Source organism: Heptranchias perlo, chromosome 5 (genome assembly GCF_035084215.1).
Source record: "Heptranchias perlo isolate sHepPer1 chromosome 5, sHepPer1.hap1, whole genome shotgun sequence".
Classification (NCBI taxonomy): Eukaryota; Metazoa; Chordata; class Chondrichthyes; order Hexanchiformes; family Hexanchidae; genus Heptranchias; species Heptranchias perlo.
In genome coordinates this window covers 59579473-59651561 of record NC_090329.1, presented here as the reverse complement: position 1 = coordinate 59651561, position 72089 = coordinate 59579473, and the positions used below count along the sequence as shown (strand labels likewise).

Here is a 72089-nt window from a genome sequence, read left to right as displayed (position 1 = left end):
ACACAGAATATCCTGGTGAATCGGTCCAGGAGATTTCTAGGGTAGCAAAGATGTCAGGTGATGTCGTTCTCTGTTACATAATCTCCAACAGGAACTGTAACTCCCAGGTTTTCTCCTACCTATTTGTCATGTGATGTGAGTTGTCATGGTGCCTACTGGGTGTTTTAGTTTCACAGGAGCAGGATGAAAATGACAACTACCATGATTTATTTCCCTCTCACAAAAATATACAGCCCCAATTTTAACATAATATGAGAACAGGGCCCTTTTGCGTTGTATACCTGATTTACACCCTGCCCGATTTTACGCTCCAGTGACTTCAATGGAGCCGATAATTTGGCGAGGTGTAAATTGGGCGTCCGACACGAGCCCATCCCGTCCTCACTGGGGAAGTTAGGTTAAAATCGGACCTATAGAATTTGTTCACAGTAGCTGGAAACTCCCAGCTCCCAAGACCCAGATGAAATTTTGAAACCAAGCTCCGTGCCGCAGAAAGAAGTACAGGTCCATGTGCAGGAAACCTCTGGCGAGCATTTCCATTATTAAATGATCAATCTTTTGGTTTAGTGATTTTTGCTGAGCCTGTATCATTTTTGACGTTTTAAACGTTAGTTTTAGTTAATGACCACCTGTCCAGGTGCTGATTATTGGAAACTCAACAGTGGGAAAATCGCTCCCTGTGTAATGGTACACCCAACATCTTCAGCAGGACCTACCAATCTATTTTGGGAAGTGGTGTCGCCAGGGGAAGGCCTGATCAATTTTGATGATTGGGTCTCATCATAATAATATCGGTGAGCTGCCAGCACTAGATGAGGAGGGGGCAGGAAATCTGGTTGCTCCTCCACAGAGCCCAGTTGGCAGGGACTCCGTTCATACTCCTTTTGGTCCCACAAAAACCATTCAAAAAACTTAACATTTCAGTTTTCAAAGTGGTCTCCAGAGATTCATTTAAGGCCGGTTCTACTAGGTGGAGTTTGCACCCCATTGAAATATATCCATTAGGCTCCCGCCTATTTTGAGCAGGAATGCTGGTTGCCTATTTCAAGGCCCCCAGAAAAATCCCATCAGGCACAAAGACAGTGGGAAGACGGCGGAAAGTTTTTTTTGGCCGTTTTATGTCTGGCTACCGTCCCATTTCTGTGGAAAAATGGGGCGGGACTGAGATGAAATTCATGAAAACATGAAACTGATAGTTTTAGTTATATACACTGACCTGAGTGAAGAAGGAAAATTGCTGCTTCTAAATGATAGGTTTGAAAAAAAAAATCAAGGGATGTAATTTCTTGGCAAAGTAACAAATAATTGGTTATTTGAGCCAATCAGGAGTTTTTGCCCTATGGGCATGTGATGGCTGTGAGGTCACACTTCCAGCTGTGATGCCATGGACATTTGCTTGACACAAGTGCCTAGAAATTCGAGCATGCACAGATGTGATGGAAACGATTCACGCACCTGAATGGAAAGGCCCGAGGCGCACATGATATTGGGCTTCGGGCCTCAATATTATTGAGCCGGCTAGCAGCGGACAGCAGCAGGCAGCTCGCCAGAGAAGAGGAACCGAAGATTGGGCCACTGCGACAGCAATAACGGGTCCTTAGGTAAGAGGTTAAAGGGAACCGGAAAGGGGACGATCGGGACGGGAGGTTAGGCGATCGGGACGGGAGGATAGGCGATCGGGTCGAGAGGGTAGGCGATCGGGTCGAGAGGGTAGTAAGTTTGCAGATGACACCAAGATTGGTGGCATTGTGGACAGTGAAGAAGGTTATCTAGGATTGCAACAGGATCTTGATAAATTGGGCCAGTGGGCCGATGAATGGCAGATGGAGTTTAATTTAGATAAATGTGAGGTGATGCATTTTGGTAGATCGAATCGGGCCAGGACCTACTCCGTTAATGGTAGGGCGTTAGGGAGAGTTATAGAACAAAGAGATCTGGGAGTACAGGTTCATAGATCCTTGAAAGTGGAGTCACAGGTGGATAGGGTGGTGAAGAAGGCATTCGGCATGCTTGGTTTCATTGGTCAGAACATTGAATGCAGGAGTTGGGATGTCTTGTTGAAGTTGTACAGTTGTAAACAATTTTACAACTGTAAATTTTACAACTGACAATTGTAAAATTGTTTACAATTGTCAACCCCAGTCCATCACCGGCATCTCCACATCGAAGTTGTACAGGGCATTGGTGAGGCCACACTTGGAGTACTGTGTACAGTTCTGGTCACCCTATTATAGAAAGGATATTATTAAACTAGAAAGAGTGCAGAAAAGATTTACTAGGATGCTACCGGGACTTGATGGTTTGACTTATAGGGAGAGGTTAGACAGACTGGGACTTTTTTCCCTGGAGAGTAGGAGGTTAAGGGGTGATCTTATAGAAGTCTATAAAATAATGAGGGGCATAGATAAGGTAGATAGTCAAAATCTTTTCCCAAAGGTAGGGGAGTCTATAACGAGGGGGCATAGATTTAAGGTGAGAGGGGAGAGATACAAAAGGATTCCAGAGGGGCAATTTTTTCACTCAAAGGGTGGTGAGTGTCTGGAACGAGCTGCCAGAGGCAGTAGTAGAGGCGGGTACAATTTTGTCTTTTAAAAAGCATTTGGACAGTTACATGGGTAAGATGGGTATAGAGGGATATGGGCCAAGTGCAGGCAATTGGGACTAGCTTAGTGGTATAAACTGGGCGACATGGACATGTTGGGCCGAAGGGCCTGTTTCCATGTTGTAACTTCTATGATTCTATGATTCTATGATCGGGTCGAGAGGGTAGGCGATCGGGTCGAGAGGTTAGGCGATCGGGACGGGAGGGTAGGCGATCGGGACGGGAGGGTAGGCGATCGGGACAGGAGGGTAGGCGATCGGGTCGAGAGGGTAGGCGATCGGGACGGGAGGGTAGGCGATCGGGTCGAGAGGGTAGGCGATCGGGACGGGAGGTTAGGCGATCGGGACGGGAGGGTAGGCGATCGGGTCGAGAGGGTAGACGATCGGGACGGGAGGGTAGGCGATCGGGACGGGAGGGTAGGCGATCGGGACGGGAGGGTAGGCGATCGGGACGGGAGGGTAGACGATCGGGTCGAGAGGGTAGACGATCGGGACGGGAGGGCAGGCGATCGGGACGGGAAGTTATGCGATCGGGACGGGAGGTTATGCGATCGGGACGGGAGAGTAGGCGATCGGGACGGGAGGGTAGGCGATCGGGACGGGAGGGTAGACGATCGGGACGGGAGGTTAGGCGATCGGGACGGGAGGTTATGCGATCGGGACGGGAGGTTAGGCGATCGGGTCGAGAGGGTAGGCGATCGGGACGAGAGGGTAGGCGATCGGGACGGGAGGGTAGGCGATCGGGACGGGAGGGTAGGCGATCGGGACGGGAGGGTAGGCGATCGGGTCGAGAAGGTAGGCGATCGGGACGGGAGGGTAGGCGATCGGGACGGGAGGGTAGGCGATCGGGTCGAAAAGGTAGGCGATCGGGACGGGAGGGTAGGCGATCGGGACGGGAGGTTATGCGATCGGGACGGGAGGTTATGCGATCGGGACGGGACGGTAGACAATCGGGACGGGAGGTTATGCGATCGGGACGGGAGGGTAGGCGATCGGGACGGGAGGTTATGCGATCGGGACGGGAGAGTCGGCGATCGGGTCGAGAGGGTAGGCGATCGGGACGGGAGGTTAGGCGATCGGGACAGGAGGGTAGGCGATCGGGACGGGAGGGTAGGCGATCGGGACGGGAGAGTCGGCGATCGGGTCGAGAGGGTAGGCGATCGGGACGGGAGGTTATGCGATCGGGACGGGAGGGTAGGCGATCGGGACGGGAGAGTAGGCGATCGGGACGGGAGGGTAGGCGTTCGGGATGGGAGGTTATGCGATCGGGACGGGAGAGTAGGCGATCGGGACGGGAGGGTAGGCGATCGGGACGGGAGTGTAGGCGATCGGGACGGGAGGTTATGCGATCGGGACGGGAGTGTAGGCGATCGGGACAGGTGGGTAGGCGATCGGGACGGGAGGTTATGCGATCGGGGCGGGAGGTTAGGCGATCGGGTCGAGAGGGTAGACGATCGGGACGGGAGGGTAGGCGATCGGGACGAGAGGTTAGGCGATCGGGACGGGAGGGTAGGCGATCGGGACGAAAGGGTCGGCGATCGGGAGGGGAGGGTAGGCGATCGGGACGGGAGGGTAGGCGATCGGGACGGGAGGTTATGCGATCGGGACGGGAGGTTATGCGATCGGGGCGGGAGGGTAGGCGATCGGGAGGGGAGGGTAGGCGATCGGGACGGGAGGGTAGGCGATCGGGACGGGAGGGTAGGCGATCGGGACGAAAGGGTCGGCGATCGGGAGGGGAGGGTAGGCGATCGGGACGGGAGGTTATGCGATCGGGGCGGGAGGGTAGGCGATCGGGAGGGGAGGGTAGGCGATCAGGACGAGAGGTTAGGCGATCGGGACGGGAGGGTAGACAATCGGGACGGGAGGTTATGCGATCGGGACGGGAGGTTATGCGATCGGGGCGGGAGGTTAGGCGATCGGGACGAGAGGTTAGGCGATCGGGACGGGACGGTAGACAATCGGGACGGGAGGTTATGCGATCGGGACGGGAGGTTATGCGATCGGGACGGGAGGTTATGCGATCGGGACGGGAGGTTAGGCGATCGGGACGGGAGGGTAGGCGATCGGGACGGGAGGGTAGGCGATCGGGACGGGAGGTTATGCGATCGGGACGGGAGGGTAGGCGATCGGGACGGGAGGTTATGCGATCGGGACGGGAGGTTAGGCGATCGGGACGAGAGGTTAGGCGATCGGGACGGGAGGGTAGGCGATCGGGACGGGAGGTTATGCGATCGGGGCGGGAGGTTAGGCGATCGGGAGGGGAGGGTAGGCGATCGGGACGGGAGGTTATGCGATCGGGGCGGGAGGTTAGGCGATCGGGACGGGAGGGTAGGCGATCGGGACGAAAGGGTAGGCGATCGGGAGGGGAGGGTAGGCGATCGGGACGGGAGGTTATGCGATCGGGGCGGGAGGTTAGGCGATCGGGACGAGAGGTTAGGCGATCGGGACGGGAGGGTAGACAATCGGGACGGGAGGTTATGCGATCGGGACGGGAGGGTAGGCGATCGGGACGGGAGGGTAGGCGATCGGGACGGGAGGGTAGGCGATCGGGACGGGAGAGTCGGCGATCGGGTCGAGAGGGTAGGCGATCGGGACGGGAGGGTAGGCGATCGGGACGGGAGGTTATGCGATCGGGACGGGAGGGTAGGCGATCGGGACGGGAGGGTAGGCGATCGGGACGGGAGAGTAGGCGATCGGGACGGGAGGGTAGGCGTTCGGGATGGGAGGTTATGCGATCGGGACGGGAGAGTAGGCGATCGGGACGGGAGGGTAGGCGATCGGGACGGGAGCGTAGGCGATCGGGACGGGAAGTTATGCGATCGGGACGGGAGTGTAGGCGATCGGGACAGGTGGGTAGGCGATCGGGACGGGAGGTTATGCGATCGGGACGAGAGGTTAGGCGATCGGGACGAGAGGTTAGGCGATCGGGACGGGAGGTTATGCGATCGGGACGGGAGGTTAGGCGATCGGGACGAGAGGGTAGGCGATCGGGACGGGAGGTTAGGCGATCGGGACGGGAGGGTAGGCGATCGGGACGAGAGGTTAGGCGATCGGGACGGGAGGTTAGGCGATCGGGACGGGAGGGTAGGCGATCGGGACGAAAGGGTCGGCGATCGGGAGGGGAGGGTAGGCGATCGGGACGGGAGGGTAGGCGATCAGGACGAGAGGTTAGGCGATCGGGACGGGAGGGTAGACAATCGGGACGGGAGGTTATGCGATCGGGACGGGAGGTTATGCGATCGGGGCGGGAGGTTAGGCGATCGGGACGAGAGGTTAGGCGATCGGGACGGGACGGTAGACAATCGGGACGGGAGGTTATGCGATCGGGACGGGAGGTTATGCGATCGGGACGGGAGGTTAGGCGATCGGGACGGGAGAGTAGGCGATCGGGACGGGAGGTTAGGCGATCGGGATGGGAGGTTAGGCGATCGGGTCGAGAGGTTATGCGATCGGGACGGGAGGTTATGCGATCGGGACGGGAGAGTAGGCGATCGGGACGGGAGGTTATGCGATCGGGACGGGAGGTTAGGCGATCGGGACGGGAGGTTATGCGATCGGGACGGGAGGGTAGGCGATCGGGCCGGGAGGGTAGGCGATCGGGACGGGAGGTTAGTGGCTGCAATCGGGGGGCGCGGTGTCGGGGGGGGATGCACTCCTGCTTCTGCTCCTCCTCTTCCTGTCTCCAAATTCAGGTAAGTATATTTTAAGCACTGTGTTGGTTGAGGCCTGCAGTGTCCCTTTAAGGATCACCTGTTAAGGCTCAATGTAGCCCTGGCTTTCCTTAATGCAGTCGGCACCAGCTGCCCCAGGGCAAACCAATATCCAAGAGGGAGCTTCAGACAGGTGTTAGGCCCTTTATTTGCATATACAAAAGGCCTAACGTCTGGTTCAGGCATGGGCCCTGGATGACAATTTCTTTGCCTATATTAACACGACAGGTGGCGCAATTCCAGCTCGTAATAAGCGTGCGCTTCCTGGCCGCCATATTGGAGGCTTGGGAGGCCGTTTAGTGCCTGAAAACGGGTACTGCACGGTCAGATTTCTAGGCCAAGATGTTTAATTCATATACACTCACAAAAATTGAGGATAACTAATTGACTGGTACTTTCAGATTGATTTAAAAATCTCCTGGTTCGCTGTGTTCCTAAACTTGCTCTGACCTGACCCAAAAAAAATCCATGGGATGATTCCTTTTTACACTTTCAAAAGAACTTGGTTACAGTTTTACCTAAAATGATAAAACACTCTGTCAAATGAGACCTGAAATCACATTTGAGCACCACAGAGGGAAGCTCAATCGTCCACGCTGTCATTTCTACAGTTGCTGCACAATTCTCTCAATCTCATACAGTGTTAAAGGGGGCAAATTCAAAAGTAGGCTGTAAGGCAGAATTCTTAATTATTTTAAAAAGTGGAAAGCAAAGTTTGAAAATGAGTGGATTGTCGAAGCACTACGGCAGCTCAGATTTACTGAAAAGAGCAATGTTCCCTTCCATGACAAATGGGCTCATTAACCAATATCCCAGTGCTGACTCAGGGAAGGGGGAATAGAGTGCAAAGTGTTGCTCTGCTTTACCTAGCATCTTTTTGCTTCCTTAGTTCTTGGCATGGCTGCTCCATGTGGCCTATATTACTTTCCTGTGGAATTTTGCACTTAAATATTTAGATGAATTACATGTCATTGCCTGAAGACTACCCCTCTGAGGAGGCTCTAACACATCGTCTGCACTCCTGGGCAGGATACAGCTGATAGATGAACCCTCTCTCATTTCTTGCCTCAAATGTCTGTCTGTCACAACCTTCCTTCGCTCTTTATTAATACCTTTACAGCTAGTGTTTCTATGACCTTTCCTCTCTTGTCCCTCCTAAATTGCAGATGTAACACTCTGCATTAGACTGTCATTCTTTTTTATTACCTCAAAGCTTTTAAACTCGTTTTCTTTTGCCTAGTCTTTACACATCACTTAATCATTACTTCCTGATTTATTTCATCTTCTCTTCTCTTTTCAACTTTGGTGGTGTCCTGCACTATGGACCTTATCTCTTTACCTCAGTTTTCAATTAAAAAAAAATAACAACTTTCTCCATTTTGTATGGTCACCAAATTGATATATACTCCACTTTTAATGTTTTGTACGTGGATTATTTCCAAAATCAGATTTAGGTGTTGAAAACAGAGAAAAAAGTTTGGCTTATACAAGAACAAATACTCTACTCAAATTCAGATCTACCAATTAGAATGAAACAATAGGAACACTTCTTACAAAACATATTTTTCAAGCAGGTCATTGAAACAGGTGATCAAAATGTAAGCAGCTTTACTACTCCAGTACTGTCTATTGGTTGTTGTGTAGAAGTATTTGAAAAAATTATAAAACTTTCCCTCCGAACTAATGTATTCCATCTTTACAGACATGTAAGTTCACACAAAATATACAAGTTCTGATGGTAAAAGCACCTTTTTGCAAAATACTTTGTTAAAAGAATGTAATGATACATTTTGAATTTAGAAAGATCATTTATATTTTATTGCACAAAATGCACTGGTTCAACAAAAGTGAATATAATGCCATTGATGGCCTTTCCAAGAGAAAATCATAGGTCAATGTGTGGTGCCATCTAATGGTTAATTCTGTTACTTTTTAAACACACGCACATACAGTACGCATAAAGCTGCAGTGTCCGTGAATAAAAAACTATATATTTAAAACTGATTTTTTAAAAAATTGCTTCCGTTTCTTCTTTTAAACTTTCATAAAAGGGTTTTGGCACATGCCAAACATTTGTCAGTCTACCTGGTTGCTTCACTAGCATTAATCATCGTGACTTCATACCCCCAAGAACGGGTGGGTTGGTGGCGGGTAGGAGTTGAAAATAGTTGTTTTTTGGGTCATGACCACAACCTGGACGTGTAAAAGTACAGGCTCCTCACTGGGAATGCAAAGTCAGAAAATGTTGCTGTCGCGACCTAAAAAACATCTATTTTTAACTTGCCACCCACCCTCATCCCACCCGTTCTTGGGGGTTAAAATTATCTCCCATGTCTCACAATGAATTTATGTTGAATTTCCTACGGAATTATTAATGAATCCTTTTGAATACTGAATGCCTTTCAAAAATCAGTGTGCATTTTCTATCCTATAATTCCTTCAATTGATTTTCTTATGAATTTTCCAGATGTTTTTCCCTAAATTGACCGTTTATCATTTTTTTGCCCCTCTCAGGAGATTAGGTGGCTGCTGGTGGTGGAAGGTGTTGTGAATCATGATGCTTAAGGTATCATGACTGCATGGGTCAGGCTCAAAGCACGAGCTCGTATTTCTGTAAATTTCTGACAATATTTTAACATGGAATCAAAGGAAGAAATGCTTGGCATGGACCTCGGATATTTATACTTCAATTCAGCACTTATAGGGAACCGCGCCTATAATTTAATCTGGTTTTAATGTTCTTCATTATTATTTCTCTTTTGTTCTTGTTTGCTATTTTTAAGAAATAATTTCTTAACTTCCTAGAGTCACAGCTGTACTTTTAATCATTTTAATAGTTTTTAAGTTTGTTCTATTTCTTTTCATCAACTGCTGTTATTTTCCATTTGCTTTTTTTCTTGTTTGGTTATTGCACCTTTTCCAACTCTTTCCATAATATAATATTTTAAGACCTTAAGAACATAAGAAATAGGAGCAGGAGTAGGCCAGCTCCCTGTCGGCTTTATATTCTCATTGCTGTGACTAGAACTCCTACACTTGCTGGCACTGTAATCGACAAGCACAGAAGTAACTGCTTCAGTCAGTGATATCAGCAAACAGAGCAGGGTGACCTCCTGTTGACATCACCAACTACACCCTATACAAAACTGGTTGGGTTTTTATACATGTTTTAGCACGGGGTACTGTTAGGTATTCAGCATGAACTCCGTGCTATAAACCTGACTGCAGTTTGATTTTCACTGTTTGTCATTAATTGCTGGTAGAGTCAGAATGTACAGAATCTGCAAAGCTTTCGGCCTCTGTTCCCAAAAGTACTTGTTCTCTGCTGCATCTTTTTTTAAATAAAGGTATGTCCAACAACACAATAGAAACAACTACTGAATGTTGCTTTTTGGGTATAAAATAAAACAAAATGGTGTTGTCTCCAGGTGTAACCTGAGATGTGGAATGAATTCCTCATCCTTCAGCTTTGGAATCAGTCTGGGTAACGTTTGAGACCCTTGGTCAACCCTTGCTATATCTCTTAACTCTACTCAGTACTTAAAAAAAAAATCAGATCTCTTGTGATAAGTCAGAGGATACGCAGTTTTATAACGACAGACGCATAATATCCTGTAACACGCAGTGTATTACTAGAAGGGAGTATTTACATCTGGATAGCCCTTTTCTGTAGGCATCGTGAAGCTGCTATGGTACAGCTGCATTTCATTTGCCTGTCCCTTTAAGGCCACAAATTCTAATATAGAGCAGAATTCTGAACTTCGACTAACTCAACTACTCCCTTGGAGAAGTGTTGTAAATTCCAACAACCTGTGGTTAATTAGAGGCCAAATGCTGCTGCTCAAAATAAATTAGATTCCACTTATTCTTCTGTAAGTTCCTTACCTGATTCAATTGTAACTTGTTTTATCAATTGATATTTGAGCCAATCGCATGGAAGTGTGACGTTCACTTTCCATGCATGGGCTTTCAAGTGTGAAACTGCAAGATGTGTCAGATGCACTAGACTGTTATAATTTACTAGGGGATCACCCATTGCGTTGCTCGTACCTTTGTAAGGGCAGGAGAATTATATAATGAAAAATACAATGTGTTATTTTACTGCTAAGATTGAACTAAATGTTACTGTGTGTCTTTTTAAGGCCACATGATCTAACTGCAGTATAGGCACATCCTAAAGTCAATTCGAAGGCAATTGTTTCCCTGTAGATATGCCTGTAACAAAGTGTGTCACTGAATTGTAGTATCTATTGTGTGAAAGACTCAAAATTTTTGTATTTATACGAGCTGGTCTCCCGTGGCATTGCTTACTGGGAGTCATAGGATGTGCTAAAGTGTGACAGGAAGTAAGCAATGCTTACAGTAAATATGCACTATGCACAAGACTTTTAATGTATTACTAGCAGGTTTCTTATGGCATTGTCCACCGTGAGCTAGAGGGTACATTGTTTTACAAGGGCAGCAGCAGAGGAGGGGGTGGAGCCAGGGGCAGGGACTCCCATTGCTGGCAGTTCCCAAGATCTGAGTCTCACAGGGATCCGGTGCATTATCAGAGTGGTAGCAGGAGTACCAGGGCTTCGATTGGCAGTTGTGGCCCCACCTGGAAGTGCAGGCCAAGCATCACGGCTTTGATTCCCCAATGGTTTCACGCAAGTGAAATTTTTCAATAATTTTAAAGCCAGCCCTTACAAAGAGGACGAGAAGCAGTTCCTTTCCTTTCCGGGGGGTGAGTTGCCAATACCCCACCCCTACTCCTGGCAGTTTATGTCGCGGTATCCACCTCATTATCACTGCTGTGGGGGTGCTAGGGTTAGGCAACATGGGGAGGTCCTTTGATCTGGCATCACTGGCTGAGTGAAATGTTGGGTTTGGCTCACTGATTGATTCCTGGGAATTAATTTCCACTGGGGGTTCTCCTGTTTATTCACTATAACTTTGGCAGAAGAGCCACAAAAAATCCCAGAAAATGGCACACACACCGCTCACATCAGTTTCTTGGGATTTCCGTGGTTCTTCCACTGAGGTTCCGCCAGACAAGCAACAGAATCCTCGCAGAAATTAATTCATCCCCCTGGTGTCTGTCAGCATGAAAGGAGGAGGCCATGGGCCTGACAGAACTGGGAGCTGAGGGCATCATCACAGGTTGTAAATTTCTAAGAGATTTTTGTGAAGATTGAATTCAATATTTTATGATTGTGCTTGGGCATGTGTCTCTCTCTCTCTATGGGCTCGATTTTACCAGGCCTGCGGGTTTCTGGCGGGTTGGGTTTCGGGAGCGTGGTCAACACGCTCGGCGAAATTAGTGGGTTGCCCGCGCGATCGTAGCAGGCAACACACTAATAGGAATCAATTACCTGCTCCTCCGGGGTCCGCGCCGCTGGTCTGCGCGTCGGGCGGGCTGCGCATGCGCAGTACGATCTGTCAGCTGGAGGCTCTCTAGTTAAAGGGGCAGTCCTCCACTGACAGATGCTGCAACCAATGGAACAAATTACAGCATGGAGCAGCCCAGGGGGAAGGCTGCTCCCAGTTTAATGATGCCTCACCCCAGGTATCATCAGATGGGGTGAGGAGGAGGGGGAGGACAGAGATCTTCCACCCGGCGGGCGGGAGGAAGCGGCCTGCCTCTGCCACCAAGAAGGCATGGCTCGAGGTGGCAGAGGGGGTCACCTGCGCAACCAACATATCGCCCACCTGCATACAGTGCAGGAGGCGCTGCAATGACCGCAGTAGGTCAGCCACAGTGAGAACACGAAGTCTTTCCCCTACACTCCGTCTGCCACAACACTGCCCCCACCCCACATCTCCTTCGGCACCGCCAACACTACTCTGTCACATCACCCTTCATACCCACTCAAACCCCATCCTCATCTTACCTCCACCTACTCACCTCGCCAGTACTCATCCTGCCACTAACACGCAACCCAATCCTCATACAATCTCATGGCTCCATCCCATACTCACCCTCTCGTGCATCTCCCTCACGGCCAGCCTCACTCAACCTGCCACTACCTGTGCTGCAGCCACAGGGCATGCATCACATATGTGCAGTAGGCAGCGTAAGGCAAACGTGTCGTGAGCATGAAGGGGGTGCACAAGGGTGTCTGAGGGTTTGCCATGGGTGTTACCTATATTGAATTTCAGAGCAACAAACATCACACATTATATTGGCACCAACACTGCCATGTCTCCGTGAATCCTGTCCGTTGTGTCCAATAATGCCCGCTCCTGGGTATCACTATGAGGACCCACCACTGATGCCACCCATCGTGTTACTGCAGAGTAGGTGCAGGTGTATTTGCAGGGCTCTTCCGCGCAGACGACTGAGAGACATCGGCGGTGTACCCGGCTGCACCCTGGAAGGATGCGGAGGAGAGGTTGTGGAGGGCAGTGGTGACTTTGACAGCGACAGGTAGGCAGTTGGTGCTGGGGCCAGCCAGGAGCAGCTCGGCATGAAAGAGCCTGCAGATCTCCACGACTACATGTCGAGCGAATCTGCGCCTCCGTGTGCACTGCTGCTCGGAGAGGTCCAGGGAGCTGCGCCTCGGTCTGTGGACCCTGTGGCGAGGGTAGTGCCCTCTGCGATGCGTCTCTCTCTGCGGTAGCCCTCCCTCCTGCTGTGCAGGTGGGTGAGCAACAACACCGTGTTGGGGGGCTCCACGTCTCTGCGGCGGACGGCGTGGACTGCGAGGCTGCTGGGGCTGGTCAAGCTGTTCGTCCTCCGAGGGTGTCCACGCACCACCCATCTGGCAGGTGTTGGTCTGAGGGGTTGTGCAGGGTAGGTGGGTGGTTCCCCGGACTGGGGCTGCGGTTTTGTGTCGGTCTGTCCTCTGGCTTGGCGGGGGGTGGTGGGGGGCAGGGGTTGCCCTATGTGACGCGGTGGCCTCCTGCGTGGGTGAGGGCTCTCCCCCGTGGAGTGCACCTTGTCACCTGCCACAGGCTGCTGGCTGCAACACGCCTGGTTGGAGGGAGACTGTTTCCCCCAGTGTGTGAAACACTCTGCGATGAAGGTAAAATCCCACACTTCCTCTTTTGACAGCTGCTTCAGCTCATTAACTGACCTCAACAAGCAAGGTAAGCACGCAGCCCCGCACGTCATCGGGGAACCCGGAAGTGGTCGGGATCGCGGCGCGATCTGGTCACGTGACCAAATATCGGGATTTTCGGGGCCCCCCCCCGCTGGAAACCCGCAGGAAACCCGACGCTAAAATCGAGCCCTGTCTCTGTGTCTGTGTTGCTGTTTCTCTCGCTCTCTCTTACAGCTGTCACTAATTAGAATATTTAAGGGCCAGATTTTCCCATTCCTACACCTGGGTGTAGTGGATCATATAGAGGGGCATTGGGCGAGAAGCATTGCATGCCACATTGATTGGTTCAAAGAAAAACAGTCAGAGAGAGAAAATAATGAGGAGAAGCGTTCCCAAAATATTTCTGCTTGCCTTCTAGTAGCGTTATCATGGTTGGCTGGTGGTCATAGTGGGCTAATGACCCTCACTTGTTTATGTACAACTCCGTACACAAGGGATTTAATCTATTTTACATTAATAGCCTGTTTGCAGGAGCAGCACTGGCAGACGTTTCGGAGTGAACTGTTCAGCTGGTCCTTCAGCCACAGGACATGAGATGAAAGAAGAAAAATGGGAGAAAAATTAGAAGGTTACATATTGTTGAAAAACAGTTGATATACTGCAAATAATTTATTTTTTAAACGTAAAATGGCGATATGGAGTATTATCTCTGAAAACAAGTAACAGTCATCAGCCCAGTGTGGCCACCAGTCAAGTATAACAAAGCTGCTCTGGAGTTAGCCTCTAGGAGGCCTACAAGAGCATCCAGGGGCCAAATCTACTTATTACCCTAAGCCATTTATAATGTTTCCTACCAAGTCCTTACTTGTAATCTTTAAAATGTGTTAACTTTTAAGAAATCAATGTTGCAGAATTCCTACAGAGATGATATAAAAAATTGAAAGCTACAGTATATAACATAAATTTCTTTCTATTAAAAAATACCACATGGGAGATAATTTATTGATACCAAATATACAGCACGTGACAAATAATGCAAAAATGCTCTTATTTCATTCAAAAAGCATTCTGCCATGGATATCCTTTAACTTTAGCAATTAAATCAAGGTGGAGTCCGTATGGTTAAAGAAATCTGTGCCTTTGAAGTCCACAGCTATTTTTGTATCACCATGTCTGCTGCGTAATTACATTCACAATAATCATTCATTCATACAAATAGCTTTGAATTTGTGATTATCTTGACCTAGAATGTCACTTTGCAGTTCAGAAATCTGGTTAGCAATGTTTCAAATCTCAGTTGTGTTTTATTTTTCCTCTACTCACTATGCATAAATCATGAAATTTGAAAATAAAGATTTGGAGACACATTTATTGACTGTTTCCTGACCTACAACACACAAAAAGGATGTTAACACGTTTGATGACATGGTTACATACAGTGACATAATATATTTTGAAGTTTGCATACAGCAACTATATGCAACGTTCAGAATGTGTCATGTCACTGTATGTTACCTTCAGACCTCAGATTTCCCTCCCTTAGCTCTTTAAAGTGATTATAATTTCTTCTCTCATTTCAATGCTCGCTGGAGGATTACAAGAGTGTCCTGGGGTGACTCACCTCATGATCCTTCCAGTGGGAAGGCACCTGTTTCACACATGGTAGTAGACCTGACTGCCCGAATTTTCTCTCATTCTCTGTCACTTTCCTGACCAATTTGTACAGGGTCCCAGAGGAGAATCCAGCACAATGTTCCTTGCATAGACAAAATCTCTTAAAAAACTTGTAGAGTGGTTTCAGTGGGATGGGAATCACCTCCAGTACTGTAACTAATTCACTCACATGGCTGTAGAGCGAGTGAGAAATGGAGAGAATGTGAAAACAGAAATGCTTTGGTAAAGGGGGAAGATCAAGAAACAAGAAAAACAGGGAAGCCCATCTCCATAACAAATCCTAATATTAAAAGACCTGTCACTGGCACGACCACTTATGGTTCAGTGAGTCAAGGGACCGTGTGGTCCACTACCAAGGCATACAGACCAGTAAGGTCCCAAAAGAACATAAGAAATAGGAGCAGGGGTAGGCCATACAGCTGTTTGAGCCTGCTCCGCCCATTCAATTAAGATCATGGCTGATTTTCTACCTCAACTCCACTTTTCTGCCCTATCCCCATATCCCTTGATTCCCTTAGTATCCAAAAATCTATCGATCTCAGTCTTGAATATATTCTCAACGACTGAGTATCCACAGCCCTCTGGGATAGAGAATTCCTAAGATTCACAAACCTCTGAGTGAAGAAATTTCTCCTCATCTCAGTCCTAAATGGCCGACCCCTTATCTTGAGACTATGACTCCTCGTTCTAGACTCTCTAGCCAGGGGAGACAGCCTCTCAGCATCCACCCTGTCAAGCCCTCCAAAAATGTTAAACATTTCAATGAGATCACCTCTCATTCTTCTAAACTCCAGAGAATATAGGCCCATTCTACTCAATTTCTCCTCATAGGACAACCCTCTCATACCAGAAATCAATCTAGTGAACCTTCATTGCACTGTCTCTACGGCATGTCTATCCTTCCTTAGGCAAGGAGACCAAAACTGTACACAGTACTCCAGGTGTGGTCCCACCAGAGCCCTATATAATTGCAGCAAGACCTCCTTACTCATATACTCCAATCCCTTGCAATAAAGGCTAACATACCATTTGCCTTCCTAATTGCTTGCTGTACCTGCATGTTAAGTTTCTGTGATTCGTGTATAAGGATACCTAAATCCCTCTGACTACCAACATTTCTTAGTCTCTCACTTTTTAAACAATATTCTGATTTTCTATTCTTCCTACCAAAGTGGATAATTCACATTTCCCCACATTATACTCCATCCTCTACCTTCTCGCCCACTCACCTAATCTGTCTATATCCCTTTGCTGCCTCTTTGCGTCCCCCTCACAGCTTACTTTCCCACCTAGTTTTGTATCATCAGCAAACTAGGATACATTACACACAGTCCCCCCATCTAAGTCATTGATATAGATTGTAAACAGCAGAGGCCCAAGAACTAATCCTTGCGGCACCCCACTAGTTACAATCTGCCAACCCGAAAATGACCCATTTATTCTTACTCTCTGTTTTCTGACTATTAACCAATCCTCAATCCATGAGCCCTAATCTTGTGTAACAAGAGGCACGAGGCAACTCATCAGATGCCTTTTGAAAATCCAAATATACAACACGCACTGGTTCCACCTTCTTTACTCATGTTTGATCCTTAGTCTGTGCTGAGTTTGCTGAGCTAAGCTGGAATGACAATGGGGGTGCTATAGATGGCCATAGTATCCCAGGATTAGGGAAGAGAAAATTGGGCAGAGTTTCTCATTACTATGCAATAATTCCTGGTGGAAATTAAGATTTATGGATGCTAGCTAAGCATTGGTGTTAGATCTATTCAGCATCAATTGAGATGTAGGGCTGCAGTCATTGTTACAAAAATATGAATTTCTGTCTTTTATAGTTTCAATGACTAAGGTTTAAAATGGAGGCTAGTCCTTCATTAGCCATAAACATTAAAACACTGCTCCTCCTCCTGGTACAGAACAGAAGGCTGCAAGAAAGGGTACCTCTCCTTGAAGGTAGCTAAAGTTCCTAACTAAGTTTTGCATTGTTACCCTCTTTTGTACCATTTTAAAAACAAGCATACATTGTCTAATTCTTGCTGAGTTTTAAAATGACCTTCATGTTCCAATGTTATCTCCCTATTCCAATGTTGTTTCAGCAACCTTTGCTTTTTATCTTTGCTCTTACTGTAAGTCACACTGGTGCACTGGCCTCAGAGTTGCCTCCAATGGTCAATCCAGCTACTGAGAGGCTGGAGACATTGGAATTCCCAGCCTTGGGGGTCTTCACCCTCTCCTATGCTGTTTGGGGTGGGCAAAGGCTACACCGCTTACATGACCATTAGGAAACTTCTGTGCAAGACCGGAGCATGGAATGTCTGTGTCCTAGACTTGTGGCTGTTCTGCTACAGTCCCAACAGAGTTATGGCCAGAGTTCACCTGCAGATTTTCAGCCCCGCAATCTCCAAAATGGTTGATGGGACCTTCAATTCAATGTCCTTTTTAAATAGATGATTGATGACTTCTGTGTATGCCCAGTGCTGAACATTGGAAGTGGAGCCACCCTAAGTGATTAGCATATTGTTAAACATCCTAATTAAGGTATTACACAAAAAAGGCGATTGCCCTCCGCTCAAAACACAGCCTGGTCGTAGAATGGTGGATTGGTGAGAAATAAACCTAAGGATTTGCCTGGGACCAGTGCTATCTGCATAATTGGTCATCAGCAGAAACAGTGCCTGTTGTCAGCCGGATAAGCTTAATTTCAATGGGTTTAAAGTAGCACTGCTATATATTTTAAATAAAATGGGTGCAAGGGAGTGATGATTTTAGTGAAATGTAATATTTGGGGTCAGATGACTGACTAACCACTCAAGCTTAATTTTTGTGATTTGTAATGTCATCTGAACCCCTAAGTGAATTATTTCCTTGCGATCACTCCTTTTTTTTCTCTTTGTCTCTCATATATATATATATATATATATGTACACATAGCTAGCTAGATAGTTAGATAATGATAACAACATAAAATGGAACAAACAACTACTGTGGGAATATTAAAAACAAGGAAATTACATGTAATTTTGGATCATATAGAAATAATGGATTTGGTTGGAAAATGTATCTTGTTCTTATGCACAAAATCATAAAAGCAATATTAGTAATATAGTCACAACTGAATGCTGCTATAATAGTATGCAACAATGCTTGAAGAAGTTGAATGATGCCAAATCTATAATCCACTTCAGTTTATCGTTGGAAAATAACCTGTTTGAAAGTTAAAAGGCTCTAAACGAAAACTTTTTTATTGCTCTGTAGTTTTAAGTTTGTTGCTACAAGTCTGAGCTGTTTGATTGTAGAACCAGTTAAGGGGAGGAGCGTCTATTAAAAACAGCCTCCTGGTCATTGGTTAAAGTTGCCATCAACTGACACTGAGGGAATAAATGAATCTGGGACTCTCTCTTCCTGATCTGGGACTTGATCTCACAGCTTTAAGCATAAGCACCACTGTGATTTAATTCTACTCCCTTTAATATAAATTTCAAAAAATTGTAGGGATTATTTTTGATTAAAGTGATCCGATCCACAGTGATGGCTACAATAATGAGCCCGTACTCATGGACTGAGGATTTGGACTCTCCTGCTGGGGAAGGAAAGTCCAGGGCTGGGCTCACAGCTCACGAATCTCCAGGCAGGAACAAAGCTGAGCCACGAATCCGGAGACCCATGAATGCCTTCATGGTCTGGGCTAAGGACGAGAGGAAAAAACTAGCAATCCAAAACCCTGATCTACACAATGCAGAGCTCAGCAAAATGCTGGGTAAGTATGCACAAAAACTTTTATTAAATATAAAATTTAATTCTGATAAAAAGTGTTTATTAGATTAAATATATATATATATATATATATAGAGAGAGAGAGGGATTCTTAAATTGTAACATCTACAGTGTTACTTCAGTATTGAGTTGTTGAGTTGGTTGTTTAACATTTAAAGTTGTATTAAATAGCAGTTATCTTGCGAGACAGATCTTTATTAGCTTAATTTATTCATTAATTTTGAAAAAGAAAGTACTGCCAAATAGTTCACTGCACTAAAGTAGACACAAATGACGATGAAATTTCTAGATCTGACTAAGCAAAAAGAAACTGAAAAATTTCTCCTTGATGATGAAATTTCCATGTTAAATGTTTTTGATAAATATTTGTGCCATAAAAATATGGAGCTCCAATGATTTCACTTTTAAAAAGTATCAGGTTTGCTCTGACACTTAACTACTTGTAAGGAGCAGTTTTCATTTTAGCATTATTTTATACATGAAGGAAAGTGTCTATTAGATTAAATATATGTTTGTACAACCAAAATGTGAAGTTATTTTGGAAACTGAATACATTAAAATACATCAACAGTCTGCTAAATTTTGCTGGTTTCAGGACAGAGTAGTTGATCAGAAAACCGTACCAGAGTTTAATTTGCTTAGCAGAATTTATTTAAAGGTGTCTATATAGATTTTTTTTTAATTCTGCTGTTTCAAGAAAGCACATTTGCTTCTGTTTTATTCAGTAAACCTGTATCAAAACATTAAGGCACATAAATAGTAGTTTTAATATGTAGTAAACATATGCAATCAGTAAACACTAATGAACTGTCCTGCTGCATTTGATTGAGAGCCATATTCAGCCTGTTGAAGATCACATTCAGTTTCTCCCCAGTCCTAGGTACTGTAGTTATACTGATGTTGAAGTGATTCAGTTGATTAGCAGTACTTGAATCATCTCTACCTAATGCACTCAAACTAAAAAACAAAGCATCTTTAGATACTGTTTTCAAACATCAAGGGCTGGTGTGATATTTAGGGCACATCCAATCATTATTTAATTTTAGGTTCACATGATATGGCATTGGTTTGTCCCAACTTTATTGTCTGATACTTTGATAGAATCAAATTCATCTCATAGAATGTCAAAAAAATAAATAACCCAAGAAGAATTTAAAAGATTTTAACGCAGCTAAGATGAAATAGGTAAGATGTGGCCTTCCTCCAAGAGACCGACTTCTGAGGCAGGGAACGTCTTCAACAGAACCAGCATTGGACAGTAAAGATGGCTGATAAAATTCAATCTTATAATTCCAAGCTTCTTTTTGAAAAACTCTAGTAATATGAAGTAATTATTCCAGATTAAGTATTTGCTTGGTAATGATTAACTAGTCTAATATCCTGGTAAAAATACACATTTTGTACCTCAGTCTCCAGCTATGTGAGTGATTCAGATTTAACTTTTTTTTCCATTCCTTTCCTGAAGGTGCTCACTCATGTTACAGGATAGTTCCACCAGCCCTCTGGTTTCTCACCCAAGTTGTCATTCTTCATGAATGAGGCTAGAGGGCGAGTATCAGCAGGCTATTCAACCCTTAAGAGCATCACAGTGGACCCCAGTCCTGTCCATAGCAAAGTCCACACTCATGCATTTTCTTGCAGGAGTCATTTAGTGATCGGTGTGGGAAACCTAGCTCAGGGACTGGTGAGCTTGATTGTGGTGTGCCCACTTACTGCTGTGGCTAAAGTCAGAACAAACCAAGGATTGCACTTTGGGCCTTCATGGTTTGTATAGTTTAATAATAGATCCAGAATTTAACAAACTATTGTAGCTTTTAACAATTTTAGCTGGTATCTGGTTGGTGTTCGCCAAATGATTTTAATCAGGTCTTTAATACAGAAAGGATCTAAACAGCAGCAGAACATCATTAGAATTAGCATTTTTTCAGGCATCTATACAGCTACAATATTTCAATGTTAGTAATGGTTCTTGTTAAAATTTACACCAAGCCTATCCCTCAATAGATTACTTTTTCCCAAAGAACTGCTTAATTCAAAGCACAAGATGGCAATCAGCAATGTAGATATTTTGGATCATGCTGCAGAATCCTGTGTTAATGATTTGAGTGAGCAAATAAATTTACAAACCCCCTATATGACTTCTAAACAGCTCCCTTCTAAAATAACTAGAAATGTATTCAATTCTACAAACAACTTTTAGAATAAAAAAGGAAGCAAGTGGAAAGCATGTAAATAGATAAATGTGTAGTCTATCGGAGGGGTAAAGCTTCTACAGCACAAATGAAAACACAGGAAGGAGAATAATTGGGGATAAAACTGGGAAGGAAACATCCAGATATTGAGTCACTGGACTATTTTCCTCTATTGTCTTAGTAGTTAATATCACTGTAAAGATATAATTAGTAGCAGAGTAAAATAGTTAATTCCCAGAATACATATACTACAAAGAAAAAGAGAGGCCAGGTTGATTCAGAAAAGGAAAAGGTGTAAGTCGTTAAAATGACTGTGTATTGACATATGGGGAAGGGACTGGAACTAAATTTGCTTCTTTTTGTAAATGTTTACAATCCCTCAGAAGATGAATTAATTTCTTCTTCAATGCTACCATTAAAACAAAAAAAAAAATCATGGGAGCAAATTTGACAGACCCTAGAAAAGCTTTGAGCTTCAGTATGATATTGCACAATTTTCACCAGATGAATCAAAAGAATGGATAAGATACATGTACAATTTCACAAGACCAGTAGAGATACTGTTCCTGGTATCTGGCATATTCATAAAAGGGGATTTTGAAATATAGCAAGATGACTTAATCAATAGCATTTATCTCTTATTATCAACCAATTTCCCTCCACATTGCATCCAAGATATCAGCTCAGATCTTCAAAGGTGATTTACTAACAATATAGCTCAACTAATCTGGATATATAATTTAACAAACTCTTATAACATTGACAATTCTCCTGGAATTACTATATGTATTAAACACATAATTTGAATCCCATCATCAGTATTGTAGTGCAGTCCAGAAGCTCACTACTGATGGCACCAGTGTGGGTTTTGGGCAATATAAGAGTAGTTTTCTTTCCCTTTCTTTCTCTTCCTTTCTCACAGCACAGGTAGTAAATTAAATTAGTTGTAGATACAGCCCTAATTGTTATCAAAAATGAAACTGGCTATCTGTATGACTCAGGTGGTTTTATTTAATTTAAGCCTTGCTCTGCTGCTGTGTGCAGAATGGAGTTACTGGACTTTCTCAGGATAAAGCTGGAACGTCTACTTTGCCACATTTAACCCGGAATAAGATAATAGCGCTTTATTGGCCACAGAGCAACAGGTAAACAGAAACAATCTAGAGGCAGCTTAGCAAATTACCAGCAAGCATACTCTGGAAAAAAAATCAAAAAAATTCAGATGTTGGAAATCTAAAACAAAAACAAAAAAAAAATGCTAGAAACACTCAACAGAAGTCAGCATCTGTGGAGAAAACAGATGAGTTAATGTTTGGTGAGATGACTTAATGTTTTGGGGATGAGCCCTTTGTTAGTTCAGGATCCACACCTGAAATGTTAACTTATTTGTTCAATCCACAGATGCTGACTGTTTCCAGCATTTTCTATTTTTGTTTAAGCTTATTCTGGAATTGTTGCCAGCTGCGCGAGACCCAGGCATTGGGAACTGGCAGTACGAACATGACACTTAGCCCAGTATAAAATCAGCAAAAAGGAGGCTAAACTCAGCGAAGATCAGACCGAAGAATTGCAACAATCCAGTTGCCTCTACCATTATGTGTTATGTGGGATCTCAATCAAAATCTAATAGAGCTACCCATAAAGTGCTTTCTTTATCTAATTTTAGTTAATGACTATAATTCTCCCATTCAGAACCGTGAGGATAGGAGTTAGTATCTCCTGTAACTGAAATGTATTTTCACGGGTTAAATTCAAAATAACTTTGGCCATTTCAAAAGTCTTTTGGGGTGAAATCATGCTGTGTAATATTAGCATAGAACCCATTTCTGTGAAATCCCCATCTGCTATTCTAACAAAGATATTAACCCATTTTTAACACCCCCTTGAAATAGCAGATATAGAATTTTGTTGATATGCTAATATCATACATCATGATTTCACTCCATTTAACTCTTACAAACATAAGGATTTACTGCATAGAGTATTTCAGTCCTAAAATTCGTTTTTTAAATTTTCCAAATCACACTGTCAGATACAGTAGCTCTATTTCTTGATGTAGTGAAAGGCCTTAATTGAATAGAATCAAACTATTGAGTATTCTAATTCCTGTACTTGTCCACAGTCCCACAATTTTCTTTGGCTATCACTTTTCCCTCACTGCCAGCCCTCTGCTAATCGTCTGAGTGAGTATTGGTGCAGATTTGAGATGACCTGTACGTGATTCAGACTGCAGGAATCCATCCAGCACAAGCCCAGCTCCCTTGATTCACCAGAAAAAATTAGTCACCATGATAATATATGATAAATTCACAGATTCCCATATTACTTGTAGCCCTATATCTGACACACACTTTCTTCAGGTATTTATATACACAACATCCTTTTTTTTTATCAGTACACTCTGTTATTTCCTCAAAGAGCTCGGTTAACTTTGTCAGACACAAACTAGCTTTTACAAATTCATGCTGGCTGTTCTTAACCCATTCCTTTCTAGGTGAATATTCATTGTATCCCATATTATGGTCTCAAGATACTTAGCCACTATCAATATTAGATTGACTGGTCTATTGTTACCTGAATTTATCCCTTTCTTTAAAAGAAAATTAGCATTTTGATCCCAAGCCTTTCTGCATTGTATGGATTCTGATTATTTATAACAAGCACTCTACAATACAAAGAGTAATAACAAGCTCCTTTCTTTAGGACACAGAAACATAACAGGGATGTCCTCTATCACCTCTGCTATTAAATTGGAACAAATTGCTGAAACAATATGAACTCACAAAGACATAAGAGTTAATTTTATTTTTAAATAGCATCCTTTAGTGATCTAGGATTAAGCTTGGAAGTGATGATCCCCATATTGAACAACCAAGCAGCAATCACTCACAAATAACAAGGACTTGGATGAGGTCTGGAGGGTGACTGGAACTAGTGAAACAATACCCCTTTAGCTCTGATGAGTCAGGATGGATATTAATGGAGATTTTGGCAGCTGTAAGCTCATTCATTTGAGTGTGTGAACTGTCAGCTAGAGTCAAGTCAGGTCAGGCTGCCACTGATCATTTTTTAACAATAAATATTAGCTATGCTGGAACATGCAAATTTTCAACTTTTGTATGATTTTTTTTTGGTTAGCCGAGTGTCTGACACATGCGGAAAGCCGTCACTGTGCTGAGTCTTCGAACCAAGCTACTGAAAAATCTACACAGGTAGAATTTCTGTTTGCCCGATATGGAGTGCACACTCTCTCCCAACTTAGACACAGCCCATTTACCAAAATCCATAGAGTTTAGGTGCAGGTTTGCATGAGCCAAGGCTTAGGGATCAACTATTTTCAGGGGTATTGCTGGAGTTTACCCAGCTAAAATTATGCAGTGTACCAGCACAAAGCATAGGTAAGCTACCTGTAGAGCCACATGCATTTACGTAGCACCTTTAATGTAAAAAACATCCCAAGGCACTTTGTGTAGGAGCAAGAATAAAAACAAATACATAAAAGGAATAAAAGAGCAGAGACCAAGCCATGGTGCAAGAGTTAAGAGAGAGGTGACAATGCTTTGTCATAAAGATGAGTTTTGAGGAGGTTTTTAAAGATGAAGAGAGAAGCGGAGGGGGGAGGGGTAGAGAGGAAGTTTCATTGGTGGCTGAAGACTCTGCCACCAATGGTAGGATGAAAGGAAAGCATCATGTACAAAGGCCAGAGTCAGAGAGCCACAAGGTGCTGTAGAGATTGCAGAGGGAAGGATAAGGGAAGGACATGGAGAGATTTGAAGATGAGGAGATTTAAAATTGAGTATGTTGCTGACCTACATTTACTCCCTGTCCACAACATACTTAATTGAATAGGATAGGTGATGGAAGACAATTTTGCTTCACTCCTCCTTCAAGGGAGATAGGTTCAGTGAGTTTCCCATCTAGCATTACATGAATATTGAAATTAGAGTACACATCCCTAATATAATCCAAGATTTGGCCATGTGCTTCCATAGATATCAGCTTCTTCATGAGGGTCTAGCGTCAAAAGCCTTATGAAAATGTCTTCTTTTGCATGACTAACCTACATTCTGAACGGAAATTCAGAATTCAGTTATCATGAATGACCTTTAGTAGCCTTCCAGTCCTTTTAAAATAGGAACAAGGCCAAGTGTGCCACTAAAATTGGACTTATTGGTCTGTTTCTACTTACTACCGATCTTGCTTATGTCTATTTTTTGTTACACTTTGCACTCTGAGAAAAAAAAGCCGATAGGCACCATGAACCTTCCAGTACCTCACCAGCTGGCTATTCCTCAGGTATCATGCTAGGCTATTTGACCATTGGGGGATTACAGCTGAGCCCAAACCTGTCTTCACCTGATATCCACACAGGTTCACTTTCTAGCTAGGTCACTGGATAGCAATCAGATAGGAAGACTGGATGATTTTTCTTCTTCCTAACCCTGGAGTACTGAGGCTAACTGTCGTGCTCTAAACCCTTACTAGCTGAGATCAACTTGCTCAGCACAGACCAAGGATCAAAGCTTAGATCATCTTGTACAGCTCAGTATTACACTTTTCCGTGCATCTACATGCAGAGTCATCTGGGTAGTTCCTCATTAGCATCTGATTGGGAGAGCAAAGGTGTGACTTCTATTGGTACTTATAGCATAGATGGCACAATGCCCTACATTTGGGCAGCAATAAAGAAAAAGTCACCATCTTTGAAGAACAGTCAGTAGAACATAAAAAAGGAAAATACAAAAATAAATTGACACTTGGATTCTATGGCAACTATATCTTGGGTTTTATTTGCTTAAATAGAAGACAACATTTTAAAAATAACAAACATCTGGCAATTTCATTTAATGAATATGATATTAAGTTTAGAATTAAATAGGGGCCAGTATGAAAATGAAGCACTGTGCAATATATAAATTGTAGATAATTAATATATGCAATGATTTGAACTGTGAACAGAGATTCTGGATACAGCAAAGTTTATACCTTCTTGAAATGTCAATCAAGCTATAAAGGAAATTTTAAAGGAAATAATGTTTACTGGAACATTCATTAACCATTTTATAACTATAGATATGAAAAATAACCTTTCAAAAACTTAATATGAAAAATCAAAATACTGTAGTGATGAAGCCTGTTATTGTTCATAACTTTTCCCTCTAAGACAAGATAAAAACACTGATTGAATCAAATTTTGTTAATGCCAAAATTATGTTTCCCCATTTTTTAAATTGATTTTTCTATTCTCAGTCCTGTATTATTCCCCCTTTGACAATGCAGGCAGGCAGGTTATAGCTTCAAGCTAGCCAATAGGACAGTGCATGCAAGTGGCCTCTGGAAAAGTACCTGGCATCTGGTTAGTGCTGCTCCCTCGTGTCACAGTCAGATTAGATTAGATTTAGTTGTGAAGGGAAATGTGTCTGTGAACCCCGGCTCAGAGTGCGGTGAAACATCCATGCCATCATGGTGACCTGTTAATCCAATTTTAATCCTCATTTTGCTTTAACAAAATTAAACTGACCATTATCAAGGTATAATTACCTTATAGTCATATCACTGAGCAGTAAAAACATCTTGTGTACTATTTCAAACTTATATTTTAGGCAAATCATGGAAAGCGCTCACTCCTTCACAGAAGAGGCCTTTTGTGGAAGAAGCTGAAAGATTGCGAGTCCAGCACATGCAGGATCATCCCAATTACAAATACAGGCCTCGGAGGAAAAAACAGATCAAACGTCTCTGCAAACGTGTAGATCCCAACTTCCTGCTCAACAACTTCCCCCATGATCAGTCTCCTGTCCATGGTGGAAGAATCTGTAGGGGACCACTGGAGGAAGAAGAGGATAAAGGCTATCGACCAGCCTCAAGACTTCCTGCAATCAGCAGATTCAGGGAAACACAGACCACAAACAGCAATTTTGACAACTACGGGCTACCTACCCCTGAGATGTCCCCTCTAGATGTGATTGATGCTGACCACAGTTTCTTTCCACCTCAGTGTACAGAAGATTCTCCTTCTCAGATGAATGGAGTAATGTATCGTTCAGAATACAGTCAAAGCCCTATCCAATGTGGACATCTCAGTCAGATCTCAATCCCACAAAATAGATCTACTATGATGCACCCTGCAGCCAGCCATCCTCCACCACCCCCTTATTATGACCGGATCCAGCATCCAGCCTTCCAGTCCATGAACTCAAGCACATCAGTCCAGCTTTCTCCCCCTCATGACCACCATCATCTAGATAACCTAGAACACATCAGTCAGGCTGAGCTTTTAGGAGAAGTGGACCGCAATGAGTTTGATCAATATTTGAACACCTCCAGTCATCTAAATCAAGCTGGGATGGTAATTAATGCACATTTACCTGACGTCAATCCATCAGGAGGCACAAGTTCAGAGAGGAGCCTTATATCTGTATTAGCAGATGCTACTGCAGCGTATTACAATAGCTACAGTGGCTCCTAGACCAAACAAATAGACTTGAACTTTTCGGAGTAACAAAAGTATTATTGACAAAGATCTCTGAACATGGACATATTCTCAGGGTGGCAAAATAAACCAGTAATGATTTTCATATATGATGAAGAACCAAAATATTTATGTAGGTAAATTCTTATGACACTTTCAAAATCGGTAAAGCTTCTGGACTCTGTCCACTTCTTTTTCATAGCTTTTTAGGTTTATAAACAGTTTTTAAGATGTATTTAATATTCAGTGACTTTTTAAAATTCATTGGTTTGTAAGCCTTTGTGTGTATATATTGGCCTTCCTCACCTGTAATTATCTTGTGTTTGTTTCATTGCATCCAAAGCAAACTGGAAGTGAAATTGCCCAATTAAAAAAACAGGAGTATGCCTATTTTTCTCCATAATTAATGACCCATTAATGAAATCACATTCTCAGAAGTTGCACATTTCAAAGTCATGCATTCCCACAATGTCATTAGTCGGTCATTAATTATGAAAAAAAAAGGCATTCTCCCATTTTCATTAAAAAAGGAATTTCACCTCCCTTGGGTGATCTGACTGGCCTGTCACCGAATGAAATGCTGATTTATATATATTTTAAAATGAGTGTTTCATGAAGTTTTAGATTCTTTCCTAGGCTGTAGAAATTTATCCATCTTGGCAACCTTAAAAAATTAAAAATTAGATTGGTTTCTAATAAAAATGGCTGGTGATGTTTGATATGCAAAGTGCATTTAAGTTTAATTAAAAAAAAACATAATTTCACATAGCTGTAATATTCTATTTCTAACTTTGACTGTAAAAAGTTGAGATTTTGATTGCCTGAAAAAATGTTGTATACTTTGACGATTCACTATACAGAGGGTATACACATTTTGTTTAGATTATGAACTAAGTTTGAAAAGTTTTAATAGAAATTCTTTATCTGCAGTTACTCAAAAAATGTATCATATGCTACTGTACATATGCCTATAGAGACAGAGTACTATTTGGAAAACAAACATAGCCTTATGCACTTTATTAATCATTTTCTTTGTCAAAGTTATATTAGGCTTATTAACAATGTTTTAGAGTTCAAGGAAAGATATAATTAAAATTAAATACTTTTAGTGAGACCGCTAGACTGAAGTCATCACATCATTTAGATCCTATTGTATTTCTGAACAATTATCAATGTTCAATTATTCATTTACCAAGTGAACTTTCTTCAATTATCAGAACGTGTTTGTATTTCTTTCAGGCTAGTGAGGAAACCATTCACTGATATATCAATTGGTCAGTAGCAAATGTTGTTTTTAAATCACACCATTATTCATTTACAACAAAGATTGTTTTCTGCTTTGTGTCTACAAGAAATTTAAAAAAGAAAACTTTAAATCTGTAGAAGTTATATTAGTGCTGAAATTTATCTATAACTTACTGTTATGAAATGTCCTACTTTATGATGTAGCTGTATATTCCTGAATATGTGTAATACTTTCCCTGTTCCAGTTTAATGCTTCAGTTAATTTTTGAAATGTTTGAAGAATTGCTGACAATGAAAACTGAATTTTTTTTTAGCAGTTCTACAACTGGATTGTAATTGCTGATGAACCTACTAATAATGAATATAAATTCAGAAAATGATCTCTTGTTGAGTTAGTATAGATTTGTGAAGTAGATACTCTGTTACAATTTAAAGTCAGTTCACAGAACTAGATTGTACTGAAATCTGTTTAACTGATTTTAGAATAAAACGGAATGAGCACAACTAACCGTGGCCGATGTCTGTTTTCCTGAGTTTTGGAATTTGGTTCTGAAGCCGGCGGATGTGGACAGAGCTCTGTTTCCTGCCTGATAACACTGCTTCTACCCTGCATTACATCTCCATCAGGATGTTTGTAGTTATTTTACTACAGTCACCAGACTAAGGAACGGACACTTGTTGATGTCAATCTGGGAAAAAAATCTCACTGATTAACATCATCTGGGACCAGTGACCCCAACAGAAGATTAAGAAAGGGTTTTTTCTCGCTACCAAATTGCAGTTCAAGTATTAGCGGAACTGCGGTCCAGTAAAAGGTGAAATAACAAAAAATATTGATGAAATTCTAAGGATATTATGCTTTGTAAGTAAAGTACAGACAACCCTTTTTTATTATAAATTTGTAGGGGTTATGAAATTAGTATCTCTCATCAAATATATATTGTTGAGGTTCAAGATTAACTGCTTACTATAATGAAATCACAAAGGTGTTAGTTATTTTAAGTGCGCAAGTAATACAATGAGGTACAAAAATAGCGTGAAGTGCAAAAAATATATACTGCTGAGAAACTTAGGTTAAGAGCCAATACTTCTACAAATACACAAATCACTAACAGCGACGCAGGTTAATAAGGCCATTAAAAAAAAGCAAATCAAGCACTCGGGTTCATTTCTATTGGAATAGAATTGAAAAGTAGAGAGGTTATGTTAAACTTGTGTACAACCTTGGTTAGACCACACTTGGGAGTATTGTGCACAGTTCTGGTCTCCATACTATATAGAGGCTTCGAGAGGGTGCAAAAAAGATTCACAAGGATGATACCAGATCTGAGAGGATACACTTATCAGGAAAGGCTGAGGCTTTTTTCTCTAGAAAAGAGAACGCTGAGGGGTGAGCTGATAGAGGTCTTTAAGATAATGAAAGGGTTTGATAGGGTAGACGTAGAGAAAATGTTTCCAATTGTGGGGAGTCCAAAACTAGAGGTCATAAATATAAAATAGTCGCTAATAGATCCATTAGGGAATTCAGCAGAAACCTCTTTACCCAAAGAATGGTAAGAATGTGGAACGGGCTACCAGAAGGAGTACTTGAGGCAAATAGCATAGATACATTTAAGGGGAAGCTAGATAAGCACAAGAGGGAGAAAGGTATGCTGATAGAGTTAGATGAAGTAGGGAGGGAAGAGGCTCGAAGACCAGTTAGACCGAATGGCCTGTTCTTGTGCTGTAGTTTCAATGTAACTCATGGCGCAGGACAATTGGATTGAGCAGAGTGCAACACATAGCAATAAATCAGAGTAATTTCATGAAAAATAATCTGTTTGCCACAGACTGAAGTATGATTACGAGATACAATTTGTTTTTTGACGTGGTTTTAAAGATACCGAAAAGTTCATAAATTACTTCATAAATTTATTTTAGAAATTTGTAATTTGGTTAACAGAAACAAAGGTGAAAAAGTGCAGCAGCCATGTAATACATAACGTAGCCACATCATTTTCAAATATATAAATATAAAACACAATGTAAGACAATAACTTAACAGGAAGTATCCAATAAATGTGCAAATGATGATGGCTTTGATTATTGACTTTCACTCAATAATCAGACTTCCCTCACATTGTATATAAAGACTTTTATTTTGTTAAAAATGTCTAACAATTAATAAATGGAATACTTAAAATGTTTCTATTTCTTCTTAATACTTATTTTTCCAGCTTTAGTTTCCTTTGTTGCAGAGGATAGAAAAGATCTGGAAACTGGAAGGGGTACGATTCTCTTCTGGAGTTTTAAATCCAGGATTTGAAATGCAGTTTCAACCTCTTTTTGCAGAATTTCAGAAGTTACCGTAACCTGTATATCATGGGCATCCTTGACAATTTTTTCTAAAATCTGAAAATTAAACAGATTGTTACAGTAAAATAACAAGCAGCTTCCAAATCAGCAAGTAAATGTTAAACTAACACAATGAAAGAGAGATAATCTTTGCAGTTAATCTGCTGTAGCCCCACAATAATGAGCTCTATTCGTGAAACTCTACATTACTTGTTACCCAAATTCTATGGCACAGGAATATTTTCTTCAGGCAATCAAACTGTCCAACAATTACTAACTTAGTCAAGTGGCTTCTGACGAATGAGCAAATAGCTTCATATTGTCAATGGTTATACTAATTAGAATGTGAAGCTTGTAAAATTTACTTTAGATCATAAACACAAAACCTTTAAGGATCTGTAGATCTTCTACTTCACGTAGTCCAGATTTGTGGGATACTATGCACTTCTTGTTAAAGCAAAAGTAATGGGCAACATGGAAGTGCAGCGCTCTGCTTCAGGGGGTGTAACATGCACTTATAATTCTCCAAATGCTCTGAACTCCTGAATTCAAATATGCCATTGTGGGGTTGTGGTGAGTCAAAGGGAGGGAGAACCACAGGAACAATGCTACTCCTTCCCACTTTCTAGTGATTATATTTAGAGTAGCATAGGCGAAGGCCTAGAAATATGGAGAAAACAATTCCAATGTGCAACTTCTGTGCTGGGTGCATATATCACAAAATTGCACACCCACAGCCCGTAATTTTCCATTAAAGTTAATGCACATCAAATTACAAGGAGCTGCACATTTACCTCACATTGTCCATCCATTCAGTGGATCATTAGGGTGGATAAAATATTTAAGGTGGATTTATATTCACAGACTGATGTCTACTGCATGTATGAGGTACTCCTGCAAACAGCAGTACTCTTTAGTATGACCAGAAACATAACAGCTTCAGAGACTTGTATTTCCATGGATCGCCCGAGTTGCCATCAGGTTTCCAGTTAAAGCTAAAAGCACGGAAGTGGATCTGTCCTTTAGCATTTGGGACATTGTAGGTCCTCAGGCAAGAAGAGAAGTGAATACGGAGACCAGTGCATGGAACACCATACAACATAAAAAGGTTATTAGAAAACGTCAAAGAGAGAATCTTGGTTCCAAACAGCTAACAATAAAAAGTCATGCTAAGTCAGGCAGAGGGTCAGACACATTAGTTAGCTTACTCATTAGCACATGCTATTATTAAAATAGGCTCATTATAGGAAACATAGACCAGTCTCAGAGTGCAGGGGAGACTGAGATAGCTCTTCCTCCCAGTCCTGATTCTTCACCCTCTCTCACTACAAAAGTGAAGATGTGGAGATGCCAGTGATGGACTGGGGTTGACAATTGTAAACAATTTTACAACACCAAGTTAGAGTCCAGCAATTTTATTTTAAATTCACAAGCCTCCGAAAGCTTGTGAATTTAAAATAAAATTGCTGGACTATAACTTGGTGTTGTAAAATTGTTTACAATTTACAAAAGTGAAAGCAACAAAGGGTGGTGCAACAGATGCACATCAGGAGGCTGGGAGGGAGGATTCAGTGGCACATTTGGGGGAATGGGGTGGGATCAACAACCTACCTGTCAGATTAACATTTCACATACTCGAGGTATGGTACTGTATTTCTTTAACATTATTTCTACACATTCAAAATAATAGCAGAAGCATCTGTGTACACCTGAAGAATGTGGACTCTAATGTTGATCCCTGTTAACAGGTTTATTTTTATTAAGCGTGGGAGGGGGATAAGAGAAAATTCTAGCTGATATAGTCTGAGGTAATGTTATCACTCATCGGGGGTGATTTTAAACCCCAAGAACGGGTGGGTTGGGAGCAGGTGGAAGTTGAAAATAGTTGTTTTTTGGGTCGCAACCGCAACCCGGCTTTATTTCTGGGTTTAACGTTGGCGCGGAAAAGTACAGGCATTGCATTGGGAATGCAAAGTCCGAAAATTTTGCGGTTGTGATCCAAAAAAACAACTATTTTCAACTCCCACCCGCCCCCAGCCCACCATTTCTTGGGGTTTAAAATCAACCCCATCATGTCACGTGCTAATTACTTGCAAAATGGCTATTTCAAGAATGGTGCAAGGGACTGCTTGTGGGAATGGAAAGTATCAATTTTCCATTTCAAACATTGTTTGCATCCGATGGAAGAAGATTACAGGTGTACTTTCATATTATACTTTCTGAGGTGAATTCTTGGGGATTCCCTATAATACTGAATGAGGGAGTGATGTACATTACTGAACATGTAAAAAATAAGCCTGCTGTGCTTTTAAGTGGTATTCAACAGGCTGGTCTTTCTCTGTTGAAATTTTCCTCTACTTTTCACACAAGTATATGATGACTCCAAATTTCCTTGGGGTCTCTCCACCGAGAAGAATACTTGCTGGAAATTCCTATTGGGTGTGTGGCCGGGTGGAGATTCCACCTGCCCCACTGAAGGCGTGATGTAAAGAGGGAAGCGGGAAATGTGGCAAGATGGCATCTCCTGCTGAATTTCCTGCTGAACCCGCCTCCTTTACCCCAACTGATCTGGACGCCGGCATAATTCTGGCATCCAGTTCAATAGAGCAGCTGAAGTGGAGACCACGGGGGTTTCCAGGCCAGGGCCATATCCAGGAAGACCCCAGAATTTTTAGGCATAAAGATTTCAAATTACCTGTCGTATAAAGGAGGCAGATTAGCAGATTAGCCTGCAGGCTGCACTCCCACACAGCAATGCAGTGCTGTATCTTCCGCCCCTCCCACCCACTATATTGGGTGCCCAAGGTGCACCCCTACCGGTGCAGGCACCCACCTGCTTTATTTAAATATCCTAGCCCTGGAAGCTCTGGTGTGGGAAGGATTGCAGGTCACCAGTGGATCAAAATTCTTGCTCCGCGCTCTTATGGGGTTTGGATGGTGGGTATTCTGATTCTATATGCTTAACAAGTGAACAAGAAGAATTACCTCCCCAATGATTAACTAGATTACAAATAATAATAATACTACAGGGTTAACAAGATAATTAATTAGAGACATTGTTTTTCATTAACATTACTACTACACATTCACAGAAATAGCAAAAGGTAGTATTTCATACATAGAGTGCTGCTTTTCTCAACCTGTCTGCAGTGTTTCATAGCAATGATATTAGTATTACATCACTTGTCATAAAAGGAGAGAAGGCCTGCTCCTTCAGTCTCTACTAGATCTCCTGAAGAAGGGCATATACTAACTTGGTGAGGAAGGAGTGAAGTGGGGGGTGGGGGGGAAGACAGTCATGCAAATGTCACTGTGGAATTGGCTGTGGAGAGGTCTGCAGGCTGGACAGTCCTGCCCTCTGCTGTTAAATTTGCCAAATGCAAAAAAAAGGATTTTTCAGAATAAAATATGAAACCTACAAATTATATTGTGTGATATTATCATATGAATGCTTAAAACACTCACAAAGTCCAATATTTTATATTTATGCTGAACAGTACCAAGCTCAAAATCAAAGACACAAAAATCACAAACAATTGTTCTTCTAATACTGTATCTAGACTGCAAAGGTCTGAAAAGAATTCAACTTTAAAACTTTCAATTTTTTTACTTATGGTAAGTATGGCATAGTGCCTAAATATTAACAGTAACTATACTTCAAAAGTAATTCATTAGCTGTGAAGTGCTGAGGATATGAAAGGCACTATATAAATACAAGTTCATTCCTTCTTTGCTTAGGGTTAAAATAGAATTTACAGATGTAGTATTCAATTGCAATGTTGCTAATGTATGTCAACACCTGACTGATTTACTTTCTACATTTTTTTCTCTTGACTGGGTAGACATGAAGCTGTACTATACTCCTGCTGAAGGTACACGAAGGCTGCATTTACGCTACAACCAGAGCAGCAGTATGAAGCAATTTTGCTTTTGACTAATGCTAAAAAATTGCAGTGTAGACTCACAGACAGGGCCTTAGCGAAACAAGGCTGCTTTAACAACCACTTATACCTGATCCCAATTTAATCCCATTTGACAACATATTTTTGTTCAAATAGAAACATAGGAAGGCACAGCCATCGTGAAACCAAATTTTATGGAGTATATTTTGTTAGAAAATCTTGCCTATTCCTGTTAAAAGTTTACATTAATACTCCAGTGTCTTGTCTGCCATAATAAATGAGCCTAATCCTAGTTCCTCTAGCTTATTTCCCCTAGAAGACTGCCACAGGTAAAACTTTGTGACACTACAAATCGACACATTCAAAGGCAGGTAGTTGCGAGTGATTAAAAGGAGGGAAAGGCTCACTTACAGTTCTTTCAATCACTTCTTTATCTTGAATTTTGAGGTCCTCATAAAATTTCTCCAGTTCTTGTTCACTTTTCAACTGCCAGGTCTCACGGAAAACTGTCATATTGGCCCGTAACTGAGCTTCAGCCTCATTGAGTACAGCTATGTGTTGCTGGTATTTCCAAAGCTCAACATCTATACCATCCTTGAGAGGTGGTACTTCTTGGGGTACATGAACCTCAAGGTTTTGTATGGTTTGGTCAAGCTCTCTGACTTCACACAGAACAAACTGGTAGAGACGATAATGTCTGAAGAAAGTTCTAAGGAAATGATTGACTAAATGTTGGAGATAATTAGGATTCAGTTTGTTTTGGTACTGTTCACATTTATCCCTCAATTTCCCAACAGCATCTTGCATAGTTTTCCCTGAAAATGAAAACAAAACAAAATGAAATAATTTATTATTTGTTTTCTCAATTTACTTACCGCCTTAGTGGTAATTTTAGGAGTGGATAACAGTATTAGAAGGAACAGAGAAAAAGGATGATAAAGAAGCTATAGGATGGAAATCAAGGCCAGCAGAGTGAGAAAGCAGCCGAGTGAGTTTTTGAGTCCTGTGAGTCCCTTTATCATAGTAGGACAGTGCTAACCTGTGTTGTGCAGAAGATGCATGATGCAGAAGTTTTTGGAAACCATGGCTATCCAAAACAGCCGGTGTAAGAAGTGTCTTCAAGTGGACTTATTCAAGTTCAAAGTTTTGGAGCTGGAGGAACAGTTGAAAAATATTCGCATAACACAGAATGATGAAGGGTTCTTTGAGTGCATGTTCTAGAAGCTGGTCATTCCACATTGAGAGAGGAAAAATGAGCCAGAGGAAGGAAGGTAGGTGAACAACCGCTGTGGAAGGAGGAGGACTTGGGTCGAGGTAGTGTAGGAAACACCTCAAGATCTCAAGTTGTCTCATAGGTATACAGTGCTGAATACCTATGACACACACGAGGACTGTTACCTGGGGAGGGAAACTATGAGCAATGCCATGGGTCTATGCAGAATGATTGTGGGTGGGGATGGAAGAAGTAATGGAACTAAGAAAGGGCCAGTTGTAATTTTCTGCAGCCATGACTAGGAATCATCTATGGTCTGTTGCCTCCTATGTAACAGAGTATGGGACATAAAGGAGTGGACAGGCAATATTTTGAAAATGGAAAGTGAACAGCCTGAAGTCTTGGTTTATGCTGGAACCACTGACATAAAGAAGAACAGGATGGAAGTCTTGCAAAGGGAGTTTGAAGATTTAGGTGTTAGAATAAAAAGGACCTCCAGGGTAGTAATTTCAAGATTCCTCCCAATGCAATGTGCCAGGCTGTTAGGGAATAGATTAGACAGATCAACATATGGTTAGATAAATGGTGTAGAAAGGAGGATTTCAGACCTAGGGCATTAGGATAAGTTGTGGGCCACAGGAAAGTTCTATATATGGGATGAGCTTCAACTATACTAAACTGTTAACAATGTCCATGCCGAGAGGCTAGATAGAGCAGTAGGGAAATACCCAAATTAGCGAGGCAGGAAGAGGCTAAATCTTAAAACATATGGGGAAAAAATAAGATTAAATATAGTAAAGGAGCAAAGTAGTCCAAGGTGAGTGGAGGCAGGGGGGGGTGGGGGGGAAGGCGGATCAGAATAGAAAGGTTGTAGTCATAGGGATTCTATAATCAGGGGGATAAGAGTCCAGGAGGGTGTGTTGCCTACCTGGTGGAAGGGTAAAGGTCATCTCGGAGCAAATGGAGAGGAACTTGGAAAGGGAGGGGGAGGATCCAGTTGTTGTGGTCCATGTCAGCACCAACAACATAAGGAAGAACAAGGAGGAGGTTCTGCTAAGGGAATATCAGAAGCTAGGAACTAAATTAAAAAGCAGGACCACATGGGTGGTAATCTCAGGATTACTACCCGAGCCACATGCTAATTGGCATAGGGATAGACAGATCAGAAGGGTGAATGCGTGACTGAAAAACTGGTGTGGGGCAATGGCACCAGTACTGGGACAGGAAGGAGTTGTACCCCTGGGACGGGCTCCAACTGAACCGGAATGGGACCAGAGTCCTAGCGGAAAGAAATAAAGAAGAAATAGAAGAAAAAGTGTACTAAGGAGTATGAATGTATCGGGTTTCCAGTGTTTATGTGTGAATGTGCAAAGCCTTAGAAATAAAGTCAAAGAACTAGAGACATTCATTAGCATAAAGGGACATGATGTTACAGCTTTGACAGAAACTTGGCTTTAGCCAGACAAGACTGGGAACGAAATATTCCCTGCTGTAAAATTTAAGGTTAGATTTATGATGGAAAAGAGAATGAATACAATAGAAACATTTAGAGAGACAAATTTTGAAAGATGAGGGATGATGTAAAGAAACCCGACTGGGCAGCACTGTTAGAGTGGGGAAAGCATGGAAAAAAAGTGGATCATGATTAGAAATACTTTACAGAGTACAGAACAGATATATGCCACTAGGGAAGAAAGGTAAGAGGGAAAAGATCAATGTGGGCAACAATGGAACTAATACACAGAATAAAGCCATGGAAAATCCAGGGGAAAGCTGTTCCACCAGCTCCCCTAACTCTGCCATCACTTCTAGGATGTCTTATTGAAAGTGGTGGCATACACTGAATACATATTCTTATTGAAAGTGGTGGCAGACACTGAATACATATTCTTATTGAAAGTGGTGGCAGACATATTGAAATAAAATGTTGATGTTGGAAATATGTCATCCTACATATTTTCTGTCATTAGCACCTTAGCAACTCCTTCTGTACCCTCTCCATGATCTTGACATCTTTCCTAAAGTGCGGTGGCCAAAACTGGATAATATTCTAACTGCAGCCTAACCAATGATATATATAGGTTTAGCATTACTTCTTTGCTTTAGTATTCTGTGCTCCTATTTTTACAACCTTGGATCCAATATGCTTTTGTTTTTACAGCTTTATCAACGTCCTCTGACTTTTAAAAATCTGTGCATCTGAACCCCTATGTCTTTCTGCTCCTCTACACCTCTTCCTCCCTAACTGCAACATCTCATATTTCTTTGCATTAAGTTTCACCGGACATCTATCTGCCCAATCTACTAACTTCACTATCTCCTCCTGAAGTTGCTTACAGTCCTCTTCACAGATAAACACTTTACCTATTTTTGTGGTCTGCAAATTTTGATATTGTGCTTCCATATCCAAATCCAAAGACTTTCTATACAAGAAAAAAATTCCCCATCACCGACCCCTGGGGATCATCGCACCAGTCCAAAAAAAATCCATTTGCCACTACTTTCTGTTCTCTATCCTTTAACCAATTTCCTATCCATGCTGCCACACTCCCTTTAATACCATATGCCTTAACTTTATCAACAAACCTCCTGTGCAGCACCTTATCATTTCATTTATCAATATACTCTATAATTCCCTTAATTAATGCTATTAAATTTGTCAGACAAAACTTGCATGTTACAAACCTGTGCTGGTTATGGCCTCTAGATGCTTGCCCACTACCCAGGTTAAGCTGACTGGTTTATAGTAACCTAATTTATCACTTTCTCCCTCTTGAGTAGAGGTGTTACAAAGCTACATTAAAGGTGCAGAACATTTCATAATTCACATCAAGAATATCTTTCTTATGGTAATAAAACATTGAGTAAATCATTATGGAAACATTGGCTAAGTAGATGGTGGAACCTCTTCTCCAAAGTTACAGCCTGGCAGATAGTGAACCCAAAGGATGAATTAAGGCCCATACCATGAAGGAGATTTGAGTCCACCCGCCCCATGGAAGAACTTCCTACCCCATTCTCACCGCTGCTATGTTTGTCATCATTTTTCCGGAATAGTTGGCCGAGGTGACTGCCTGAATCAAGCACACAGTTGTTAGGTATTTAGATCAGGGTCCTAAGACGTCAATAGGATCCCGATGCCACTTTAGGACTAAACTATCCTCTAAGTTGTGGCTGAAACTTCATTACAGAAGTCTCCATCCTCCTAAATGTTACTACTTTGGCATGCTCCTGCAGTGTGTGAACAATGAAGAATGAAAAAGAGAGATGGATTATTTATCTTGATAGTGTTTCCATTCTTCAAGTGTTGCATTTTCCAAATGCTACACTCCTTCTCATGCATCCCCATGGCCTTTGAAACAGGGTTTATCATTTAAAAAATGATATATTATGATGTACCCAGATACTCTGGAATAGGCCAAAATGAACTAACGATCAAGTACGCTGATTGCCTTTTTATAAAGGGCAGCAACAGCCAATCGTGTTTAGAACAATTTCATGACATCTCATCATACCCCAGGGCCAACAGAACAAGGGAAACACTCCTGTGCTATATGGAGAATGCTTCTCTCATAGAATGAAGACACTACCAAGGTAATTAATCCAGCTTTTCAATGGGAAGGTTGTGAGATGAATCATAGGGCTGATTTAGTTGAGCTTGCTGTTTTCACATGGGTAAGCTTTAACATAAGAACATAAGAAATAGGAGAAGTAGGCCATACGGCCCCTCGAGCCTGATCCGCCATTCAGTAAGTTCATGACTGACCTTCTACTTCAACTTCACTGTCCCGCCCTATCCCCATGTCCCTTGATTCCCTTAGTATCCAAATATCCATCAATCTCAATCTTGAACATACTCAACAACTGAGTATCCACAGCCCTCTAGGGTAAAGAATTCCAAAGATTCACAACACTCTGAGTGAATAATCTTTTCCTCATTTCGGTTCTGAATGGCCGACCCCTTATCTCGAGACTATGACCGCTAGTTCTAGATACTCCAGCCAGAGGAAACAGCCTCTCAGCATCTATCCTGTCAAGCCCTCTAAAAATTTTATACGTTTCAATGAGATTACCTCTCATTCTTCTAAACTCCAGAGAATATAGGCCCATTCTACTCAATCTCTCCTCATAGGATAACCCTCTCATCCCAGGAATCAATCTAGTGAACCTTCGTTTCACCCCCTCTAAGGCAAGTATATCCTTCCTTAGGTAAGGAGACCAAACTGTACACAATACTCCAGGTGTGGTCTCACCAGAGCTCTATATATTTGCAGCAAGACCTCCTTACTCTTATACTCCAACTCCCTTGCAATAAAGGCAAACGTCTGCCTTCCTAATTGCTTGCTGTACCTGCATGTTAACTTTCTGTGATTCGTGTACAAGGACACCCAAATCCCTCTGACTACCAACATTTCTTAATCTCTCACCTTTTAAAAAATATTCTGCTTTTCTATTCTTCCTACCAAAGTGGATAATTTCACATTTCCCCACATTACATTCCATCTGCCACCTTCTTGCCCAATCACTTAACCTGTCCATATTCCTTTGCAGCCTCTTTGCGTCCCCCTTACAGCTTCTCACCTAGCTTTGTATCATCAGCAAACTTGGATACATTGCACTCGGTCCCCTCATCTAAGTCATTGATATAGATTGTAAACAGCTGAGGCCCAAGCATTGATCCTTGCAGCACCCCACTAGTTACAACCTGCCAACCTGAAAATGACCCGTTTATTCCTACACTCTGATTTCTGTCCGTTATCCAATCCTCAATCCATGCTAATATATTACCCCCAATCCTATGAGCCCTAATCTTGTTTAACACCATCTTGTGTGGCACCTTATTGAATGTCTTTTGAAAATCCAAATATACTACATCCACTGGTTTCCCTATATATACCCTGCTCGTTACACCCTCAAAAAACTCTAATAGATTTGTCAAACACGATTTCCCTTTCATAAAACCGTGTTGACTCTGCCTAATCATATTATAATTTTCTAAGTGCCCTGTTACTATGTTCTTAATAATAGATTCTAGCATTTTTCCTACTACTGATGTCAGGCTAACTGGCCTATTACTCCCTGTTTTCTCTCTCCCTCCTTTCTTGAATAGTGGGTTTCCATTTGCTACCTTCCAATCAACAGGGACCATTCTAGCACCTAGTGAATTCTAGCAGATCAAAACCAATGCATCCACTATCTCTGTAGCAACCTTTTTTAAAACCCTAGGATGTGGGCCATCAGGTCCAGGGATTTGTCGGCTTTTAGTCCCATTAATTTCTCCAGTACTTTTTCTTTACTAATCTTAATTGCTTTAAGTTTCTCACTCTCATTAGACCCTTGGTTCCCCACTATTTCCGGTATGTTTTTTGTGTCTTCTACTGTGAAGGCAGATACAAAATATTTGTTTAACGTCTCTGCCATTTCCTTATTCCCCATCATAATTTCTCCTGTCTCTGCCTCTAAGGGACTCACGTTTACTTTCATTAATCTCCTTTTTATATACTTGTAGAAGATCTTACAATCTGTTTTTATATTTCTTGCTAGTTTACTCTCATATTCAATTTTCTCCCTCTATCAATGTTTTGGTCATCCTTTGCTGATTTCTAAAACCCTCCCAATCCTCAGGCTTAATACTCTTTCTGGCAATATTGTAAGCCTTTTCTTTTAATCTAATATTATCCTTAACTTCTCTAGTTAGGATCATTTTTCCCATGGAGTTTTTATTCCTCAAGGGAATGTATATTCATTGAGAATTATGAATTATTTCTTTAAATGTTCGCCATTGCTTATCTACCGTCATATCTTTTAATTTAATTTCGCAATCTCCCTTAGCCAACTCGCCCCTCACAACTACGTAATAGGCTTTTTAAAAATTTAAGACCCTAGTTTCGAACATAACTACATCACTCTCAAACTCAATATGAAATTCTATCATATTATGATCACTCTGCCTCAGAGGATCCTTAACTATAGGATTACTAATTAACCCTGTCGCATTACACAATACTAGATCTAAAATAGCCTGTTCCCTAGTTGGTTCCTCAACATATTCTAGAAAACTGTCTCGAATGCATTCCGTGAACTCATCCTCCAAACTACTTTTGCCAATTTGGTTTGGCCGGTCTATATGAGGATTAAAGTTCCTCACGATTATTGCATTATCCTTGTTACATGCTCCTCTAATTTCCTGATTTATACTCTGTTCAACACTATAACTACTGTTAGGGGGCCTATAAACTACTCCTAACAGTGCTTTCTACCCCTTGTTATTTCTTAGCTCCACCCATACTGATTCTACATCCTGATTTTCTGAGCTAAAAATCCTTCTCACTACTGCCTTTATCTCATCCTTTATTATCAGGGCTATTCCCCTCCTTTTCCATTTTGCCTATCTTTTCTAAAAGTCAAATACCCTGGAATATTTAGTTCCCAACTTTGGTCACCCTGCAACCACGTCTCAGTAAAGGCTACTAGATCAAACCTGTTTATCTCTATTTGTGCCATTAATTCATCTATCTTGTTACGAACGCTTTGTGCATTCAGATATAGCACCTTTAATTTTAACTTTTTTCTATTTATCCCTGATTTGACCTTAGTCACTAATGCCCTAATACCTTTATTAAACTCTCTGTCCCTTCCTAACACACTCTGCTTGTTTTTACCCAAATCGCTACTCTACAGCCTTGATTTCTCTCTTTAGACTTATAAATGTACACTTACCTGAACTCTTCCCCCCCCCTCACTTATTAGTTAAAGCCCTATCTACCGCCCTAGTTATTCGATTTGCCAGGATTCTGGTCCCAGCCCAGTTTAAGTGGAGCCCGTCCCAACAGAACAGCTCCCTCTTTCCCCAGTACTGGTGCCAATGCCCCATGAAATGAAACAGCTGCTTCCCTCACCACTCTTTTGACTATGCATTTAACTATCTAATCTGTTTGTCCCAATGCCAATTTGTGCATGGCTTAGGTAGTAATCCAGAGATTATTACCTTTGAGGTTCTGCTTTTTAATTTGGACGCTAGCTCCTTAAACTCCCTCAGTTGAACCTCATTTCGAGTTCTACCTATGTCGTTCGTTCCTATGTGGACCATGACAACTGGATCCTCCCCCCCACCCCCACTTCAAGTTCTTCTCCAGCCACAAGGAGATGTCCTTAACCCTGGCACCGGGCAGGCAACACATCCTTTGGGACTCCCGGTCGCGGCTGCAGAGAACAGTATCTATCCCCCTGACTATACTATGCCCTAACACTACCACATTTCTTTTCGCTCCCCCCACTTGAATGGCTTCCTGTACCACGGTGCTGTGGTCAATTTGCCCACCCTCCCCGCAGTCTTTGTTCTCATCCATACAGGTAGCAAATACCCCGTACCTGTTGGACAAGGTCAAAGGCTGAGGCTCCTCCATCACTGCATCTTTTTTTATTCGTTCATTGGATGTGGGCGTCGCTGGCAAGACCAGCATTTATTGCCCATCCCTAATTGCCCTTGAGTAGGTGGTGGTGAGCTGCCTTCTTGAACCGCTGCAGTCCATGTGGTGTAGGTTCTTCCACAGTGCTGTTAGGTAGCGAGTTCCAGGATTTTGACCCAGGAACGATGAAGGAACAGCGATATATTTCCAAGTCGGGATGGTGTGTGACTTGGAGGGGAACATTCAGGTGGTGTTGTTCCCATGTGCCTGCTGTCCTTGTCCTTCTAGGTGGTAGAGGTCGCGGGTTTGGAAGGTGCTGTCAAAGAAGCCTTGGAGAGTTGCTGCAGTGTATCCTGTGGATGGTACACACTGCAGCCACGGTGCACCAGTGGTGAAGGGAGTGAATGTTTAGGGTAGTGGATGGGGTGCCAATCAACCAGACTGCTTTGTCCTGGATGGTGTCGAGCTTCTTGAGTGTTGTTGGAGGTGCACTCATCCTGGCAAGTGGAGAGTATTCCATCGCACTCCTGACTTGTGCCTAGTAGATGATAGAAAGGCTTTGGGGAGTCAGGAGGTGAGTCACTCGCCGCAGAATACCCAGCCTCTGACCTGCGCTTGTAGCCACAGTATTTATGTGTCTCGTCCAGTTAAGTTTCTGGTCAACGGTGACTCCCAGGATGTTGATGGTGCGGGATTTGGCGATGGTAATGCCGTTGAATGTCAAGGGGAGGTGGTTCGACTCTCTCTTGGTTGGAGATGGTCATTGCCTGGCACGAATGTTACTTGATACTTATCAGCCCAAGCCTGGATGTTGTCCAGGTTCTTGCTGCATGCGGACACGGACTGCTTCATTATCTGAGGGGTTGCGAATGGAACTGAACACTGCAATCATCAGCGAACATCCCCATTTCTGATCTTATGATGGAGGGAAGGTCATTGATGAAGCAGCTGAAGATGGTTGGGCCTAAGACATTGCCCTGAGGAACCCCTGCTGCAATATCCTGGGGCTGAGATGATAGGCCTCGAACAACCACTACCATCTTCCTTTGTGCTAGATATGATTCCAGCCACTGGAGAGTTTTCCTCCTGATTCCCATTGACTTCAATTTTACTCGGGCTCCTTGGTACCACACTCAGTCAAATGCTTCCTTGATGTCAAGGGCAGTCACGCTCACCTCACCTCTGGAATTCAGCTCTTTTGTCCATGTTTGGACCAAGGCTGTAATGAGGTCTGGAGCCGAGTGGTCCTGGCAGAACCCAAACTGAGCATCGGGGGGCAGGTTATTGGTGAGTAAATGCCGCTTGATAGCACTGTCGACGACACCTTCCATCACTTTGCTGATGACTGAGAGTAGACTGATGGGACGATAATTGGCTGGATTGGATTTGTCCTGCTTTTTGTGGACAGGACATAGCTGGGCAATTTTCCACATTGTCGGGTAGATGTCAGTGTTGTAGCTGTACTGGAACAGTTTGGCTAGAGACATGGCTAGTTCTGGGGACCCCTTACCTACCTGACCACTAACCAAATCTAAACCACTATCTAACCTAAGTGGTGTGACTGCTTCCTGGCTTAAAGTGTCCAGGTAACTCTCCCCCTCCCTAATGCATTGCAATGTCTGCATCTCGGACTCCAGCTCAACAACTCTGAGACAAAGTTCCTCGAATTGCGGACACTTACTGCAGATGTGGTTGCCTGGGATCACACTGCTCTCCACAAACTGCCACATGCTGCAGTTACAGCATACCACCTCCACTGCCATTTCTATCTAATCTTTGCTAATTAAACCAAAAACAAGTTTAGAATCAAACTTTAGTGAAAAACACTCTAATTTCTGAAATCTTTAATCAGTCCAAGCATTTTGTTGTCTTACCTTTCATTAAGTTTAAATACAGTATCCCAAAATCTTAAAATAATGTTGCTACTTCCATATTTTCAATTATGTTTTTACTAATATAATTTTCTAAATAGTTTACTTTGTAAAATCTTGATACAGGAAGTAAGGGTTTGTGGAAAGGACATGTGCACCATATCCAAGAATCTTAATAATATATAGATAGATATACATGTGATAATACCCATGGTAGATGAATTTAGACATTGCTGCAAAATTTTTAAGTCACACTTATCTCTTCCTGGCATTTCTGATATTTAAAGAAACTTGAACTTGTGTTTTAAATATATCTGTATGATTAAAATTCTTGCATTATTGCATGTATGCCACATTACTATTTCAAAGAAGTCACATTTCAAAAGTGTTCTCGCTGCAGGATTTCACACATTTATCGGACAAAAAATTAGTGTTTGGCTGAAATAAACACTTATCAACTAAGTTGCCAATTAAATATCTAATTGACTAGGCACGAAATGTACAATTTATGAGGCATGGATAGCAGAAAACAGCATCAAAAATTAAAAATGACCACAGAGCAGTGCTACAGCAACAGCACCTTCAGAAAGAACTGCAAATCTATCATGGAAGGTGGAACAAAAAAATAAATATTTTATAATGTAAAGAAATGGAAGTAAGACATTTGAAGCAGCAAGGAGAACAAAGCTATTTGCATCTTAAACACATTCTGGAAAGTGTTGTACACATTTGCTGGGTAAATGCCATCATATTTGCAATGGGACCACAGTAAACATCAGAACATGCCCTCCAAGTCCCAGGCTACCCATGAGCAATACCTGTGGGCATATATTAGAATATTTTAAACAGAGGCAATTTTCCTATGTCTCTAAATTCACTAATTAGTGACAGCTATTTAACCAGCAATGTCTCTGAGCTAACGCCCTCATAAAAACCATTACAACAACTTGCATATTATTATTACCTTTAGTTTCGTAAAGTAGCTCCTCTGAAAAATGGACTGCCAGTGCCACACTGGGCCATGGAAATCCTTTTTCGGCAGCAAATATAATAGTATTATACAGATAGTCAAGAAGAATGCCTGGTCTTAAATCTTTCTCTTCATCAAAAACTTCCCATTTCAGCAATTTAATTAAATGACAGCGGCCATCTTCTTTCTAAAACCAAACAAATAAAATTACAAGTGTACTTTGAGACAAACTTTTTTAAACCAATTATGAATTAGCTTTACATAACAAAATGTGGATAAAGTGTGGAAATTAATATAAATCTTAATAAATGTAACTGGGTAAGATTAATTCACAAAGCATGCTGATAAAGTCACGTACTAGAAGAACATTTCATTGCACAGAAGTGATGCCTCACTCCTATGAGATGATATATTCCTGTAATACATTACTTTATCAGCATATTTTATGAATTATGTTGTAATGAGGGGTTTTAGGATATATATTAATAAGGAATTGTCCTCCTAAACAGGAGCCTTTTGTGAAATTAGAGTCAACTCACTAACTGGGCACAATTCCCAAGGTATTCCAATGCAACAAATACCAGTCCCTAACATACAACCTGCTACAAGGCACTCGACTATTCCAATCTTGTATATATTTGTTAGAAGTAAAGTAAAAGTTGAAGTAATGAGAGAGAGAATGAGAAAAGGCAACATCAGGTGGATGAGCTGCAGTAAAGTTTTTGTTTTTAAATTATATTTAAAATTGTTTTAAAGTTTGTATTTTAATGATATAGGATGGTTACAGTAATCAACATACTCCAGTCATTACTTTTAATACTGTAATATTAGTATGTGAGCTGAAAATCAGAAAGAAATGCACTGGTGAAGGAGCCTGGATTTCTCTGCACCTACAAAATTTTCTCGAAGAGTTAATTCTGGAATGAGGTTATTTACATTTAATTAAGGATTGGTAACAGTACAATAGGCAGTGTGTCAATTAAATTAATGATGAGAGTCTTCACTCTAATTTGTTAATGTCCTGTAAATTATTAGGAAATTACTCACCACACTAATTGTTATTTATTTGACAAGATTACATTTTTGTCTTTGTAGGCTGATATATCTAAACGTGAAAGAAATAATAGCTTAGCTTTAAGGTGGAGGCTGCTCCTTTCCTACATTTAAACTGAAGAATTGGAGATGTTCAGGTTGTGGGAGTAGGCAGAATCTTTTTGATCTTGAAATTTTCATCCAAAGGTAATTGATAACAGTATGCTTAATATGCAAACTGTCTGCAGCTAAGAACTCGTTTGCTGCACCATTGTATGTTAAAGGTTTACTTCAATCATTTGTGAGCTCCTGTAATGATTAGTTTTCTATCAAAGGAATAATATGAGAGCCTGTGCCATTGTGATGGAGAAAAACAGTCTTGGTACTTTGCTGAAAGTTCTGATTAAAGGTTATCGACCTGAAACGTTAATTCTGTTTCTCTCCACAGTTGCTGCCTGACTCGCTGAGTGTTTCCAGCATTTTCTGTTTTTATTTCAGAGTTGCAGCATACGCAGTATTTTGAAATTGTTACATTGGTATTCAATTTAATGGAAAAAAATCTATCTTCATGGTGGGGGGATGGGGATGCGGGGGGTTGGTGAGAGGATGGGGATGCAGGGGGGTTGGTGAGAGGATGGGGATGCAGGGGGGTTGGTGAGAGGATGGGGATGCGGGGGGTTGGTGAGAGGATGGGGATGCAGGGGGGTTGGTGAGAGGATGGGGATGCAGGGGGGTTGGTGAGAGGATGGGGATGCGGGGGGTTGGTGAGAGGATGGGGATGCGGGGGGTTGGTGAGAGGATGGGGATGCGGGGGGTTGGTGAGAGGATGGGGATGCAGGGGGGTTGGTGAGAGGATGGGGATGCGGGGGGTTGGTGAGAGGATGGGGATGCAGGGGGGTTGGTGAGAGGATGGGGATGCAGGGGGGTTGGTGAGAGGATGGGGATGCAGGGGGGTTGGTGAGAGGATGGGGATGCGGGGGGTTGGTGAGAGGATGGGGATGCGGGGGGTTGGTGAGAGGATGGGGATGCAGGGGGGTTGGTGAGAGGATGGGGATGCGGGGGGTTGGTGAGAGGATGGGGATGCAGGGGGGTTGGTGAGAGGATGGGGATGCAGTGGGGGGTTACCGTTGAACAGAGCCATGGTAACAGAGCTGCAGTTTTCTTGCTCATTCTCAGCATGTCAGAGGGACATGGAAAAAGCCTGTTAGATTTTTTTTTGATTGAGCCGGGAATGGCTGACCGACGACTGGGTCAACAGCTTGATTTAAACCCCGCGGAGGTCGGTCGGTGTTTATTTATTTTACCTGGAGTTTCACCACCTCCCGCACATCCTCCGCTGTTAAGCAGCTCATGGTTGCTAAGGGTCGCCGTTATCATCACACCGGGGACAAGTGCCCGGGCAGGTCTCGCGATAGTTTCTGGAGCGCGAGTCAGGCTTTGGTTGTTTCATTGGGATTTGGGGCTTTTTCAACAGTTGTTTTAAAACATCTTATAATATCCTCCCCCCCCCCCCATCCCCATCCGTATTGTCTCGTCTCTATTTACATTTCTTTTGTATTCTGTTTATATTGGTATTTTGCCTTGTTCTCATTGAGTTAGTTTCTCTTTCTCTGCGCCCTAAGGAACACCTGTCAATCAACGAGAGAAAAAATGGCCTTTCTGTGTTTCAGGTAAAAGTCGGTGGGTCTATTTTATTGGTGGAAGAAATTGTATTTTTGAGTATTTGGTCATTTTCAAAAGGCTTCAAAATCATCATTCTTTTAAAGCATCAGATTTCCAAGTAACAAAAATTGTTATTCACACAGGGTAACTTTATATCCATCTAATAAAATGTTTGGTGTCTGTCATAATTTTAAAATGTGTATGCATTTCTATTACTGAACATCCCTGGCCCTATCAAACAGAGCATTTCTCTAAGAATCGCCTTAAATGTGTCCTCAAAATGGGGTTGGTAGTCTGAATGATGGCAGGGATAGGGAGGGTGGGAGACACAAGGGGGAAAGGGGAGGAGGAGGGGAGGGGTAAATAAATACATAATTCAGAGGACTGCTGATTGGCTGAGAATGGGAGTCTGAGCACAGGAAAAATAAATAGAGTGGCCCCTCTGTTGGGATGCTTCCTACATTAATTACCATGTCACCCAGTGAATGTAAAATGTGGGATCCTCGTGGACTGTAGAACCATGGGGGAGCCAGGCACTCTCGCACCAAGTCTTTAGTAATTTGGAAGTGCATCACTTGATACTGACAAAATCATAGTTTCCACCTCAATCTACCATACACGCTATCTGACCCTTTTAATTTCCTGAAGAAATGATTCACAGTTTTTTCCTGTGCCCTTCCCTCTCAAAAGATACATCAAGCAATACCCAGGAAACTGTAAATGTACATCCTACATCATTGCCATTTTTGGCAATGATATTGCTATAGTGCCAGTGGTATGGAACGCAATGCTAGCATTTCAAAAGTTAAGCTAAAGTGCAAACTTTAATAAGTAGGGTGGGAGGCTGCAGGTTTGGTAATGGGGAAAAGACAGCAAGGAACTGCTGAGGAAGAGAGCACAAGCAGCAGGAGCCTGTGGAAGGGGCTGTGATGGGGCGTGGATTCAAGTAAAAAAGCAGTATTGCAAACCAATATTTTCGAATCTCCCAGAACTCATACACTTAACACTATTGGGTACAGTAGCATAGTGGTTATGTTACTGGACTAATAATCCGGAGTCACGAGTTCCAATCCCGCCAATGGCAGCTGGGGAATTTAAATTCAATTAAATAAAATACAGACTAAAAAACTAGTATCAGTAATGGTGGCCATGAAACTACCAGATTGTCATAAAAACCCATTCTGGTTCACTAATGCCCCTTTCGGGAAGGAAACCTGCCGTCCTTACCTGCCCTGGCCTATGTGTGACTCCAGACCCACAGCAATGTGGTTGATTCTTAATCACCCTCTGAAATAGCCTAGCAAGCCGCACAGTTGTACCACCCAGCATTGGACCACTAGGCGCTGGACATGACAAAAGTAAACCAAGTCCAGTCGACCCTGCAAAGTCCTCCACACCAACATCTGGGGACTTGTGCCAACATTGAGAGAGCTGTCCTGCAGACTAGTCAAGCAACAGCCTGACATAGCCATACTCACAGAATCATACCTTTCAGCCAATGCCCCAGACTCTTCCATCACCATCCCTGGGTATGTCCTGTCCCACCTGCAGGACAGACTCACCAAAGGTGGCGGTACAGTGATACACAGTCAGGAGGGAATGGTTTTGGGAGTCCTCAACATTGTCTCTGGAATCCATGAAATCTCATGGCATCAGGTCAAATATGGGCAAGAGAAACCTCCTGCTGATTACCACCTACCGCCCTTCCTCAGCTGATGAATCAGGCCTCATCCATGTTGAGCACCACTTGGAGGAAGGACTGAGGGTAGCGAGGACACAGAATGGACTCTGGGTGGGGGACTTCAATGTCCATCACCAAGAGTGGCTCGGTAGCACCGAGCTGGCCAAGTCCTGAAGGACATAGCTGTCAGACTGGGCCTGCGGCAGGCAGTGAGTCAAACCACACGAGGGAAAAACCTACTTGACCTCGTCCTCACCAATCTACCAGTCACAGATGCATCTGTCCATGACAGTATTGGTAGGAGTGACCACCGCACAGTCCTCGAGGAGACGAAGTCCCGTCTTCGCACTGAGGACACCATCCAACGTGTTGTGTGGCACTACCACCATGCTAAATGGAATAGATTCAGAACAGATCTAGCATCTCAAGAATTGGACATCCATGAGGTGCTGTGGGCCATCAGCAGCAGCAGAACTGTATTCCAGCACAATCTGTAGCCTCATGGCCCAGCATATTCCTCACTCGACCATTACCAACAAGCCAGGGGATCAACCCTGATTCAATGAGGAGTGTAGAAAAGAATGCCAGGAGCAGCACCAGGCATACCTAAAAATGAGGTGCCAACCTGGTGAAGCTATAACACAGGACTACATGCATGCTAAACAGCAGAAGCAACATGCTATAGACAGAGCTAAGCGAATCCACAACCGACGGATCAGATCAAAGCTCTGTAGTCCTGCCGCATCCAGTCGTGAATGGTGGTGGACAATTAAACAACTAAACAGGAGGAGGAGGGTCTGTAAACATCCCCATCCTCAATGATGGCAGAGTCAGCACGTGACTGCAAAAGACAGAGCTGAAGCTTTTGCAACCATCTTCATCCAGAGGTGCCGAGCGGAAGATCCATCTCGGCCTCCTCCCGATATCCCCACCATCACAGAATCCAGTCTTCAGCCAATTCGATTCACTCCACGTGATATCAAGAAATGGCTGAGTGCACTGGATACAGCAAAGGTTATGGGCCCCGACAACATCCCGGCTGTAGTGCTGAAGACTTGTGTTCCAGAACTAGCTGCACCTCTAGCCAAACTGTTCCAGTACAGCTACAATACTGGCATCTACCCGACAATGTGGAAAATTGCCCAGGTATGACCTGTCCACAAAAAGCAGGACAAATCCAATCCAGCCAATTACCACCCCATCAGTCTACTCTCAATCATCAGCAAAGTGATGGAAGGTGTCATCGACAGTACTATCAAGCGGCACTTACTCACCAATAACCTGCTCACCAATGCTCAGTTTGGGTTCCGCCAGGACCACTCGACTCCAGACCTCATTACAGCCTTGGTCCAAACATGGACAAAAGAGCTGAATTCCAGAGGTGAGGTGAGAGTGACTGCCCTTGACATCAAGGCAGCATTTGACCAAGTGTGGCACCAATGAGCCCTAGTAAAATTGAAGTCAATGGGAATCAGGGGGAAAACTCTCCAGTGGCTGGAGTCATACCTAGCACAAAGGAAGATGGTAGTGATTGTAGGAGGCCAATCATCTCAGCCCCAGGACATTGCTGCAGGAGTTCCTCAGGGCAGTGTCCTAGGCCCAACCATCTTCAGCTGCTTCATCAATGACCTTCCCTCCATCATAAGATCAGAAATGGGGATGCTCGCTGATGATTGCACAGTGTTCAGTTCCATTCGCAATCCCTCAGCTAATGAAACAGTCCATGCCCGCATGCAGCAAGACCTGGACAACATCCAGGCTTGGGCTGATAAGTGACAAGTAACATTTGCGCCAGACAAGTGCCAGGCAATGACCATCTCCAACCAAGAGAGAGTCTAACCACTTCCCCATGACATTCAATGGCATTACCATTGCCGAATCCCCCACCATCAACATCCTGGGGGTCACCATTGACCAGAAACTAAACTGGACCAGCCACATAAATACTGTGGCTACAAGAGCAGGTCAGAGGTTGGGTATTCTGCGGCGAGTGACTCACCTCCTGACTCCCCAAAGCCTTTACACCATCTACAAGGCACAAGTCAGCAGTGTGATGGAATACTCTCCACTTGCCTGGATGAGTGCAGCTCCAACAACACTCAAGAAGCTCGACACCATCCAGGACAAAGCAGCCCGCTTGTTTGGTACCCCATCCACCACCCTAAACATTCATTCCCTTCATCACGAGTGCACCGTGGCTGCAGTGTGTACCATCTACAGGATGTGCTGCAGCAACTCTGCAAGGCTTCTTCAACAGCACCTCCTAAGGACAAGGGCAGCAGGCACATGGGAACAACACCACCTGCACGTTCCCCTCCAAGTCACACACCATCCTGACTTGGAAATATATCGCCGTTCCTTCATCGTCGCTGGGTCAAAATCCTGGAACTCCCTACCTAACAGCACTGTGGGAGAACCTTCACCACACAGACTGCGGCAGTTCAAGAAGGCGGCTCACCACCAACTTCTCAAGGGCAATTAGGGATGGGCAATAAATGCTGGCCTTGCCAGCGATGCCCACACCCGTGAACCAATAAAAAAAAAGCCATTTACTTCCAGCAGCCTTTGTTAGGCAGTTAACTAATAGGTTGATTTGTTTACAACTTCGGAAAGCCTATTGCCTCTTCCTAGCAAAACCAGAGATATCCCAACCACATTGTGCCCCCTTCTCTCTGAATATCCCAAGTGGAATATTTTGCAGCCATTCCCTCTTTGTCTTTGTAAAGGCACTCCTCCCTGAAAACTCTGTTACTGGCTGCCTCTGAACTACTCCATTCAATCCTGTGCATGACGCAATGCGTAGCCTCACACAATGATTCTGGGAGTAAGAAAGCTTTTCTCCTCACTTCCCATCCTTCCCCCCACACAGAAATGAAATCAGAGCTCCCAAGGCCTCATCACAGTTCTATCTAACTACCTTGCCTTCTCTGCAAGCTGACACTGCTTAAAGTTGCATTAAGATTGACAGTGGATAATGTCACTGTAGCCCTGAGGGTATTTCCTCTCCCCTGCTCCCAGTATTTCCTGGCTTTCGGACCACTCTGCTGCCCCTCTGCCAGCTGAGGCAATATTGCAGCTATTCTGCCAGGCACTGCCAGACTGCTGTCATACAGTTTTGCAGGTCTGACCCAGGCACAGATTGACAGACTGCTAACCCCTACTCCACTAAGAAGATTTCCCAGGCCAGGAACACAGAGTCCGCTATCCAGCATTCTCCCATCCCATGTCCCCTTCCCTAACCACATTCCCCATTCTCACCCCGACCCCCTCTCTCTCTCATCTTCATCTCTGCCCTCCCGTCCTCCCTTTCTTGTCCTCTTTACTCCCCTCCTCTCCCCTCCCCTTTTCACTCCTTTCTTCCCTCTCTCCCCCTCTCCCCTTCCCTGCGTTGGTCCGATTATCTTCCCTTATATTTCATTCCACTTGGCCAATACCATGGGCATTTGACTAATAAAGAACTTGCATTTATATAGCACCTTTCATGACTCAGCACATCCCAAAGTGCATCACAGATAATGAAGCATTTTTAAGTGTAGTCACTGCTGAAATGTAGGAAAACCCAGCAGCCAACTTGAGCACAGCAAGGTCCCACAAACAGCAGTGAGATAAATGATCGGATAATCTGAATTTGGTGATGGTTGATATATATATTGAAAACTCAAGATCTGTTTATGGCAAAATCCATTCTAAAAGTGTCAACGTTAACCTGCAGTAGCTGTTACACCTACAAGTGGCATTGTGAAAGGGGTCTCCAATGCAATTAAGTTCTATTTGTGAACTTACATTATATGATAGCTTAACTCTTTACATGTTATTAGAGAATAGATGATGAAATGGTAAAAACAATTCATTAAGTCTGCATGCAGTTGCAGACTCTAGCCACAAGCTAGCATTTATGATGATCTATTCCCATTGCGATCTGTACCTCTAAAGTGGGACATCATGATTTTTTCTTGGTGAGAGGTTACCATAAGGTATGGCATGGTTCAAAATTTGTTTAAATTATTAAATATCCTTTAAACTTATATATTTAAGTCTTTATTATTCCCTCATCCGTACAGTCGCCCATATTCCCAAAATTTCCTCCCCCACCATCTTCTGTTTATGTAGTATCACGTAAGGAGGTTACATTACAAACAGAGTAAAGGGCGCAAGTTGCCACGTTGAATCATTTAATCAAAATAACAGGGTCGAAAAAAAGTATTTTAAAAAGCAACATATTGTGTAGTCTGAATACGGTCTCTTTAGCTGTTAGCTCATAGGTCAGGATGGCCGAGCGGTCTAAGGCGCTGCGTTCAGGTCGCAGTCTCCTCTGGAGGCGTGGGTTCGAATCCCACTTCTGACAAATCTATTTTCGTCCAACTGTTTTGCTGCATTGAGCAGAAATTAACTGAAAATGTCCAAAAGAGAAATGTGTAACTCTCTACAGCTGATAGAAAGCATTTCAATTCCCAATCTTCGAATTTGTCAAACTGTTTTCCGGCGACGGTAATGGAACTGCGTGGCATCGCGCCCTTCCTCTTTAATCAATTAAAAACCGACAAGGAGTGGGAGTGTTAATGCCACACGTAAAGCTGCAAATAAAGCGTTAGCACTACCCTCTCCACTGGTAGTTTCCGTAATTAATGAAGCAAGAGAAAAATGAATTAAATACTAGAAAGTGGGTAGATTTACCACACAGTAAATACTTTTTTAAACGTACATATTTAATAGCATAAGAATTAAACATCACACTTGCATGTACGTGTTGATCTCTTTGCATTTACTCATTCAAAGTGAAATAAATAATCGTTCAATCTCTATAATCTTGCATTTATAAACGCTAGCAAAACCTAATATTTGAAAAAAAGTCACAAAATTATGTGGATTGAGATTACTATAATAAATGCTACAAAGTTCTCTCATACAGACTCCTTTTCATATTGACTTTACAACAACATGCATTTTATCTTCTAAAAATGTCCTGCGAATTTACACCATTTCAGTACACCTTCACTTTGTATTAAACTATATTTGACATCTCTGCATTGTCTCAACGGTACATACATACAATGCTGACAGGGATAAATGCTGGAAATACTCAGCAAGTCAGGCAACATCTGTGGAGAAACAACCAGAGTTAGCGTTTCAGGTCGATGGCCTTTTGTCAGAACTGGAATAAGTGAAAGATTTAACAGTTTTTAAGCAAGTACAGAGCCAGGGCAAGATGGGGGGAGAGAGGGGAGGAAAGAACACAAGGGGAGGTCTGTGATAGGGTGGAGGGCAGGAGTGATTAAATGACAAAAGGGACAATGGTGCACGGCAAGGAAAGTGGTAATGGGACAAGTAAAGAAACAAAAGATGGGTCTAGATGCCTTGGGGATAAACTTGGAATATGTTTAGCTCCTTGACTATATAACTATTTTCTGGCTTTTTAATTGCTTTTGGTAGCAAATCAATATATTAATAAGGGTTATGTCAATATTCTATTTTTATTATCTTACAAAATGTAAATAAAATTTGCTACATCATTTATGATAGGGCAGTTAAAAACAGCATTTTTATTTTTCACCGAAATATATATATTTGTAATTCTCCACACTGCCTGTAGTTCAGTCAAAGAATGGAAGACATATTAAACTTATGGTATCTGTCATGTGCTGCTTGGGAGACAAAATCATATTGCTCATGGGTGGATCACAGAGTACAGTTTGCTCAGCCCAAGTACCGCAGTCTTTTCAGGGACTGAGATTCTTTGAAAACTACATTGAGAATAATGAAACTGATAATAAGTCACTCAGATGTTCAGATGATGACACAAACAGCAAGAGAAAATTAGAATAATTTATAGCTGTCACCCGGAGGTGATGAAGGAGGATGGCATGATCAACCATATCAAAGGCAGCGAGAGATCAAGGAAGAATAATGCACCATGGTCGTAATCACAGAGGACATTGTTGGTGACTTTGACCATAGTGCTGTGACTCGGGTGGAAACTGAACTGAAGGGATTTGAACTGGGGTTTGATCAGTTCTGATGAAAGGTCATTGACCTGAAACATTGGGCTTGATATTAGCACCCGCTATCGGGTGCATTCCTGGCGGGGGGGGCTCCGAAAATCAGGGAATCCCGGAGCGGGTCGGGAGCCCGGCTCCAACCCGCCCACTTCCAGGTTCCCCACAGACGCGCTGACGTGCGCGCGCAGCCCCCGCATGTGGGTATCCCGCAGGCAATTAAAGCCGGCGGGGTGCCACTTAAAAGTATTTATTCTGGTATTTCAGGTTGTTAACAGACCTGATTAAGGAGATATTTTACATGGGGTGGGATTTTACAAAAAACTGGGACTGTTTCCCGTACTGGGGGAAACACTCCCAGTTGAAATGGACATGTTGCAGCCATCAGCCTGTGGCAGCTGCAAAGGTCCATTTGACAGGTGGGAGAGACCCTCACTCATTGCAGGAGGCCACTCTGTCACTTTGGACAAAGTTTGGCCTCCACCACCCTCCTCCTAACAATCAAATTCACCAACTTGCACACTTACCCCGGGGTCCAGACACATGTACCTACCTTGCGGACCCCCTCAGATGTACATCTTCCGGATGGGGGCTGCCGTAGCTGCAGTCATGACCTCCTCGGAGGGCGAACAGCATCACCAGCCTCGCCGGCCACACCGTCCACCTCTGACACGTGGAGCTCCACAACAGAGTGCTGTGACACATCCACCAGCACAGCAGGAGGGAGGGCAAAGGCAGTGAGAGATGCATCGCAGAGGGCACTACCCTCGCCACAGGGTCCACAGACCGAGGCTCAGCTTCCTGGACCTCTCTGAGTAGCAGTGCACACGAAGGCTCAGAGTCACTCGACATGTAGTCAAGGACATCTGCAGCCTCCTTCATGCCGAGCTGCTCCCGGCTGGCCCGAGCACCATCTTCTTACCTGTCGCTGTCAAAGTCACCACTGCCCTCAACAACTTCTCCTCCACATCTTTCCAGGGTGCCACCGGGGACATCGCGCAAAAGAGCCCTGCAAATACACCTACACCCACTCTGCAGTGATACAATGGGTGGCATCAGGGCATTATTGCACAAACCAGACAAGATTCGCGAAAACATGGCAGTAGTGGTGCCAATATAATATGTGATGTGAGTTGCTCAGAAATTAAATATAAGTAAAAACCATGACAAACTCTCAAACACCCTTGTGCATCCCCTTCATGCTCATGACACGTTTGCCTTACGCAAACGTGTCCTGCTGCACATATGTGATGCATGCCCTGTGGCTGCAGCACAGGTAGTGGCAGGTTGAGTGAGGCTGACCGTGAAAGAGATGCATGAGAGGGTGAGTATGAGATAGAGCCATGAGATTGTATGAGGATTGGGTTGAGTGGTAGTGGCAGGATGAGTACTGGCAAGGTGAGTAGTTGCAGGTAAGATAAGGATGAGGTTTGAGTGGGTGTGAGGGGTGATGTGACAGAGTAGTGTTGGCAGTGCAGAAGGAGATGTGGGGTGGGGGTGGTGATGTGGCAGACGGAGTGTAGGGGAATGAGTAAGTGTACTCACTTTGGCTGACCTACGTAGGTCATTGCAGCACCTCCTGCACTGCATGCAGGTGGGCGATATGTTGGTGGTGCAGGTGACCTCCTCTGCCACCTTGAGCCAGGCCTTCTTGGTGGCGGAGACAGGCTGCTTCCTCCCGCCCGCCGGGGGGAAGATCTCTGTCCTCCCCCTCCTCCTCACCCCATCCAATGATACCTGGAGTGAGGCATCATTAAACCTAGGAGCAGCCTTCCCCCTGGGCTGCTCCAGGCTGTAATTTTTCCTATTTCTTGCAGCATCAGTCAGTGGAGGACTGCCCCTTTAAATAGAGCTCCTCCAACTGACTGACCTTACTGTGCATGCGCAGTCTGCCCAACGCGCAGCTCAGCAGCGGGGAACCCGGAAGACCAGGTAAGTGGATCCAATTAGCCTGCGATCGCGCGCGGAGCAGACTGATTTCACCGGGCGCGTTACCCACGCGCCCAATAGACCCCCCCCGCCGCCCTGGTAATATCGAGTCCATTAACACTGTTTCTCGCTCTGCTGCTGCTACTTGACCTGCTGAGTGTTTCCAGCACTTTTTGTTTTTATTTCAGATTTTCAGCAACCGCAGTATTTTGCTTTTGATTTGAACAGGGAGTTGTGCGGGAGGTAAGCACACAAATAGGAGGCAATGACACATTCAAAGACCTTAGACAAGAAATGGAGGTTAGAAATTAGGTGGTGGCTGAAGGGGATGGATAGGTCAAGGGAGGGCCTTTTACGGAAAGGTTTTGAAAGTAAGAGAGATAGAGGGAGCCATTAACAATGGTAAAAATCGCTATTTTAAAATAAAATACTGTAACTATTTACAAGGCTGTACAGAATGATTCAGGTGTGTACCTCCCTTTTTGCTCTATGGGGATCAAAGAAGTGATATGATAGAAAGATGTAATGGGTTAGAGATAAACAAGTGAACAGCTTTCCAAGTCTGCAAGCCTGCCCACATGCGAAGATATGATCATATAGGGCCGGAACTTGCTCTGACCAGCTTGGCAAGGCGCTCGCACCTCCTGCGGATAAAAAGTACGAATGTACTTACTGCGTGGTCCACGACGTAAATTTGCTGGATTCTGAGACCTTCCTTAGCGGTACATTCCGATATGCGCATGGAAACACTGGGATTGCAAGCCCCACCCACAAGCAGGCAAATTAAACTCATAAATTTAAAGTGACATTCCCTATGTTAATCTGAATAAAAATTTAACTTACCTTATTCTAAAAATGCAAGGAAATTATTTAATTTACTTAAACATACAGAAATTAAAAGTTTAAAAAAGTATATTTTTAGTTTTTAATAATTTTTTTTAATGATCAAAAATGTTTATAATACGTATGATTAGACATCTCACATTTTAAAAATTTAACTTTTTGTTGTTTTGCAGTCATTATAAGTCATCGCACTTTTATAAAGTAGTGTAGGGCAGGTATTTTCAAGCGTACCTTCTTGTGGCATAAGTATCTTCATTCCAGCTGGGCAGATGGGTAAGTTTACGATTGTTTGATGATTGTGGCGTAGTTGGCCCTTTAATTCGGGACTGTCAAAATGCCGTTGAACCAATCAGTGCAAGTTTGTGATTTCCGGGTTTTAATGCGCATACGATGGATTCGATGGCTGTTGGGATGGACGCCATTACGGTGCGGTGTCCAAGGTAAGTAAGTTCTGGGCCAATGAGCCAGTTTGGTAAGGAACAAGTTACAAAGGAGGATGGGTCTTCAATGCACCCATTTCATACTCAACCAAAATGATCCAAAGGGCCATGAATCCACAATAACACTGAATGTGCCTGAGCCGATGAAAAGTAAAACCAAATGTTGCTGAAGGGAAATCCTTCTTGGACTTCAGGAAGGTGAAGGTCTTGGAAGCCACAAAGTCATCTACAATTGCATATAAAGTATCAAGGGGAGAGTCAAGTTTATTGAAGAGGCCTTGAAGATATATGCACTTGGGATATTTACAGAAGGTAAAATAAGCAGGGAAGAATATTCACCTTTAGAACACTAACTCTGCCTAACAATGATAAAGGAAGGGTGATCTCTTCTTCATATATGTCATGCAGAAGATGGTAGTTGACTTTGTTAAGGAGTTGAAGGTTATGAGAATTTGTGCCCTTTAATAATGTACTTATGCCAGTTGTGGTCTATCAAAACAGAAAAGGTATAGAGCACCTGGGGACATGGGCTGGACCAGCAGATTCATGACTGCTGGGTTTGGTATAAAACTTTTCCAATCAAAAAAAAATTGTAACTAAAAAGGCTTGTGAGTACAGGGAGATTTTTAAAAATCAAATCTTGCCTGACTAGCTGCCACTCAGCATTGTGACCACACTGGCCTCCTGCATCACTAATTTTCTTTTTAAGATTTATACTGAGCCTTGCCATTTATCAAATACAATTGGTTTCAGAATTTTTTTACAGAAACAATGGTTTGTGGAAAGCCCCAAAATCTCATCAACACTAGCATAGCTGTATTTGTCATGTTTTGGGAATTCTTGTAGCTACATTGTGAAAACATCCATGATCCTATCGTGGGATGTGGAGGGCTTATTTGCTGAGAATGTGTGGCCTCTTGTTTTCTACCAAAAGTATTTGTCAAGTAAATCCAGAAATATTACTGGCAGGTAGAGTTTCCATGTTGCTGTTCCTACTTTGAAAGTACCTCTGTGTTACGGGAAATGTAGATTAATTCTTAAAGCAGAAACAGTTTTATGGTAAATTAAGTTTTCATTGATTGTTTATTATAAATATCAATACATTCAGACAGTAATCCTCAAAATTGGTCCCTCATGAGATTAAAGCTAAATTGGAGGTAGTTTAAAATGTTGAAAGCAACTCATCTCTAACCAACACCGAAAGGAAGGTCACATCTATGACAAAAATAAAGCATGTACATTTATAATGTATCATGGTATTGGCTTCCTTGTCTCAGTCACGATACATACAGGGTTCAAATCCATGCTCACTCAATGAAAGTGGTCAAGTTTGCTTTGATACAAAATCAGAACAAGAAGAACTAGAATATAGACATATGTCTGACCAATTGTCCAAAATAAAGGCCAAACCATTCAAATGAAATTTATCTGTATATCTGTGTGATTTGCACCGCTATGGAGTTAGAAGGTTGTGTGTTCAAGCACATAGGTCTGGAAAATCCACGGGGTGTGATGCAAGCAGTTACTCCAGGACTGTAGCTGCCACGGAAATCTACCACTGACCCTAACAAAGTTCATGGGTGTCAGGGCTCTGGGCCTGTGGAATTGTGGGAACATATCAGCTGCATACCACTGTAGAAGATTCTGGAAACACCAGTAGTAGCTGGCTGGCCTGTGTGGGAGGTGGAGGGATGTCGGGTCTCCGTCACCCCAGTAGAACAACCTAGGTGCCCAAGTGGCTTCTCAAAAAAAAGAGCAGTTTCACCCTCCCCCAATACCTCATCTTCAGGGTTTCAGCCCCAGGTGGGCTCCACTTCTGTTGGGAATAGGCAGGTATGTCTGGTGAGACCAGATGTGCCTGCACCAATCACACACTAGGTCCTGACTAAGGATTGGTGTGCAGGAACTCCCGACCTAGGGAATCCTCATGCCCCCTTACGTTGATGGTGTTGTAAAGGCGGGTCGAGGTTTCACCCCTACAAGGTCACCCTTGTCACAATTCTACAAGGATTGGCAGTCCACCAGAGTGGCTGTGCAATTTTGGGGACATTATCTAGGCTGATGCTTCAGTGCAGTTCTGAGACAGTGCTGCATTGACAGGGGTTCCGTCTTTTAGATGAGACATTAAACTGCTTTATTTAGAGCACACAAAAGATCCCATCGCATTTTTTGTAGAAGAGTAAACAATTCTCCCATTGTCCCGACAATATTCAGCCCTCAACCCACAGCACCAAAACAGATCAACTGTTGGTTCATCTCATTGTTGATTGTGGGACCTTGCTGTGCACACATTGACTGCCGGGTTTGCCAACAAAACAAAAGTGGCTGCGCTTCACAAGTAATCAATCGGCTGGGAAGCTCTTTGAGACATCCTGAGGAAGTGAAAGGTGCTGTACAACTGCAAATCTTCCTTGGTCATATTTTTTGAAAAAGTATTTCTCGGCCTGTCTTTTTAAAATTGATCAATCTATCTGAAGCCACCAGAGAGAGACTCCATGGTCAGTCAGTAACAAAGCCCCACATAAAGGCTAATAGTCAGTGACCCTGTGTCCACTTCAGTGTACATTGCAGTTTAGTATAGCCAATATGACTGTTATCTTACAAAGAGGGATAGTTAAGCCCGTGTCTGCTGCAATTCTACAATGTGCCTTTGCTTCTGTTCCATTTATTCATTTACTGTTTAATAAATCTGTTCTGCAGTTTTTACTCTAAGGACTTACCTACAGGATGCTGAACCTGAGAAAAATATCTACAATAGCGACCCAAAAACTTAACAGCATCCATATTTCATTGAAACCTCTTCTTGTCCATTGAAAGAAAGTTTTACAGTAAGTTTGCTTTGTTTTATCCCTTGCAGTCCAAACCTAACAAAAAATTAAGTGCTCTATGAGATTTAATAAAAGAAGAAAATGAACATCCTGTACTGTCTACAGGATTTGTACTTGGGTGTTGCAGTGAAATGCTGCAATCTATGGGTTAATTATGCTGAGTACAGATGTCTCAAGTAATAATCTCCTTTATGCACAAGATAATCTTCTTCACAAGGACCTAGCCAAAGAAGAAACTGTTACCAGTTTATGAGAAGAATTTATTAATTTAAGAGATTTCTTCATTGGATTGTAAGAAATACTTCACTATATTTGGAAGTGTTGTAAAAATCCTGTATAGCTAGGAGTGCCAAATCAGTTATAGTGTGCACTTTTTCTTCCTATGCTTAAAATAAGAGTCTCATCGGTGAAAAGCTTAGCTTGGCTTTGATTCTGATCAGTAGCCATACAGGGAAAAGGACAATGGAGGAAGCATGGTTTGGTAACTGAACTGAATCCTTATTAATTGTACTCTTTTAGAGGTGAGTGGGACTTGAAGTTACAGAAATATCTACAAAATATCAGAATAATATGTAGTATTTCCAAGTGTAACCTGTTTTTTCGCATTTCTTATAAGACTAATTGCATTGCTTTTACTTCACATTTTATTTTACTGATTGCGAGTTAATTTGTCTTCACAAGTATAAACTAAAAATACATAGACATTAACAAAATAAAATGTTTGTTGCAATTTCTGTAAACTCACATTGTGTATTAATGTAGTTTGTTAACTACGAGCTTTTGAAGCCTGTGCCGAGAGATTAGATGGTTTACAGTTCTATCTTAGGCATTAGAAAACTGATTAGGTCCACATGATTGTCAGCCATGTTGAAGGATACAGTTGGGTTGGTCCTCACTTGTGTCCTGTACATCAGGCTGAAGCTGTTCACTGCAGAGTGACGCACTGCAATTTATTTTTGTTGCAAACTTGCATGAGTGAAGAATCATGAGCACCTGTGAAGTAAGTTAAGTTGTACCACACAGTTTTATCAGCTTTTACAAGTCTTCAGATTGCATACAAAACATTCCTGCAATTTCTTACTGTTTGGTTAGTGTGTGAGAGTGTAATGTACAAGAAATGATTTGTGATGAATTAAAATATAACTGTTGTAATACTGTCTAAATTGCACGATGGAAGTAACTATTTTTTTCCCCTTTAGATGTGTTTTAAAGCAGTTCCACAATATTTTTTGAATGGCTTATATTGAGCAGGTTTTGCTCTGTATTCATGAAGTGTAAATTTAAAAAATTGCAGATAGGTTAATCATCTAACTCATGATATTTAGAACACATTTTTAAAAGTCAACTTTCATTCCAACAGGAAAATATGACCTATGGAAATGACTACGTAATCCAGAGAGCAGGACACTTGTTTCAAACGTTGTTAACATCGATGGGGACACATTTAACATTCAACTAATATCATTGTGAAAGGTTACCTTTTCTAAGTTAAGATGTGGAGATGCCGGTGATGGACTGGGGTTGACAATTGTAAACAATTTTACAACACCAAGTTATAGTCCAGCAATTTTATTTTAAATTCACAAGCTTTCGGAGATTTTCTCCTTCCTCAGGCAAATGTTTCAAGGAAACATAACTTGGTGTTGTAAAATTGTTTACAATTTCTAAGTTAACCTAAACACCTTTCAAGATAATTCATTGATATGACTGGCCTCTAAAGACCTTGAGCTGGATTTTCTGATGCGGCAGGAATCCTACCAGTTGTGGTGGGGCAGGCTCTACGCTCAGCAATTCCGGAAAGTGTTGACCTCAGCAGATCTTACATGCTGGTGGCAGACTGCTGGCAGTAGTTGCACCGCTGCTGAATTGCCCACCTCAGTGGTGCAAATGTGCCAGGAGGGGAAACGGCTGCTGTGTCTGCCATAGCGCAGCATGGTCAGCAGTACCAGCAGAAAAATAAATTAAGGTTTATTGCTCTAAGCAAGGCAACCCTCTAAATTTGAAACCCACGTCCAGTGCTGCCTTAGTGACGTTAGATGCCAGGATTGCAGGGTGTTCCTGGTGCCTAGCGTTTCGAAGGCATTTTAATGACGGGAAATCCATTACATGGTATTTTCCTGGCACTAACGTCTAATTTGAATGCATCTGCTCAAATTGGTCATGTCTATTTACACCACTGTGTTGAAAATAAGGAAATTTGTTATTGTCACAGACAGGAAGTGGGAGGACAATATTTACCCAACCCTTTGTCTTGAATGTGTAATTTGATCCAGTCTGCTGCAGAGTAATTCAAGTTCTTTGCAATGTGTAATTTGATCCAGTCATTGTCAGACACGCTACAAAGTTCAGATAAGGCACAGTGCTAACACTACCGCGTTAAGAGAACGCATAGTGTTAACACTCCCGAGTTCAGAGAACGTACAGCGCTAACACTCCCGAGTTCAGAGAATGCACAGTGCTGACACTACCGCGTTCAGAGAATGCACAGTGCTGACACTACCGCGTTCAGAGAATGCACAGTGCTAACACTACCACGTTCAGAGAATGCACAGTGTTAACACTACCACGTTCAGAGAACACACAGCGCTAACGCTACCGAGTTCAGAGAACGTACAGCGCTAACACTCCCGAGTTCAGAGAATGCACAGTGCTAACACTACCAAGTTCAGAGAATGCACAGTGCTAACACTACCGCGTTCAGAGAATGCACAGTGCTAACACTACCAAGTTCAGAGAACGTACAGTGCTGACACTACGCGTTCAGAGAATGCACAGTGCTAACACTACCGAGTTCAGAGAATGCACAGTGCTAATACTACTGCGTTCAGAGAACGCACAATGCTAATACTACCGCGTTCAGAGAATGCACAGCACTAACACAACTAAGTTCAGAGAATGCACAGTGCTGATACTACTGCGTTCAGAGAACGCACAGCGCTAACACTCCCGAGTTCAGAGAATGCACAGTGCTGATACTACTGCGTTCAGAGAATGCACAATGCACAATGCTAACACTACCGCGTTCAGAGAACACATAGTGCTAACACTACCGTATTCAGAGAATGCACAGTGTTAACACTCCCGAGTTCAGAGAACGCACAGCGCTAACACTCCCGAGTTCAGAGAATGCACAGTGCTGATACTACTGCGTTCAGAGAATGCACAATGCACAATGCTAACACTACCGCGTTCAGAGAACACATAGTGCTAACACTACCGTATTCAGAGAATGATGTGGAGATGCCGGTGATGGACTGGGGTTAACAATTGTAAACAACTTTACAACACCAAGTTATAGTCCAACGATTTTATTTTTAATCCCACAAGCTTTCGGGGGCTTTCCCCTTCCTCAAGCGGTGTGGAACTTCCACAGGCGGTGTGGAACTTCCACACCGCCTGAGGAAGGGGAAAGCCCCCGAAAGCTTGTGGGATTAAAAATAAAATCGTTGGACTATAACTTGGTGTTGTAAAATTGTTTACAATTATTCAGAGAATGCACAGTGTTAAAACTCCCGAGTTCAGAGAACGCACAGCGCTAATACTCCCGAGTTCAGAGAATGCACAGTGCTAACACTCCCGAGTTCAGTGAACGCACTACACTAACACTCCCGAGTTCAGAGAATGCACAGCGCTAATGCTACCGAGCTCAGAGAACGCACTACACTAACACTCCCGAGTTCAGAGAATGCACAGCGCTAACACTCCCGAGTTCAGTGAACGCACTACACTAACACTCCCGAGTTCAGAGAACGCACTACACTAACACTCCCGAGTTCAGTGAACGCACTACACTAACACTCCCGAGTTCAGAGAATGCACTACACTAACACTCCCGAGTTCAGAGAACGCACTACACTAACACTCCCGAGTTCAGAGAACGCACTACACTAACACTCCCGAGTTCAGAGAATGCACAGTGCTAACACTCCCGAGTTCAGAGAATGCACAGCGCTGACACTCCCGAGTTCAGAGAATGCACTACACTAACACTCCCGAGTTCAGAGAATGCACAGCGCTGACACTCCCGAGTTCAGAGAACGCACTACACTAACACTCCCGAGTTCAGAGAACGCACTACACTAACACTCCCGAGTTCAGAGAATGCACAGCGCTGACACTCCCGAGTTCAGAGAACGCACTACACTAACACTCCCGAGTTCAGAGAACGCACTACACTAACACTCCCGAGTTCAGAGAATGCACAGTGCTAACATTCCCGAGTTCAGAGAATGCACAGCGCTGACACTCCCGAGTTCAGAGAATGCACAGTGCTAACACTCCCGAGTTCAGAGAATGCACAGCGCTGACACTCCCGAGTTCAGAGAACGCACTACACTAACACTCCCGAGTTCAGAGAATGCACTACACTAACACTCCCGAGTTCAGAGAATGCACAGTGCTAACACTCCCGAGTTCAGAGAACGCACTACACTAACACTGCCGAGTTCAGAGAACGCACTACACTAACACTCCCGAGTTCAGAGAATGCACAGCGCTGACACTCCCGAGTTCAGAGAATGCACAGTGCTAACACTCCCGAGTTCAGAGAATGCACAGCGCTGACACTCCCGAGTTCAGAGAACGCACTACACTAACACTCCCGAGTTCAGAGAACACACTACACTAACACTCCCGAGTTCAGAGAATGCACAGTGCTAACACTCCCGAGTACAGAGAATGCACTACACTAACACTCCCGAGTTCAGAGAATGCACAGCGCTGACACTCCCGAGTTCAGAGAACGCACAGTGCTAACACTCCCGAGTTCAGAGAATGCACAGTGCTAACACTCCCGAGTTCAGAGAACGCACAGTGCTAACACTCCCGAGTTCAGAGAATGCACAGTGCTAACACTCCCGAGTTCAGAGAATGCACAGTGCTAACACTCCCGAGTTCAGAGAACGCACATCGCTAACACTCCCAAATTCAGGGAATGCACAGCGCTAACGCTACCGAGTTCAGAGAACCTACAGCGCTGACACTCCCGAGTTCAGAGAACGCACTACACTAACACTCCCGAGTTCAGAGAACGCACTACACCAACACTCCCGAGTTCAGAGAATGCACTACACTAACACTGCCGAGTTCAGAGAACGCACTACACTAACACTCCCGAGTTCAGAGAACGCACAGTGCTAACACTCCCGAGTTCAGAGAACGCACTACATTAACACTCCCGAGTTCAGAGAACGCACTACACTAACACTCCCGAGTTCAGAGAATGCACAGTGCTAACATTCCCGAGTTCAGAGAATGCACTACACTAACACTCCCGAGTTCAGAGAATGCACTACACTAACACTCCCGAGTTCAGAGAATGCACAGCGCTAACACTCCCGAGTTCAGAGAACGCACTACACTAACCCTCCTGAGTTCAGAGAATGCACAGCGCTAACACTCCCGAGTTCAGAGAATGCACAGTGCTAACACTCACGAGTACAGAGAACGCACTACACTAACACTCCCGAGTTCAGAGAATGCACAGTGCTAACACTCCTGAGTTCAGAGAACGCACTACACTAACACTCCCGAGTTCAGAGAACGCACTACACTAACACTCCTGAGTTCAGAGAACACACTACACTAACACTCCCAAGTTCAGAGAACACACGACACTAACACTCCCGAGTTCAGAGAACGCACTAAACTAACACTCCCGAGTTCAGTGAACGCACTACACTAACACTCCCGAGTTCAGAGAACGCACTACACTAACACTCCTGAGTTCAGAGAACACACTACACTAACACTCCCAAGTTCAGAGAACACACGACACTAACACTCCCGAGTTCAGAGAACGCACTAAACTAACACTCCCGAGTTCAGTGAACGCACTACACGAACACTCCCGAGTTCAGAGAACGCACTACACTAACACTCCCGAGTTCAGAGAATGCACAACGCTAACACTCCCGAGTTCAGAGAATGCACAGTGCTAACACTCCCGAGTTCAGAGAACGCACTACACTAACACTCCCGAGTTCAGAGAATGCACAGCGCTAACACTCCCGAGTTCAGAGAATGCACAGTGCTAACACTCCCGAGTTCAGAGAACGCACTACACTAACACTCCCGAGTTCAGAGAATGCACAGTGCTAACATTCCCGAGTTCACATAGGTAGGGGTGAGTCCATGGAAGATTTTAACATGAGGAGGAGAATTTTAAAATTAAGGTGTTGGTGTACTGGGAGTCAATGTACGTCAACGAGCACAGGGGTGAACAAGACTTGCTGCGAGTTAGGATACGTGCAGAAGAGTTTTGGATGAGCTCAAGTATATATTTTTTATTTGTTCATGGGATATGGGCATCATTTGCGAGACCAGCATTTATTGCCCATCCCTAATTGCCCTTGAGAAGGTGGTGGTGAGCCACCTTCTTGAGCCGCTGCAGTCCATGTTTTTTTTAATTTTTTTTATTCGTTCACGGGATGTGGGCGTCGCTGGCAAGGCCAGCATTTATTACCCATTACCTATTACTACACGGACTGCAGGGGTTCAAGAAGGAGGCTCACTACCACCTTCTCAAGGGCAATTAGGGATGGGCAATAAATGCTGGCCTCGCCAGTGACGCCCACATCCCATGAACGAATAAATAAAAAAGAAACAACGGGCGCTAGGTGGCACAATTTCTAGCCCATAGTCTTTTGGAATACAGGTGATAGCTGTTGGGAATTGCAGGCAACACAAACTGCACAGTGCCTCCTCTTCACTCCTACAACTGCTCTGCCAGTTGGGTTATGTATATCTATGAATGCTGCTTATCCTCCTTCCATTGCTCCTTCTCTCCTTCATTCAAAAGAAAGAGATCACAAGATATCTATGGATGAGCAAGGCCATTTGGCTCATCTTGAATCAAGTGTTGATCCCTCTTTGTGTGACGAATGATTTCTTGATATCATTGCTACATTTGAATCTGATGTTTTCTCCTGTACTAGCGATCCTCCTGGTGGCTTTTCTCTGCACTGGCTACAGCACATCAGGAGCTCCCTTGTGCATCAGTGACCAGCGCTGCACAAGGGAGTCAAGGTGTGATCTGAGCAGCAGGCTGGCCACAACTTCCTCTGACATAAAAGCCTGGACTTTCCTTATGAAAACCACCCACTTCTTAGCGGTGGTCTGGCAAGTGGAATAGGGAAGGACACCTCAGCCAAAACTCCACACCAGAACTGGCCACCTCAATTTCTGCCGTGATTTCTCTCCCATGACCGCTCTGTGGCCCTGATCATTCTGCTGGCAGCGCATCCGCTAGAATCAAATGAACGGAGGGGGTGGGATTGCTAAATTCAAACACACTACAGAAGTGACAACAGCTGCTTTACCCTCCTCCTAATGTCTGGCTGGAGGCTACATTGATCTCCTGAACTGCCACAGGAACACAGGAACAGGAGTAGGCCATTGAGCCCCTCGAGGCTGTTCCACCACTCAATTAGATCATGGTTGATCTCCATTTACCCATCTTGGTTCCACACTTAATACCCTTGCCTAACAAAAATCTATTGATCTCGGTCTTGAAATGTTCAATTGACCTAGTCTCAACAGCTTTTTGGGGGAGAGTTTCAGACTTCTACTATCCTTTGTGTGAAGAAATGCTTTCTGACATCGCCCCTCTTGAGATAAAGGCCAACATTCCATTAGCCTTCTCAATTATTTTTTGTACCTGTCCACTAGCTTTTAGTGATTTCTGTATTTGGACCCCTAAATCTCCCTGCTCATCCACAGTTCCTAGATTCTCGACATTTAGAAAATACTCTGATCTATCGATCTTAGATCCAAAGTGAATGACCTCACATTTTCCCACTTTAAACTCCATCTGCCACAGTTTTGCCCACTCACCCAATCTATCAATGTGCCTTTGCAACTTTCTGCTCCCATCTACACCATTTACTGTGCCACCTAACTTAGTGTCATCAGCAAACCTAGATATACAGCCCTCTATTCCTTCATCCGAGTCATTTATAAATATAGTGAAAAGCTATGGCCCTAGTAAAGATCCCTGGGGGACACCACTAGTCACACCCTGCCAATTTGAGTACATACCCATTATCCCTACTCTCTGTCTCCTACCTCCTAACCAATTCCCTATCCAACCTAATAGGTTGCCTCCAATTCCGTGCACTCTCATTTTTGTTAACAGTCTCTTGTTTGGAACCTTGTCGAATGCCCTCCGGAAGTCCAAAGAAATAATATCCGTAGACACTCCCTTTTCTACCACGCTTGTTACCTCCTCAAAAAATTCAGAACTAGGTTCTTTAGACCATGTTTTACCCCTTGCAAATCCATGCTGGCTCTCTGATCAGCTCATATTTGTCCAAGTGCTCAGTCACTCTGTTCCTAATAAGATTCTAGTAACTTCCCCACAACTGACATTAGACTAATAGGCCCATAATTTCCTAGTTGATCTCCCCTACCCTTCTTAAATAATGGAGTCACCAGGGACTTCCTCACTTTATATCCTGCCTTTCTTATTGCATTGCAGATGTGGGTTCTAGACTCTTGCAATTGTGCCATCATCAGCACCATGAGAGAAGAGATTGTCTCCACTGCCTGCATGTGAGACCAATGCTCCTGAATCATTGAGAGTTATCACCCTAGACCCCTGAGATCTTGGACTTGGAATCCGCAGCTGAGGCCTCTTGCTTATGTCACCTCTGGGGAGAGACAGATGTCTCCTCAAATTTGCCTCCCAGCTCCTCCTGCTCAATGCTGCTCTGGGATCTACCCAGTAATAGCTGCTCTGTGTCAGTAATACCATCTCCCAGAATGGGTGTATCTGAGCTGCTGCTTGAGTAAACCAGATGCCATGACAGGATGGGTGGATCACGTACAGGAAGGGTCCTTCTGGAGGCACCAGACTGCTCAGATGCTTCTTTCTCTATGCATTCAGCACCTTTTGTGAGAATCAAAGGACAACCAACTGACTGGTGCATCATAAGATTGTGCCGCTCTTCAGTAGTGCAATGTTTCCCTACACCTCGTCGAGCTGGTTGTTGTCATTGTAAAGGCTTTACTGTTATTCTCACAGAATTTTGGCCCTTGCCCAGCTGGAGGTGGGTGGTAATTGTTGAAGTGTCATGCACTAAGAGAACTCAGTGAGGAGTCACAAAACTAGTTCTGTGGTTAGGGAGAGGAGCAGCACAGTAGCTACTTCCCTGGTTTAGGGCTGACCAAACAGACAAGCAGGTGAATTAAGTAGCTACGAGGACTGGCCAGTCTGGCAAACCAGGCCCCACTCTATAGAGGGCTGCATGGCACCAATTTGTGCCAGTCGTTGTGAACCTGGAGTCACGCA

At 43.3% G+C, this 72089-nt stretch overlaps 2 protein-coding genes and 1 non-coding gene across 3 annotated transcripts; 2 read left to right on the top strand and 1 right to left on the bottom strand.

The window, feature by feature from the left end:
• Positions 1–18412: 18412 nt before the first annotated feature.
• LOC137321786 (transcription factor Sox-7-like) lies at positions 18413–29575 on the top strand. Its single transcript, XM_067984457.1, has 2 exons — positions 18413–18767; positions 26580–29575. Exons 1-2 carry the CDS (start codon positions 18539–18541, stop codon positions 27443–27445), a joined length of 1095 nt encoding a protein of 364 aa, XP_067840558.1. The 5' UTR covers positions 18413–18538; the 3' UTR covers positions 27446–29575.
• Positions 29576–30745: 1170 nt separating this feature from the next.
• On the bottom strand, positions 30746–48807 carry c5h8orf74 (chromosome 5 C8orf74 homolog). The gene is made up of 4 exons (XM_067983779.1): positions 48729–48807; positions 46387–46579; positions 35341–35744; positions 30746–31084 (listed from the first exon to the last, which is right to left on the bottom strand). Exons 1-4 carry the CDS (start codon positions 48774–48776, stop codon positions 30881–30883), a joined length of 849 nt encoding a protein of 282 aa, XP_067839880.1. The 5' UTR covers positions 48777–48807; the 3' UTR covers positions 30746–30880.
• Positions 48808–55029: 6222 nt separating this feature from the next.
• trnal-cag (transfer RNA leucine (anticodon CAG)) lies at positions 55030–55112 on the top strand. The gene has a single exon. It is a non-coding gene; the product is annotated as a tRNA-Leu (tRNA).
• Positions 55113–72089: the final 16977 nt, after the last annotated feature.

What these genes read in the sequence shown, in the direction of transcription:
- LOC137321786 (XM_067984457.1), top strand. Translation starts at nt 18,539, where the DNA reads ATGGCTACAATAATGAGCCCGTACTCATGGACTGAGGATTTGGACTCT. An exon ending in AGAGCTCAGCAAAATGCTGG is followed by an intron (nt 18,768 to 26,579) that starts GTAAGTATGCAC and finishes CTTATATTTTAG; the next exon opens with GCAAATCATGGAAAGCGCTC.
- c5h8orf74 (XM_067983779.1), bottom strand. Translation starts at nt 48,776, where the DNA reads ATGAGCTGCTTAACAGCGGAGGATGTGCGGGAGGTGGTGAAACTCCAG. An exon ending in GGGAGGTGGTGAAACTCCAG is followed by an intron (nt 46,580 to 48,728) that starts GTAAAATAAATA and finishes GTTTGGTTTTAG; the next exon opens with AAAGAAGATGGCCGCTGTCA. An exon ending in AAGAAGTGATTGAAAGAACT is followed by an intron (nt 31,085 to 35,340) that starts GTAAGTGAGCCT and finishes TTTAATTTTCAG; the next exon opens with ATTTTAGAAAAAATTGTCAA.